At 25.3% G+C, this 72,089-nt stretch overlaps 2 protein-coding genes across 4 annotated transcripts; both read right to left on the minus strand.

Moving 5' to 3' along the window:
- Positions 1–6,174: 6,174 nt before the first annotated feature.
- Positions 6,175–16,006, minus strand: LOC126552407 (uncharacterized). The gene is made up of 17 exons (XM_050207106.1): positions 15,808–16,006; positions 14,838–15,224; positions 14,630–14,768; positions 14,479–14,558; positions 13,423–13,465; positions 13,128–13,318; positions 12,953–13,049; positions 12,431–12,572; positions 11,373–11,508; positions 10,666–10,831; positions 9,310–9,422; positions 9,058–9,246; positions 8,556–8,747; positions 8,341–8,481; positions 7,016–7,228; positions 6,884–6,957; positions 6,175–6,676 (listed from the first exon to the last, which is right to left on the minus strand). Exons 1-17 carry the CDS (start codon positions 15,994–15,996, stop codon positions 6,622–6,624), a joined length of 2,547 nt encoding a protein of 848 aa, XP_050063063.1. The 5' UTR covers positions 15,997–16,006; the 3' UTR covers positions 6,175–6,621.
- Positions 16,007–25,860: 9,854 nt separating this feature from the next.
- Positions 25,861–43,115, minus strand: LOC114129628 (uncharacterized). 3 transcript variants are annotated; one of them, XM_027994428.2, is made up of 21 exons: positions 42,989–43,115; positions 42,115–42,192; positions 40,826–41,032; positions 38,822–39,229; positions 38,618–38,756; positions 36,783–36,962; positions 35,866–36,051; positions 34,834–34,949; positions 33,726–33,768; positions 33,319–33,509; positions 33,142–33,238; positions 32,669–32,813; positions 31,246–31,381; positions 30,776–30,941; positions 28,959–29,071; positions 28,701–28,895; positions 28,309–28,496; positions 28,090–28,234; positions 26,484–26,696; positions 26,350–26,423; positions 25,861–26,123 (listed from the first exon to the last, which is right to left on the minus strand). In XM_027994428.2, exons 3-21 carry the CDS (start codon positions 41,012–41,014, stop codon positions 26,039–26,041), a joined length of 3,009 nt encoding a protein of 1,002 aa, XP_027850229.2. In that variant the 5' UTR covers positions 41,015–41,032; positions 42,115–42,192; positions 42,989–43,115; the 3' UTR covers positions 25,861–26,038. The 3 variants fall into 3 exon arrangements, with proteins under 3 accessions (XP_027850229.2, XP_027850228.2, XP_050062131.1); XM_027994427.2 differs by lacking the exon at positions 42,989–43,115 and adding an exon at positions 42,559–42,949; XM_050206174.1 differs by lacking the exons at positions 42,115–42,192; positions 42,989–43,115 and adding an exon at positions 42,559–42,949.
- Between the last annotated feature and the right edge of the window lie 28,974 nt (positions 43,116–72,089).

A 72,089-nucleotide genomic window follows, 5' to 3' on the forward strand; every position in this document is an offset into this window, starting at 1 on the left:
AAAGACACACACATTCACACACACATACACGCACAAACAATCCTTGTAGAAGCGTTTCTCTAGTCAGGAGTAAATAAGAATTAAAATAAGCGAAAAAATATGATATAATTAAATGTAAATCATATTACCCTCAATGGGTGTGATAGTCTAATACTTACAATTGAATCCAAGCCTGGCCGCGGATAAGAGCTGTGTTGCAACAGTGAACATGTGAACAAATGAGTCGGCTGAATTTCTTTCAGGCCACAGCAGGCACAACGCATTACTCATGAGTCATGACATTGGCCACCGATGCGCGCGCAACAATACCAACGAGTAGGTGGTGGTAACCGCGGTAGTACATAACCTCACTTTTCACCTTTACGGAGCTCAAAAATTACAACAATTATAGTAATAAAAATAATTTATAGTTGTTGTTTGTCACTTGTATCAAATGACATCCAATATACCTTAATTTTAATTTATTAATCAATCGTAGGTTTAATTAATGAATTTATCGTGGAGGTGAAAAAAAAGATTATCAATTGACTTTATTTTTCGTTGTAGTGGTTAACTGGTAAAACAGTGTAGTGGCGTAAAAAAAAAAACAAAAAGTATGCCATACGAACAAAAAAAAAAAAAATAAATATAATTACAAATAATAATTTAATGTCAGTTTGCGTGCCAGTCTGTGCTAAAATTCATTAAATACATGAATACATTAAATACATTAAATCACATGTTTATTTAAAACTTTTATTTCGTTTATACGAAAATTTAAAAACAATAAAATATTAAATATTTATACCATTGGTTATGTTGTCGTTTGCACTCTACCTTTTTTATATTATTAGTTATTAAATGATTTAAGAGAAATTTCAGATTTATGCTACAATTATGCATTTCTACATTAGAATTAAGTATAGGATTGGTTAAGGGCGTATTTAATGGGTAGAGATAGGATTGGCAATGTTTGGTTGGCATTTTAATTATCTTTATCACTACTTGATGATGATGTAAACAAGATAAGAAGTTTCAATGGCAGCTCTTACTCTGTACGGTAACTCTTTGCTTTTGCTAAATGCATATTGGGCCTAAAGTAAATTCAATAAAGTATATAAGTACTGCATAATATACTTGTATATTTCAATATTTATACCATAACTTTAAACATGACATAACTAATAAATATAATATATACTACAATATATAATTATTTCTACAATATTTAAAATTGCATTATTTGATAATTATAGGGTTTATTTATATTTATATGAAAATGATATAAAACAAATATTGTATATACATTAAAATTTAATAATAAAATAATATTTAAAATTAGAATTCTTTTACAGATCTCAAAAGTATGTTAAACCAAGTTCAAGAAAAAATTAGTGATTCCATTAATTTATATTAAATATTATTTTTTATGACTTATATTGTTTATTAAGATGTTTTCTAATTTTTGATTTTGGTTCCAATATAATTTGTTTTTCTAAACTCTTAACTCTATTGGTGGAACATTTATCTTCCAACTATAAAAGTCCAATTATTATTTATACTATTTTCTTAATACTATAGAATAACAATCTCAAATTAAAAATATAGTTACCTTTCATATATTATGTGGATACAGGCGATCTAAAACAACTAATTAAATTTAAATAATGTTAAAAATAAGAGATATTGTAGTTCGTTGCTCTATGATGGATGTATTATGTGCTATCATTTGAGGACAATGGTCAAATCTGATTGGCTAAATTTATCTTAGCTTTGATCTTATTGTAAGAGGGGTATAAATTGTAATTGCTGGAAATGAGAAAGCACAATTATTGTACGAAAAACTTATTATTCTCCATTGACAAACCATAGAATATAACGACCAAACTTATCTCATCGAACATCATTCCAAGTTTCTATATTATGTATAGACTCCATAATAAAGTTTAACATTAAAACTTGAATAAGGATTTCAAAATTGAATTTTTTATGTATAATTATAAGTTTTTAATCATTGATATTAGATTAGAAAACCTAATTAAAACTTTTAATTTAAAAAAACATTTAATATTAAAAGTTTGCAATAAGTTCAAGCAATAATTAAATAATATCCACAAGCATTGGTATTATTCCGTGGAGTGCTATATTCATTTCTGAAAGAAATTGTAGATTTTTTATTTACGATAAGGTATCTGAGTTGTGAAGTTTTTTCATCAACAATAAGTGGAATAAATGAGTTCATATTTTGGTTGTGCGATATCTAAAATAAAATAATGTAAAATTTATAGTCACGGCTTGGAATTTTATACTATTAAAAGTATTCAAATATGCACATATATTATATGCACTACAAAACCTCAATTGTTCAAAAATACAGCTTAAATAAACTATTAATAACTTTTTTTTAAATGTATATTTTTCATAGTTCTAATTATTATAGTGTTTTGTTTTGTTAGTACAATTTTTAAAATTATTTTTATTAATGTTAAGAATGAATCCTTAAGAGTTTATTTACTGTTATTTGTTTACTTTTATTTGTAAGTTAAGATACTATTTTTTAATTAAATCTAATACTATAAGAAACATCTGACATTAATTTATATTAATTTTATTCATTGATTTTATATAATAGACTTAATGATAAAAGAATAATTATAATATTATAATGTATTCTTTTGTGATTGTATAAACATGCAAATTAGATAATGTGAAGTAAATTAATGAAGTAACATAATATTATAATGTAGTATCTATTTGAGCATTCCAAAACGATATTTAAAAAATATTAAAAGCATTAGATATGATCATCTCATATCAAACCAAGAATCGTTAAGCCCAACCTTAATACTTCATCATCAAAGTTTCTATTTTTACATTCTCTAAAATGAGTTTTAACGTCAAAACTCAATGAGGTTTTCACAATTTAATTAATTGTGTTTACTTATTAGTAGGGCTAGGATTTATATGCAATAAAAAATTGTAAAATATGCATTTTATTTACCAAAATATGCAAAAATATGCAAAAACAAATATTTATTATTTCTAGAGTATTATTATTTATCATAATTCAAAATTGTATTATTATTACATTAAAATATTGAATATTAGTTTATATTATATCATTATTACATGCTACTATAATGTGTTGTTTCAATAATTTTCAAATACAACATCCAGCGATTTGAACGTAAAATAGATTTATACTGACTAAAACTCCTTTCCACATCACACGAGGTTATTGGTGCATATTTTAAATAATGCGATTTATCCTGGAGTTAATCAATATCGATTTCTTAGATAGATAATATTTATACTTTATATTTATAATAATTCGACGGATAAACCAAAAATTATCGATTTTATGAAAAAAAACACCATTTAAAATTAACAATAAATTATAAAAATTTGAAAATTTAAGTTAAAAAAAGTCAAAATTCCAAAAATCTATAATATGCAATTATATGCATTGTGTTCAAAATATGCAAAAATATGCAAAAATAAATTGGTTCTATTTAAACGAGAATAAGCCAAATCGTGGACAAATCTGACAACCATTAAATTTGGACTTAAGGAAAAAAACATGCAAATGCATATAAATCCTAGCCCTACTTATTAGTTATGAATCAAACATTAGCAAACCTAATAAAAACTCTAAATTTTAAATAACATTAAACATTTAAATTTTATAATAAGTAGAGGTATGAAAAATTATTAAATTATAACTATATTTATTTTTTTATTAGAAGGTTTAGTAGTGAACTATTGAACTGTTGACGACTAACACTTTTTTAGTTGGAACTATGTGTTTATTTTATTTTTGACACTGAATGATTCAAACCTACTCAGTGGCGTAGCCAAGGGGAGGCTAAAGGGGCTATTGCCTCCCCCATTGGCTGTGTTTTTTATATTGTTTTGAAGTATTTAAATTTAAATACGGAAATTGTCTTAAAAAATATACTTATATATTTCTTGTTATTAGTTGTATAATAGAATAATCGATTTAAAAAAGTTTATTAATTTTTTTTTTGTTTTTGATTTTCAATAACTCAAGTTAAAAGTATTCAGCCCTCCAAATAAAAAAATTCTGGCTACGCCTCTGAACCTACTACACATGGATAACAATAAAATAAAGAATAAAAGTATTTTTTTATTGAACACAATTTTATTTATTATAAAGAATTTTTAAATTGAAACAAAATTGAATATTAAAGGGAAAATCCTCATATTGTAATGAGCCGGTCCTGGTGTAGATGGCTCAACACGATTTAACGACGAAGTCCACTTTGTCGTCTATCTTCTTCGGAAAGCGTAAGAAATTTGTAGTAAATAAACAACTCGGTTTTTATAAGTTTGAAAATCAAGTTATTTATTAACTGAGACAGAGTAAAATAATAATATTAACGACTAGCCCGATGTGTTGTTAAGTATAGAACAACGCCACCGGTCCATGCGTACTTGAGGCTTAACTATGTCTGAATCTTAATACTACCACAACCTTTTTTATATAAAACTAATCATGGACGTAGTCCCCGAATATACGTGTGTGTCATGGTAAACCGGAACACAAGTTTCGTGTTTACTACGACACGATTATTAAATGCGTATTAGCTTTCTAAATATTCATACAACTAGCTCTATAAATAATATAAATAATATACGTATCTTAATTCTACGAATTCATATAACAAGAATATAATACTAGATCTATAAATTGGATAGGTATATGAAATTATTGCAAATAGTATCAGCTCAAAGGTAATAAAAAATAAAGTAATAAAATAGTAATATGGTCGGATTACTACAATATTCATTCTCCGTGGAATTATTTTTTTCCATTTTACACTCACAGATTATAAGTCTATGGCCACTTTATAGTAATAACAAATCTGTTTTCTCGAGTAATCTTAGTTAAATTAATATATAAATATAATATTTCACACTCTGGTGTCCTGTACTCGTGTGCCTGTAGTATTAATTATAAAAAATGAAAAATGTGACATCACACCATATATGTAATATCAGTATACGGACAGTACGTTGCCCGTAACAGTTACAATAAAGTGAACTATTGATGTATCCGGGCGCATGGACTACTATTGTACGTTCCGGGCCGGAACAATAGAAAAACGTGTTATCTATAAAGAACAGCTTTTAATAAAAAATGTTATGAATTATTTTTATATAATATTATCAATTATATATCAGTTATATTTGTGATTATGCGGAAAGTTGTGTTTTGGTAGGTTTGTACCTATTTTGTTTTTGTTGGATTTTTTGTATGCGCTCCGGATCTCGTGTGTCAAAAAGGGAATTAATTAAGTTTTGTATGGGTTAGATTAGATTAGTTTAGGTCGTTCGTTCACGAGTTTGCCACTTGTTTTTATTTGTAGTTATATTGTATATTTTACTATATTGTACGAGTATTCTTTTTATCTATTCTATACTGTTGTTATTACATATTTATACTATAATACTATCCGTTGAGCTGGCATGGGCCAACTATTATTACTATTGCTGAGTCAAACAATTATATTATTATTATTATTCGTGTTATTTATCATTATATTTTATATTGTTATATAAAATATAATAAAATATATTGTTTTATATTATTATTATTATACTGCTTGTGGCACATAATTATTATTTTATATAAATTAATTGAGAAAAAGATTAAAACACAGTCCACTTTATGTATTATAATTCTATTATTTTTATTATAATCCTGTGATTTTCTATTATACCTTTAAAAAACAGTTAAGTCTACTAATATTGTTGGCACCTTCGGTATTAACAATGACAACAGAAAACTAGTAAAAATAATATAATTTATTGTACAAATACAATTCATGAGAGAAAAAGAAACCAGTAATACCATAATGCTAATGTTTTATTTAATATCGAAACCACCATGTACATTTTTATTGTAATTACTAGCAAGTCTCCTTTTTACACATATAGGACATAGGATAGTAAATTTTTGTTCATCAATTTTTTAGTGAGCTTTTGATATTGGAGTGAATTGACCTATTATAGGGGGAAAAAAAAGAAATAGGTATTACCTATAAGTTAAGAGCATTATATGTGTTTTTTTACAATATTTTAATTTTTAAGTAAATCATTATTTTCTAACATTTATCATACTCACGAATCACTTAACAATTCAAATATCGTAAAAAAACCAATGAGAACACAGATAATTTTCTTAACTAAAAGTTTGATTATAGGTCAATGTACTTAAATATCGAAACTAAAAGCACACTATTGAAACTGATGTACTAAAATTTAGTATGTCTCACATATGTAAGAGGAAGACAACTCATGCGGGTGCAAGGGCCCCAAAAAAATTTTAAGAATTAAAAATACCAGTTACAATACCTCACATTTTGCATAGTATATAGAAATATATATACATAGATAAAAACACATTCAACAAATCGGTTCTATGTGATAATATTAGGACTTTTAATTTTTATAATAATTTGTACTTAATTACACTTCAAGTGACAATTATATATTAAATAATATAATTTAAAATCAAAATAAAAGTATCTGGTAAACGAAGAACTTTTTGTTTTCTTGTTGCTTTACTTTTCTCTTTTTAAACTAAAGTCCATTGTTTTCCTTGCAATACTCTACAAATCATTCTTCCAATTTATTCTGGATTTGTGTTATTTGATTCATGATTACTTCAAAACTAAAAGTAACATTGGAAATGAATAAAATAATGCTTTTTTATTAGAAAATATAAGAATTGTTTTATGGTTATAGCCAAAAAGACAAAATTATAATAATAACCCACAACCATTTCAAAATTATTAATGGGTTTAAAATAATTATTTTATTCAATATCAAAATAATTAATCTTTATAGAAATAAAATAATTAAAAATTGTATAACTTACCATTTTTTGTTTATATTAATTTTGTCGTGTTCAGTATTCAAAAATAATGTGACATTCATTTTTTGAGAATCATCCTGTTAAAAAATTAAATTAAATTAAAGTTCATTAACACTTTGTTTATTTAAAAATTACTTCAAAATGTGGGTGATGAAACTGTGCTTCTAGCACATGATCATCAGTCATTTCAGCAAAAGATTCACTTATCTCTCGTGGATAATTCAATTCGCTAAAATTGTACAAACCACAATGTACTGCTGGAATAGGGTATGCTCCAAATTGTGATGCTAAAAGTCTTACATTTGTTTTTGATACTACTTTAATTGTTCCATAATCAACATATGATAACTAAAAAATAATGAAAATAACATGAATATTTTTGCCAAATAAATGAAGAATTTTGTTTATAATAACAATAGGTTTTTAACAACATTAAAAAAGAACCAATAGGTTACAATTAAAAATAGTTTAAAATTTAATAAAGTGTTTACACATAAAATATCAATAAAAATATGTATTATATTATGTAAAAAAAAATAAATATATTTATGATATTCTAGATGGAATGGTAGATTCATTATATTATTGAAATCCTGAACTTTTTCCTTCCTGAAATTTCTTAGTATGAGTATGTACTATCAAGACTATAGTTGCTACGGTAATTCCTAAACAAACGTTTTTACAAAATATTACAGTGTATAGAAGATTAAATAACTTAACTTTAATAAGTATTCAAAGAATTATAACTATTACTCTGCAAAAGTTTAAAACCAGTTTCCACGCCAAATAAATTATTTTAAATGAAAATACTTAGTTAGTAGTACTAACCATTTACTACTAGTTATATTTTATTTAAAATTTATTATATTCATGGATGGTGTATTATCATTATATTTTACTTTTCATGTTTCATATAGAGTTAAAAGTATTATAAATCAATTACTAATTACACATATCTAGATACTATGCTCTAAAACCACCTTAAAAAATACCAGATGTTTAATTTGGTTTTAGAAAAAAAGCAAATAAATAAGTCAGGTCTTAGACAGGAGGTCTCTATGTCACCTGTCCTATTTAATTTATCATTACGATATTTGGAATCTTTAAATGGAGGTACACTCTGGAAACAGTGCAGCTGACAGCGAGAAGCGGAAAATTGGTTGAAAACGGGATGGTCCTAGTGTTCACTTATACACAAGAAGAATGTATTAGACCATTTAATATTTCCTACTTTTATTAACAAATATGGTGTATTCAACACACATTCCCTAATAATTTGTATCCAATGCTTTATTTAATTACTTATTATAAGTGTGTATTGTGTAAACTTGAATTTTATGATCTATGGTTTAAAGTTAGCTAAATAAGTTTCCTATATAAATATTAACTTGTAAACTAAAACAAATTGTTAACAACTTATAGATTAATATTAACTATAAACGTATAAAAATCTTAGTTACTTTCACATTTTCTTCATCAACAATATTTAAAACCATAGCCCTGAGCCACAGATTAGAATCTTCATAGCATGAGGCACATGGCAATTCTGGAAGAATAAGCCTTGGTATAACTTTATATTTTTCTTCATTTTTTTCGTAGTACTCTCTATAACAATATATAAGTTACAAAGCTATAAAGAACAACAACATAACTACAAATCAATGAAATAATAAACCAACTGCAATGTGTCCATGAATTTATTCAGATTATTGACTTCTGCTTCTAATTGAATATAAAATGAACTTGGGTTGTACACTTCAGAAACTATGATTTTTGCTACCTTTTGGTCGTTCAACTTAATTTTAGAATACCTAAATTTCCCATTGCAGATATCCTTTCCAGTGTAATGCAATAAAAAATCATCAGCCTGTTCATAATACAAAACAATTTAGTAAAGCTTCAAATTATATTTTTATAATTACAACACAAATTAAATACATTTAAAATCAATTTATTGAAATTTATTTAAGTTCAAAATATTGATTAAAATCATTAAAACATCATTTAAAATAAAAATTGAATTATTATTTTCAATATTTTTCATAACTGTTCAACAAAACATAAAAATTATTGTAAAATCAAAAGATTTACTTTTTTATGAAAAGATAAAACAAAACATAATAATATGTATTATCTTAAAAGGTAAAAGCTGTTTTATTACATACCATTAATAATACAATGGAACTGTTATCTTGGTGGTTTATTACGTCTACATTTTTATTTTTAAAACATTCTGCATAGGCAAAAGGATCTATTGTAAACAGCTGATTATTTTCTATTTCAACCATTTTGTCTAAAGATTCAAACATGTGTTTTTCAGAAGAATAACCATACTTTAATGGTTCATAAGCTCGGCCATATTCTGCCTAAAAAAAATATAAAACTAAAATATTTGTTGTAAATAAAAACTATTTATTTTAATATATTACACAGTATAAAGACATCAATTCATTGAATTTGACACCATTCCAATGCTTATTAAAGAAATGAGAAAGATTATACAATATAGTCTTCGGAATATTTTTATAATACAGTGATGGATCTGAAAACAAAAAAATTGTTTATTAACATATTTATTTTAATTATATATTTTATACATCAGAGGTGGCTTGAATATAATTTTTAAACACACAGTATATTACAATGAAAACATTTTGATGCATCATTAGATAGTTAAGTTTCTTGGATAGTCAATTAAGATGAGATACAATTAAATTAACATTTTAAACTGTTACATAAAATGTACTTTGTATATCTTGTATATTATGCTTAGATAATAATGATGAAAGTTAATTAATAGGACACAATAACTATACTGGTTAGTTGGATTACACTAAAAATAAATATCTACTGTATGTAACTACTATAATATTATTTAAACGTTATTCAACTTGTGTGTTTAGATTATTCAAAATTTTAACAATATTCAACTTAAGCATTTATTATTATTCAGAATTAAAACATTATATAACTTTTGCGTTTATAATTATTCAGAATTTACATACCTTTTTTAAGGTAAAAGTGCATCACTATCAGCTATTGGCCAAAATTATTTTATCAATACCTACACATTAAATTTTAAAATAAAATCTAATCTGGGATTTGTTCGAATGGGGCAGATACGGAATAAAATTAATTCGTGGATTTAATAAAAATAGATCGCATAGACTTAATATTTCTTTGAAACCAGTATCATAATATTTAGAACTATCAAATAATTAGAAATTATTTTTTTTTTTTTTAATGGTGTACTATGAAGAAATAATGTTTCGCGTTATGTTTTGTCTAATGATATATTATAATATATTTTGTTAATTTTTACGTTTTGTTTTGTGTTATTTAATGATTTATGTCAAATATAACGTTATAATCATAACGTAATTATAACTTTACTATATTTTACTAACTTAATTATAACTAATTTTTTTTTTCTACTTAATTTTTAATTTTTAAGTCTTGCTTACATATTTATAACCTCGTATTTAATAAATTACAAAACATGAAATTATGAACTGAACTCCCTGCTTCCAACATAAATTTCGCTTAAAGAGAGTAGGTATTGAGTAATAATATATCAATGAATGCTATTTTATCAAATATGTTATTTAATACTATCATTTTTGATCTCAAATAAATCTAATTATTATTAGATACTAGTTATATATATATGTAGCTAATATATTTTAATTATATTACATATACATATACAAGAACATATTCAGTGGGGCCCATTATATTCTTGAAAAATAAATAAAAATAAATAAATATACATTCACCATACTAACCTTCTAAGTTATTTTCTAGTTCACTTCGTCTATCAGCTTCAAATAGAATACAATCATTGTCATCATCAGTTACTTTTACATAAAATACAGATGGTAACTTGTATGCCATATCTCTCATACTTCTGAATCCATATTCAAAAAAATTAAAATGACTGTTATATTCCTTCTATAAAATAATTAACCAATAGATTAATCTTGAATGATTTAATAAATCATTAAATCTAATCAAATTAATTTCAAAGCAAAAAATTTTTATTATATCTTTTAATGATACAAATGTAGGTATCTATTTTAATATATAAATTTTAACTAGTAAAGAAATTTATGTGATATTTTTAAATAGAACCATGTACTAATAAATATAATATAATAAATAATAATAAGTCATTTCCTAAATTTTAGTAATCAACAAAATGGATGCCATAAAATGCAAAAGGACCCACTAGGATAACAATATAATGGTAATATGGAAAATTTTATCAAAGTAACCCTGAAAGCAATGACCTGGCTGGATTTTTCAGATAATGATATTTAATGTAACATGATGTTTAAATCTAAAAATATTTATTCACGTCAGTAAAAATATTTTATTTTATCTTTTATTGAATACTAAAGTAATTTTATCTACTACTAACTTTCTTTATATGTCATATGAATATGAATAAATTATAAAAAAAATGATTTCATCACTTTAATCAAATACTTACACCATAAATATCCATAAAATCATTACATAATATACCATCTTTGTGTTTACTTAAAATTCGGCGCATTTTAACTTTCATTGTATCTAATACTGTATCAGAGTCATACATTTCATATGAATCTATTGATTTTACAGAACTGAAATGAAAAAAGAAAATCAGAATAATCAAAATTATATTTTGGAGAAATATAGGATTATATAACAAAATTGCTTTAATAAACACATGTTATTTCCAGATTAAATACCATACAAATTTATAAATAATACAAGGTGCTTTATTTAACGTAAAATATTCATTATTTCTTAAAAACTAACATTATTTAAAATAAATTATATTTTAAATAATTTTAAACCATCGCCAAATAGTGTTTCGGAATAAAAATTATAATTTTTGTTATTTTGTACTTTTATAATTTTTTAATCTGTATTTTTAATTCCTTGTTCACAAAATATATATAGGAAATAAAAATATCAGTTGCCAAAAATTTTCTACTTTGGAATAAGGAATTAAAAAATGACATTAAAATATAACAAAAACATATTTTTTAGAAAAATGTAGTACAACCTTAAATTATGTAACAAAAATATATTTCGAAAAATTTATCGATTTTTTAAAAAATAAGTGACTTACATTAAAAAGATTACCCAACATAGTTAATAAATGAGTATAATATTTATGATTAAGTTGTTACAGGTTACTAAAAATTTGAAAATAATATAATTTTTTAATTACAATTGTATTTAAAAAAGAATCTATATGTAAAAATTTATATTACTTAAAAGCCATATTACAATAAATATATCTATACTTAAATTGTTACCAGAAATGTTTTAATAGTTTTTTTTAACATTTTAATTTTAACTTATGTATTTATTTTTATATTGAGTAATGTAATGTCTTTAACATTTGAAATATTCCAATTCCAATAATATTTATTTATATACTATACTATTAGGATATTAGATCAACTCTACATTAATTCCAATATTTAATCACAAAACTAAATTTAAAGTAAGGATTAAATCTAAAAGAATTTTAAAATAATATATTATACTTACTGTGATTGGTATGAGTTATCAACAAGAGGATATTTATTCATCTGATAACTACTTTCATTTGATAAATATTCAGATTTCAACTTGCTGCTATTTAACATTGTGTTTCCTGAATTGGTAACAGCAATATTGTTATTAAATATGGCTTAAAATATAAATAATAAATTAATATTAAATATTTAGTATAACATTAATAATATCAAAGGTTAGTTTTAAAAAAATGATAATTTTAGGATATTAAAGATATTTTATACTATACATAATTTCAATATTTTACATTAAAATTGATTTGTCTTAGAACTCATTTATATGAAAATGATATAAAACATATATACATAAAATTTTAATAATAAAATAACATTTAAAATTATTTTACATATTTTAAAAACATTTTTAACTATGTTCTAGAAAAAACTAGTAATTAAATTAATTTATTATTGTTTAGTAAACATTATTTTTAAAATCATTTCAATAAATATATAATGCAATGCAAGTCAACTATAAATAATTACTTTTATGACTTACATGCTTTATTAAACTGTTTTCTAATATTTGTTTTTGGTTCCAATATAATTTGTTTTTCTAGACTCACAACACTGTTGGTGGAACATTGATCTTCCAACTATAAAAAGACAATTTTTATATATACTATTATACTTAATACTATAGAAAAATATTCTTGAATTAAAAAAATAATTACTTTAAATATATGTGGATATAGACGAAAGAAATCCATGTATGTTCTACAAAAAAAATTTTTTAATGGAAAGGTATGACCATATTCCTCTTGAAATATGGATAACACTTTATTTATAGTAATTGGTTCATTAGATCTAGATATAATAGCAACAATGGCACTTTTATAATCATCCTTTTGTATTTTTAAACAATCTAGATACACAATAATAACCTCATTTTAAAGAATATTTTATAAATTAAGGTTCACATAACATTGTTTATATTAAAAAAATAAAATAAAATTGCTAGGCACTTACTTTTCGTGTCATTATTTTCTTCACATTTTTTTTCGGACACAATCTAGACAAATTGTAAAAAAATAATATAACTATTAACAAATGGTTTCTGTATAAATTATAAATTTATATATTATATTTTTAAAGACATTGATCGGTTAGGTTCTTAACCTAAGCTACCTAGAATAAAATTAATTTCTATCAAAATTAGATTTATATATTATCTAAAACAACTTAATTGTTTATCAATCAACAGAATTTATAATTGAACCATAGTTATAAGTATCAAAAATAAATCTCAGTTTATATTTTATAATGAATTGGCGAAAGAATCATAACCGAAATATTTTGATTTAAATAAAAAAAAAATTTGTACATTAAGTATGTTTAATAAGATTATTTGTAATTAAATGAATAGTTGTTTTTTTTTTTTTTTTAACTAACTTAACTAGTTGAAACCGAGTAATATAGTTAAGCTCTAAAAAATAAGCACAAAATTTATCAATTAAATAAATTAAAGAGATAAATCAAATAGCTTTAGAACTTTCCGAAAATATGTTTTATGAAACAATTTATTTTAAAAATTTGACAGGATAATTCAACAATATGAAGAAAATAAATAAATTTTAAAAAAGAGGGAATGTAATCCGTCATTCTATGATGAGTATATTAAATGCAAACAATTTGAGGACAGTGGTAAAATACGATTGGCTAAATTGATTAAAGCTTTGATCTTATTGTAAGAGGGGTATAGATTAAAATTGCTGAAAATAAGAAAGCACAATTGTACTAAAAACGTATTATTCTCCATTGACAAACCAAGGAATATAACGACCAAACTTATCTCATCGAACATCATTCCAAGTTTCTATATTATGTATACAGTCCATAATAAAGTTTAACATTTAAACTTGAATAAGGATTTCAAAATTTAATTAATTATGTATACTTATTAGTTTTTGATCAGTAATCATACATTAGGAAACCTAATTAAAAACTTTAAATTTTAAAGAACATTTAATACTAAAACTTTAAAATGAGTACAAGCAATACTTAAATAATATTAATTATATTTACTTCATGATGAGACGGTTTAGAAGTGAACTGCTGAATTGTTGACGACATACATTTATTTTCAATATTATCTTGAGTTGGAACTATGTAAATTATATGTAATTAATGAACATATGCATAAAGAATGTAATAAAAAAATTTTTTAGATTATTACCTTTAAGATGTACTCCTTGTTTATCAATATAAATAAAATATTTTAACATATTTATAGATTCTTCAATATGACTTGTACCCATTTTTTTATAATCCGGATGATTTATTAGAAAATTCTTTAACATAGGAATGCTCATTCGCTAAAAGACAATTAAAAAATATTTTTGAATAAAATAATTATAATTGTTAATGTTGGAAACATAACTTACTTTTGAAGTATTACACAGATTTTCTACATCGCTCCTGAGTCTTGTTGTTACAGTACCATTAGGTTTTGAGTTTACAGATTTGAGTTTTACACGATCATATCCACGAGCATTGGTAGCATACCTTGGAGTGCTATTTTCATACCTAGGAGTGTTATATTTATGTATAGTAGAAATGGTATACTCATTTCTTTGATTATCAAGATTGTTAACACAAAATTTATAATTGGCAGAGGTCGGCAAGTGATTATTACTACTTCTTAAAGTAGAAATATTTTTTTTAGGACGCTGCTTTTTTGTTTTTTGATTTACGACAAGTTCTCTGAGATGTGAAGTTTTTTCATCAACAATAAGTGTTACGAATGAGTTCATGTTTGGGTTTTGCGGTATCTAAAATAAAATAATGTACACTATAGTTAATTCAACATCGAATAAAATATTCTATATACCATGCAGTAGTAAGATTAAAAGCTGTATTTAATGCATAATAATTTTTTATAGCAATCAGCGTCATTTTTCATGATTTACTACCCTTAGCAACCAGATAATTAGATCTAAATACAACTATTTTGTGTAATGACAGAAGTTCCCTCAAAATTAAATAAACAAATTAACTATGATTATTTGTTGTACAAATTTATTGAATGCAGTTACCTAAAATAAGCTCTGACAATCATCTAAAAAAGTATTGCAATTTCAATATTAAAAAAAAAATATTAAAATATATAAAAAAAAAAAAAAAAAAAAAAAAAATTATTATTTTATTATTATATAAAATATAATATTATAAATATATAATATAATATAATATAATTATATAATAATATAATATATATAATATAATATTATTATATTATAAATATATATATTTATTATTATTATTATTTTATTATTATATATTTTATTATTATTATATTATTATATTATTTTATTATTTTTTTAAATAAATATTAAAATATTTTTTTCTACTTACTCTAAGAACATCAGACATATTTTCTAGTAGCTCATAAATAGTCTTGAATCCCAAATGCTCAAATGATAAATTACAACCTTCAAAATTAGAGTAGTCACTTGATATTTGCGATATTGTCACTTTACCCGGAGAGCTTGTTAAAATACTCCGTATAACCATCTTCAAGTAATTTAAATCTGGTTGTTCCATGGTGCATATATTAAACACCTATACAAAACAAAATAATTATAATCATTATTATATTTCTAATTTTTGTACTGCAGATGAAATGTACTTTCAAATTTGTAAGTTTAAGTTATTTTAAAATTTCATACATTTGTAACAATTATAAATAAAGGACAAATTAGATTAAACAAATGTCGAGTAATTTTACTTTGTAAATTTAAAATTATTAAGTAAATTGTGAATTAACTTTAATTGATAAATTTGAGATGCTAATAAAATATTAGATTAATAACGTTAAAATATCAGTTAAAAAATGTTAATGGTATTATCATAACCTAACACGAGTGTACGAACGGTTAAACGTCAACGCTGACGGGCGTCAACAAATTCGCAATAACGTACTAAATTAAAATGCCAACACAGACGGTTGTCAAGACAAATGCAAAAAAATGTACGAACGGCTTAAAGCCAACGCAGGACTTCAACACAACTAGACCTCGAAAAACAAATAGAGTCGGCATAAAAAGATGACGACACTAAAAAATGCTGTTACAACTAACATAACCTCCACAACACGGCGTTATCAACATTGACAACAATATAATCTCTAAAACGATTATTTGCGCTAACTTATTTTGTAAAACCGCGTGAAAGCGTAATTGCAATATAATACCCGTAAAATATTTAACAATCTCATTAATTATATTGTCTTATCGTTATTCAGTTGCAATTAATCTAATGACCATTTTCAATATTTTTGAGCACTGTTTGTATTGAATAATACAATTACATGCACACACACACACACACACACACACACACAAACAACACAAACAATCCTTGTAGAAGCGTTTCTCTAGTCAGGAGTAAATAAGAATTAGAATAAGCGAAAAAATATAATATAATTAAATGAAAATCATATTACCGTCAATGGGTGTGATAGTCTAATACTTACAATTGAATCCAAGCCTGGCCGCGGATAATCCCTGTGTTGCGACAGTGAACATGTGAACAGATGAGTCGTCTGAATTTCTTTCAGGCCAAAGCAGGCAAAATGCATTAGTCATGGCCGCCGATGCGCGCGCAACTATACCAACGAGTGGGTGGTGGTAACCGCGGTAGTACATAACCTCACTTTTCACCACTACGAAGCTCAAAAATTACAACAATTATAATAACTAAATGACATGCAATATACCTTAATTTTAATTTATAAATTAATCAGTGGTACCCATTTCGCAAACATGGTCATCGCTCACCTTATCACAAAAAACTAAAATTGTGACTGCTATACTTTATACACTATTTTCTTTACAGCCCTGTCTCCGACCTGGGGTATTCACTTACAGGGAGTTACTGGCTGCTAGTCGTATAGTGTAGTCTATAATCTACGAATCTACCAATAAGCGTGTTGCGTGTATCAGTCATTCTTCTAGTTATTATATTTATTTTATTTTAAAGTGATTGAATTTTATTAGAACCTAGTTGTATTAGATGTAATAACGGTGAGCTATTTTTTCTAACGGACCTCCCTTCCTCTGGAGCCCTGGGCCCGTGGCATTTGCCCGTTGTGCCACCCTATCAGTTCGCCAATGATTATAATAATAATTCAGTTACAATTAAATTATATTCTTTGTTTCTGCTGCAGGTATATAATATTATAATATAGGTACGTTATTTTAGAATATTATATTGAAATGTATTTTGAAATATTTTTACTACTTTATCGGTATATCTACGCAATTCATATGATAGAGTTTAAGTGTTCGACGTCGGTGTCGTGAGTTAGTGCGTACCTAATACCTATTACATTTATGTATACTTAAGATCTAATGAACCGATTAGCGATTTTCATGATTTGTTTTTCAAATGCAAATCGCTAAACGGTATGCAGACGAGCCATCTAATGAGAATGATGCCGGGTTAAACTAATAAATTTTTAAAAATCTTAACATTTTTGTTTTCACTAGGTAGTAGAAAAATCAAATATTTCACTAGGCAAACAGCACCCCAGTAAAGATATTTTGCCATTACCAAAACATAAACTAAAATATCCTCAAGTCATTTCAATGTTTAACTACCTAAATTATAAGAAGTAACGTGAACTATATTATGTGAGAAAGTGTGTTTACAACTTAATTTGAATGCACTAAGATTTTGGTATAAATATTTTCATTTTGTTTTACAGAACGATGAAACTAGCCAACAACAAGGACTCATTATTTCTTATTCAAATTGTTATTTTTACAATTTTTATTGATATTTTTTCAATTTATTTATTATAATTTTAAGCATATTTGGATTGGATTCAACCCTTGCACTTCAATAAATAAACATTATGTATCCGAAGAATTGGTAATAGCAATAAGCTTGAGTTTGTAGTTAATATGGGTAGCTCTAAAAAAGCACAATTAAATTGTTTTAAATAATATCTTCTTATTATACTTATGTTCTATATTAAATATTAGTTTTATTTTTATTTATTATACTAATGATATAATATATTTCAATGTTTACTAATACATTTTATGATAATTATAGGTTATTATAAAGTTTGGGATAGTATTGAGAAAGCAATTTCCGCGGCACCGCCAGTTCCAAAAAGAAAAAAAAAGGTTATTATTAAGAAATTATTGTTGATTATACAATTTAATATAATTATATTTTTCTTTATTAAATCCATTAGTAGAACCATTGAGTATAGATAGTATAGAGAGACCATCTTGCCTATATTATGATACGTATTGAATTAGTTCACCAGAACTGTCAATAGAGCGCGCGCCGTGTTTTAATGAAAATATAAAAAAAAATTATAATTAAAATTATATTATAGACTATAATAATATAATAAAATGTAATTGAAATTGTGTAATATTGTGCAGTTGACACCTCTACGTAATTTACGTTTCATCACCATAATATACTTTGCGATACAACGTTGCCTAATTTGGTCATAAATTCCCGTTGCCATTTACAACCTAAATGTATGAATTAATGGACATATTATTTTATTTTCCGATTTGCGGCAAGCGCTGGCTGTGGTCGCCCGTCCACCCCACCCGTCCACCCAGTGATCTGTGCGTCGTGAATCTTGCAATTTGCATCCCAATTCTCAATATCTCGGCGGCCGCATGTGTCGTCCTTTATGCTACGATATCGTTGCCCGTTGGTGACCACCGTTCTTCGGGCTCCGATCAAGCGTCAAAGAACATAATATTGCACGGACACAATCTTTAACACTCGTATAAAGTCGAATATTCGTATATATTTAATTTAATAATTTACCTAGTTGATCATAAATCATATTGTCGATATTTCTCTCATGTTTCATGATTTAATCATTTATAAATAGTTGCTATACACCTAGACCTAATAACCGAAAGTATCTTCTGGATACTTATAATGGATCATATTATTTTCGTTATATCGTCTTTATTAATTATAAAGTAAAATCATATATTTTGATGAAATAAACAAAATGTTATTTCATTTAGATTTCAACGTCAGTTAAAAATACAATGAATACTCGTCGACTTCAAATGTTCTACAAATACTTATATTGACATTTTCTTAAATATATTTAATATATTATTAGCCATTAGATAATATTATATTATAATTGTTATTTATTGAATAAACCGTAAACGAATATTTACATTATTTTCAACTTTAAATAACTTAACCCTGAATACTATATACCTAAATACAAGCTGAATAGTTTATATTTTTTTTTTTTACTTTCTACGATTAATTTTACTATTGGTACGTTTGAATAATAATTTAAAATAAATAATAAATAATTTGTACATTTTTTGATTTTTACGAAAACACTGAGAATTTTACGCAAAATCAGTTTTTGAAAAAAAATAACCGAATATAGATGAAATTTTTACTGAATATATTTTATGTTACTACCCTACATTTTCAAAATATTGGGACTTTTTTTGAGCTATTTATAAAGGCATAAGAAAATGTCAAGTATTATTATTTTTTTTTAATTACCTACCTATTGGTGAAACAAAATTTTTGGTTGGTCAAAAAAATTGAAAATGTATTACAACGTTTCTCATACGTTGATGTAAGTAGAAATTAAAAAAAAAGTTCCGTAAATCCACTATCATTTTTTATGAGCGTCTTAAGTCAAAATTTTTACAAAATTCATCAAAAACACGTAAATTGGCATATTATTTTGAGTTAGAATTTCATAAAAAATTTCCTATTTATATCTAAGATATGAAATTTTCATACAAGACTCCCCTAAGAGTTTTTCTACATTAAAAAAAAATGGTTTATCGGAACTCAATTTAATTTTTTACGAGCGTTTGAAGTTAGACATTGGATATTATACCCGTAAGGCCTTAAATTAACCAAATTTCATACACCGATTTTCTTCTTTTGTTGTTATTCAAAAACGACAAAAACTATTAAGTAATATTATAACTGTAGGTACTTGAAATTTTCATCAAATGTTTATATTATCATTTTCTATACATGATACAAATTTCAAAATATTTTGACAATAGGATCCTCATAAGTGTGTGTTGTCTCCATCTTACAAACGCGTGACATACCAAATTTACGCTCAGAAATTCAAGTTTTATGCTGTTAGCTTAAAAATTAGAGGGATCGATCTATTATGACACTTGATGGTTAGAACATTATCTGTGTCTTGTTGGAAGTTTTTTTTACGATAATTTAGTTTTTAAGTGAGTTATGAGCATTTTTAATTTTAATTTATTATACACACATAACTCAGTACTCACTTAAAAACTGAATTATCTTAAAAAAAAATTTACAACAAAACACAGATAATGTTCTTACCATCAAGTTTATTGCTTCATATTTTTATTATATTTTAATGGTTTTTTGTCAAACTATATTTCAATTATTATCCACATTCTACACAGGAATTAAATATACCTACTTTTAATTTTGTTTTATTTGTTAAAAATAAATAAAAACTTTTTTTAATTAGAAGATTATTTGTTACTATACAATTTTGGTTGGTTATTATTTCTCGCGAACGAAGCGAACGGTTTTGTAAAATTGGGGTAAATATTATGTTACTGATACATTTTGTACGAGGCCACTCTTATTGATTTACCGACTTTCTTTGAACCCTTAAATCCGCCACTGCCTCTTGCTTAACCAAACATAAATACATAATAATGAATAATGATTAATGATATTATCATTGATTATAATATTTATAAAGTACACTTGTATTTATAATCAATGATGTTATCAAAAATTTCATGTATACAGAATATAGGTATTTCCGGAAAGAGACCAGGGATTTTCATTTTTCGTATAAAGAGAAATACCTAATTCGCCTGTGCGTTGTGCGACCTTGCAGGCTGCAGCGCATGGGCTGTGTAGTGTGTGTCACTGGCGGGCGAGTGGAGAATCGTCTCCGAGCTCTATCGGAGTATCTGTCTGCGTGTGAAATACTGAAATATTTTCAATGAAAACTTTGTAGATAGGTAAGTCCTAAGTATTTATTATTGTAATAAATTAAAATATTATGTCATCATTAAATTGTTTACGTTTCTATTAAATGTTACATACTAAGAAATAATGATTTCTTAGTTAAATTCAAATAAATACAACTTTTTAAATTCTCAATTTTTTTGTAAGAAGTTATCATAACATTCATAACCAAATGAAAACTATTGAAATTGTAGCATGTACCTAATCTAAAATATGTATGGTGTTATTTTTTAACCATATTTTCCTGTTATTTCCTTAAAATGTACAAGTATAGATCTACACAAATTTCATACATCATTATTTTATCTTTATTTTTGAAGTTTAAACAATTATTTATTATTGGTAGGTATTAAATTTTGAATTTTAATTAATTATTAAGATTTTAGATAATATAATAAAATTTACATTCAAAAAATCAACATTTTAAATTTAAGTGATTATATACATAGGTGGATTAAATAAATTATAAATTATAAATCTGTAAAATTTGATAATAAATTATAAAGTAAAATAATTTAATAGAATTAACACATATTTTAAACATTTAAGATTTAAAAATATATTAATATTAGGTACATCATAATATTGGTTCAATTTAATAAATTACAATTAATGCAAATTAAATTTGTACATGACATATAAAGAATAAGAATAACAGTATAAAACTGAATAACAAAAAATAATTATAATAATAACAAAGATAATAATAATATATATTAAGCACTTAATAATATAATAAGCAAAAACAAATATTATTAGGTACCTACGTACCAATTCGATATTTAAATTAAAAAAATTTATGAAACAACAATAATAAAAAATTAAATTTGTACATGACATATAAAGAATAATAATAACATTAATAACTGTATAAAACTAAATAACAAATACATAACTATAATAAAATTAAGCACTTAATAATATATTAAGCAAATACAAATATTATTAGGTACGTACCAATTCAATATTTAAATTTATGAAACAACAATAATCAAAAAATCCTTATTTATGTTGAAGTATACTTAATTTAGAGTTTTGTTTTCCTTTATTTATATTTTTAACATTATCCATAGACCATTTGCATTCTTTATAGATTCGAATAGAAAATAAATTATTTAATATAAATTTTTTTTCTTTTTGACATATATTTTCTAATAAACTGTTTTTTATTTTTTTTTCAGCCATGTTTATTAATGAAGATACCAAATTTTTTTTCCATTTTATATTTTCATAGTTATTTTGAAATACCTTCAGACTTTCATATACAAAATCTACTAATTCTTTAGTAGGTGCTTTTAAACCCATATCTATAGATGTCCATTCAATATGATCAAATGTTTTGTGTAGTATAAACAATTGATCTTTATCTACGAGGCTTTTATTTGTACTGATTAACTGATAATAACATTCATTACATTGGAATTTTTTGAAACATTTCATACCTAAATACCCTGCGTAATATTCTAAGGAACATTTTTCTAATGACAAAGAAGACATTGGTAGTGATTTATTTTCCGTACAATCATATGACGTATCTTCTGAATCACTAGAAGAGTCATAGCCTTCACTAGAAGAGGCTATGAAAGTAGTTTTTGGTACGTCCACATCTTTATCTTTTGGTGTATCATCAATGAGTAAGTCAGTTAATATTTCTGGTGTTAAAAAATTGTCTTCATCGTCCTCACAATTTGATTTTTCAGATGCACAATTTAAAAGACAAAAGGAACAAATACTTGCAAAACCACATCTGAATGATTTGCTAGTTGGATTTCTATTGTACCCACAGCGTTGTCTGAAAATTGAAAATAAATTTTCAAGTGCATCTTGACAAAGTCTATTTGTCAGAAGGAAGAATTTTGTTGGTGATGGATTTGTACTTTTTTCATGTTCATAAAGTTGCAAAACTGCATTCAAAGACCAAACAAACCCAGTGAAGCATGGTGGAATATTATTTTTGGTATTTGACTGATTTTTGAAACATTGTTTTTTAATATTTTTAAACATTTCCAATGCTTCATAAATAATTGATAAGCCCTTTAAATTTCTTTCACTTAGCGGTTTTTTGTATGGGTTTTTATCGTATAAATTTTTGCTATTCAGAACATCAAAAACATTGTTTAACTGAAGGAAAAAATTTGCTGTGTCTTGTGCTGTGGAAGAAATTAATTCACCGGTTTCAATGGCAGTTTTAATTGCTGCACTGAAGGTGTTGCTGAAAACTTGTAATGCTAGTTTACAACTCATTTTCTGCCATGGATTCGGATACAAATGCCGTTGATCAATTTTACACATTGCTCTTGTCGTTTTGCTACATGAGTCAATTTTATATGTTTCACGGAAATCATTGAAACATATTTTTTTCTCCCCTTCATTTGTTGTGAGTATGATATTTCCTGTAAGCAGATTATTTCTAATGCTTTTCATCAAATGAGGAATATCATACATTAAGAAAATTTTTTTAGAGTTAATTACTGTATACGGATTTTCAGGAGTCCCTCCAAGCATGGAAAACATTTTGCGGTTACTTGTACCTTGATCACACGTAATTATACTTGGTGAAAATCCAATTTCACATAGTTTCACAATGCTACTTCTTGCAATGTTGGCCATTTGATCACCTGTGACTCCAGTACTACTTATGAAGTAAGCAAAAGGTAGTTTCCATTTGTTATGAAGTCCACGGATCATTACAACAAGAACAAGTTTTGCAGACTTTTCTGATCGACCCAAATGCCCTAGATCTTCATAGCCCTCAATGAAATCTAATGATTTATTATATTCAAGACACGCTTTTATTGACATTTCATCAATTAACAATAAACTTTGAATTGAAGCAATTAAACCATAATACATAAACTATACTTAAATCTATTATTTTCAGTATTTAGGTACTTAAAATGTGTATACCTAATATTTATTTTCATATTATACTACAATGAAATTTTATTAGCAATCAAGACAAATCTGAAATTGTCTAGATACTTTTAGCAAACATGTATGTATTGATTCATTATATTGATTATTAATAATAAAATGTGTATGGTACAAAACCAACAATAATAAAATAATGCATTCTAGCTAGACTGCCATTTATCTTAATATCAATAAAATATAAATGTAACGAAAATTTAGCAATTGGTGTATTATTTTGTAGCTAGGTAGCCTAATGTCAGATGAATAACAATGTTTGTATCTTAACTTTGAAATTTTAATAATTATGTGACTCTCTAACACACTTAACATGACAACAGAAAAATAATAAAAATAAAATAATTTATAGTACAAATACAATTTTGAAACCAGTAATACCTTATAGCCAATGTCTTATATAATTTATTTAAATTAGATTCAACATACATAACTATTTATATGATTATAATAAAATCTGGCTCATAACCTAATAATATTTGAGACTAAACAATCATAACTTTTTCATTGTAATTAATAACACAAATTAAATAGCTTAAACATACACCAATAATTTCTAAGCTCCGTTCAAAAAATAACAATTATATTTAGCAGCTCAGCTCTTTCTTATACAATTACACATACACTCATAATTTAGTATGGAATATGGACATTCCATCTATTTTAACATGAGTTTTATACTTTAACAGTTCATTATAATAATGATTTAAATGCATAACACGAAAGTCAAGAATTTTAGAAATATTGCAATAAAAAAAAAAAACAGAAAAATAATAATTATAACATAATAAGCCCCTGGTAAAACTAATAAAAATATAATAGTTAATTACATATTAATTCATAATATGTGTAGTTTTTCTTTTTTGTAAACCACATGATACAAATAGTATAGCCCCAAAAACCAAACACCCTAGTACAATGTGCCCATTACAAATTTAAGATTTACAAAAAAAAAAAAAAAAAGCAAGTATAAAAATAATAATAAATCAATTTTAATTACAGTTAAGAGGAGTTGCACCCATATGTATTCTCTCCATCTTTCACATAGTATGCTTTTGATATTGGAATGAATTGACCCATTATAGGTTATACCGATTAGATAAGAACATTATCTGTGTTCTATCGTTGGTTTTTTAAAAATATTTTAATTTTTAAGTGAATCATGAGCATTTTCTAATATTTTTCATACTCATAACTCACTTAAAAATTAGAATATCATAAAAAACCAACAAGAGAATACAGATATTTTTTTATTAAAAGTTTGATAATACGTCAATGTCAAAACTAATATCAAAACTAAAAGCATACTATTGAAACTGGTGTACAAAAACTTAGTGTGTCTTACACATGTAAGAGGTAGATAACGCATGCTCTCTTAAAAAATTTAATAACTAAAAATACTAGTTACAATACCTCACATTTTGCATAGTATATGGAAAAAAATATATAAATAAAAACACTTTACACAAATTGGTTCTATGTAATAATAATGGAACTTTTAATTTGTATACTAGGTTGTACTTAATTATACTTCAAGTGGCAAGAATACATTGAATAATATAACTAAAAAAAAATATATAAATCTGGTAAACAAAGAACATTTTCTTTTCTTGTTGCTTTACTTTTTTTATCATTTCTACTCAAAATTTCATTGTTTTTCTTGCATTACTCTGTAAATCATTCTTCTAATGGATTCTAGATTTGTATTTAATTGATTTATGATTTCTTTAGAACTAAAAGTAACATTAAAAATAAATAAAATAATGATTTCATATAAAAATTGTTTTCTTATTATAGCCACTAAAGACAAAAATATTGACATGACTCACAACTCATTTCAAAATTGGAGACATCAAATTTCAGATAATAAGTATAGTGGGTTTAAAAATATAATTTCATTTGATATCAAAATAATTAACATTTATATAATAAAAATAATAAAAACAATGTATAACTTACCATTTTTTGTTTATATTAATTTTTTCATGTTCAGTATTCAAAAATAATGTAACAATCATTTTTTGAGAACCACCCTGTTAAAAAAATTTAATTTAATTTAATTAAATAATACAATGATTGTTTAAAAAAATTACTTCAGATTTTGGCAGATGAAACTGTGCTTCTAGCACATGATCCTCAGTCATTTCAGCAAAAGATTCACTTATTTCTCGTGAATAATTCAATTCATTAAAATTGTACAAACCACAATATACTGCTTGAGTAGGGTATGCCCCAAATTGAGATGCTAAAAGTCTTACATTTGTTTTTGGTATTACTTCAATTGATCCATAATCAACATATAATAACTAAAAAATAATGAAAATAAGCTGAATATTTTGCCAAATAAATGAAGTGCTTTGTTCAGTTTTAAACATGTAAAATTTAAATAAATTTGATTAATATAAAAAGTATATTATAAAAACAAAACAATAGGTTACAATAAAAATAATTTTTAAAAAAAGCGTACAAAATTGCAAATCTGTTTTAAATTAAATTATAAAATCTATTAAAAAATAAATAAATAAATTTGAAAAACTAAAGTGTTTACACATAAAATATCGATAACAGTATGTATATAAATTTAGACCAATATTGACACAATTATCAAATTAACACTATTAATATCAACTGTGTAGATGGACTGGTACTTGGTAGAATCATTATATTATTGTAATTCTGAACTCTTTCCAATTGTTAATTTTTTATTATAAGTAATTATTGAAACTGTAGTCTTTACAGTAACTCCTAAACAAAAATCTTTACAACATTTTACAGGGTAAGAAAATCTACATAACCCAGCTTAGTTTCCACACCAAAAAAATGATTTTAAATAGAAATACTTAGTAGTACTAGCCATATATTACTAGTTATACTTTATTTAAAATTAATTATAGTTACAGATGTTATATTATCATTGTAATTTACTTTTTATAATTCATATAGAGTTAAAAATATTAAAAATCAACTACTAATTACACATAACCAGATAATATGATCTAAAACCACCTAAAAAATACTAGATGTTTAATTTGGTTTTTGAATAATAAACAAATAAATAAGTTAGGTCTTAGATAGGGTAGATCTATGTCACATGTTTTATTTAATTTAGCATTAGAAAAAGTAATAAGTGAAACTAATATCTGCACCTCATGAGAAAGTGTCACTACACAAGATTTCAGTTGTATTTTTGGCATATGCGGAAGATTAGGTACTTTTACACGAATCACGTGATATTTTAAGAACACTATTCAGCCGACTAGAGGAAGCCAGGAAGAAAGTGGACTTGAAATAAAAGAAAGCAAAACAGAGTACAGTATGGTGAAAGGGAGAATAGATACAAGATGTGGTGTCTTTAAATAAAGGTATAGACTAGAAAGAGTGTAGCTGACAGAAAGAAATGGAAAATTGGTTGAATGACGAGATGGTCCTACTTATACCCAAGAACAATATATTAGATCATTTAATATTTCCTACTTTTATAAACAAATATGGTATCTCCAACACAAATTTCCTGATAATTTGTATCCAATGTTTTATTTAATTATTTATTATAAGTGTGTATTGAAACTTGACTTGTATGATTACTGGTTTAAAGTTAACTAAATAGCTTCCTATATAAATATTAACTTATAAATAAAAACAAATTGTTATCAACTTGTAGATTAATATTAACTATATAAGTTTAAAAATCTTAGTTACTTGCACATTTTCTTCATCAACAATTTTTAAAACTGTAGCCCTGTGCCACAATTTGGAATCTTCAAAACGTGAGGTACATGCCATTTCTGGAAGAATAAGGTTTGGTACAACTTTGTACTTTTCTTCATTGTTGTTGTAGTACACTCTATAACAATATATAAGTTACAAAGCTATTAAGAAAAACAATGGAACTACAAATCAATGAAATAATAAACCAACTGCAATCTGTCCATGAAACTATTCAGGTTATTGACTTCTGCTGCTAATTGAATATAAAATGAACTTGGGTTATAAATTTCAGCAACTATGACTTTTGTAAGTTTTTGATTGTTCACCTTTATTTTAGAGTACCTAAATTTTCCATTGCAGATATCCTTGCCAGAGTAATGCAATAAGAAATCATGATCCTGTATACAATACAAAACAACTCAGTAAAACTTATTTTAAGCAATTATATCATATGAAATAAAAATTGAATTATCATTTTTAATAGTTTTTGAAATTATTCAACAAAACTTAAAAATAATTCAAATGATTTACTTCTTTAAGAAAATAAAATATAAAAGATAATATGTATTATCTTAAAAGGTAAAAACTATTTTATTACATACCATTAATACAACAGAACTTTTATCATAGTTATCTATATCTTCATCTTTATTTTTTAAACATTTTGTATAGGCAAAAGGATCTATTGTAAACAGTTCATTATTTTCTATTTCAACCATTTTGTCTAAAGCTTCAAACATGTGTTTTTCAGAAGAATAGCCATATTTTAAAGGTTCATAAGCTCGGCCATATTCTGCCTAAAAACAAAATAAAACTAAAATATTTGTTGTAAATAAAAATTATTAAATTTAATATATTACACAGTATAAAGACATCAATTCATTGAATTTGACACCATTCCGATACTTATTAAAGAAATCAGAAAGATTATACAATATAGTCTTCGGAATATTTTTATAATACTGTGATGGATCTGAAAAAAAAAATAATTTGATATTAATTAAAAAATACTGAACACATTTATTTTAATTATACATCTAATATATCAGAAGTGGCTTGAATATACTTTTTAGATATGCAGTGTTCCAATAAAATTATTTTGATGCATGGTTAGATAGGCAAGTTTGTTGGATAGTCAATTTAGATGAGATTAAATTAAATTAACATTTTAAACTGTTATATAATATGTAATTTTTATATAATACTTAGATGAAAATGATGAAAGTTAATTAATAGATACAAAAAGATTACTGGTTAACTGGATTACACTCAAAAATAGACATCAAAAATAAATATCTACAATATTTAACTATAATAAAACCAATTTGAACTGTAATATTTGACTGTAGGGATTGTCAGTAAGTCTAATATTGATACACTGTCAAAACATTATTCTTTGGATTATTGAAGCTTACCAGTTTTGAAATAAATAATAATATTCAACATAATGCTGCCTATAATTTCAGACAAAATCCAAATGTTTGCTCATAAATACAAAACGAGGCTAAATCAATTCATTGACCATCCAATTATTAGAAAACTCTAAGAACATCAGACGAAATCATATAACTAGAGCACAAAGGATCTAGCAAAAGCACATATATATATTTTTATATCATGTTTTTATTTTTAATATTAGGTATATCTAGGGTGACTATTTTAAGTTCTATTCTTTTTTCAATATATATAAATGACTTGCTTGTATCGAACATAAATGGAAATCCTATAGACAATATTATTTTGTTTTTTGAAGGTCAGAATTGGAATGAAGTAGAAACGAAAATAAATTTAGGGCTTTCGATAATTAATAAATGGTACATAAAAAATAGCTTATCTATAAATAATAGTAATGCGTATTTTCCTTAAAGAATATATCTTGAAGTCATAGTGTAATAAGGCGAATAATTGTTCAATCAATATTAATTTAAGGTTTAATTATATGGAAAGGATTTGCTAAATATAATGATTATTTAAAATTCTTTAAGTTTACTGCTCCCTTGATCAATTATGATAAAATTATCATAATAGAAATACATAAAAATAAATCTAACTTCAAACATCCAAATAGGAAAAATACAAGAATTATCACTGAAGATAACTTAATTCTAAACAAACTCAATATAACACTGATGGTAAATTGTAATGCGAATTAACGAAAAAGTTATTTAATAAATTACTATGTAATCATAAGTTATTGAGAATAATCAAGATTTAAAACTGGTAAATGTATTTGCAGTTATTTTGCTAATAGTCCCATTACTATGTTATTTAATTATTAAAAATTCTCTTTTTCTGTTAACCTTGTAAAAATTTTTTTTTTCTACTTAATTTTTAATTTTTAAGTCTTGCTTACATATTTATAACCTCGTATTTAATAAATTACAAAACATGAAATTATGAACTGAACTCCCTGCTTCCAACATAAATTTCGCTTAAAGAGAGTAGGTATTGAGTAATAATATATCAATGAATGCTATTTTATCAAATATGTTATTTTTTAATACTATCATTTTTGATCTCAAATAAATCTAATTATTATTAGATACTAGTTATATATATATGTAGCTAATATATTTTAATTATATTACATATACATATACAAGAACATATTCAGTGGGGCCCATTATATTCTTGAAGAATAAATAAAAATAAATAAATATACATTCACCATACTAACCTTCTAAGTTATTTTCTAGTTCACTTCGTCTATCAGCTTCAAATAGAATACAATCATTGTCATCATCAGTTACTTTAACATAAAATACAGATGGTAACTTGTATGCCATATCTCTCATACTTCTGAATCCATATTCAGAAAAATTAAAATGACTGTTGTATTCATTCTAGAAAATAATTAACCAATAGATTAATTGTTGTTGAATGATTTATTAAATCCAATCAAATTAGTTTTAAAGCAAAAAATACTTATTAATGATACAAATGTAGGTATCTATTTTATTATAAAAATTTTTAACTAATAAAGTAATTTATATTGTTTGTTTGGATTGAATCATTTACTAATAAATTAAGTAACCATAAGCCATTTCCTCAATTTTAATAATCAACAAAATGGTTGCCATAGAATGCAAAAGGACTCACTAGAATAACAATATAATAGTAATGTGGAAAACTTAATCAAATACTTACACCATAAACATCCATAAAATCATTACATAATATACCATCTTTGTGTTTACTTAAAATTCGGCGCATTTTAACTTTCATTGTATCTAATACTGTATCAGAGTCATACATTTCATATGAATCTATTGATTTTACAGAACTGAAATGAAAAAAGAAAATCATAATAATTAAAATTATATTATGGAGAAATATAGGGTTATATAACAAAACAACTTTAATAAACACATGTTATTTCCAGGTTATCACTATCACTAAAGATCTTAAGATACATAGCATTAGTCCTCATAAAATTAAGTACATTAAATAAATTGTGCATTTAATATAGATCAATATGGCCATTATGGCCCCTTTAAAGCATGCAATTTAAATGAATATTTTCGAAGATATTACAGATCTTTTGTTTTTAGTCCAACTAATAGTAAGTATTTTAGTACCCATTGGATATTTTTACTGCACCACATACTAATAATATGGCAATTTGTTCATAGACATATGTATGGTTTTAGGTGTGATTTCAAACAAGAGCTGAGTAAATTTTGTACAGAAATTATAAAGTCATGTCTGGAAGACGCCGTCGTTCAAACATAGGTTAGGTTAGGTAATTTTGCACCCCAAGTAAAGTACTTTTTTTATCACCCAAATGACCTAGATATCGTATTACATCTAAATGCTCTCCAAAATTTACCGCCCCTAGAAATTTAACGTCCAGGGCCCAAGCCAGTTGGGTTAGGTTAGGCGCAATTAGAGGGGGGGGCTGAAGGTTAAAGCCCCCCAAATATTTGGCTGGCCCCCCTCAAACATTATTATTATTTCAGATATTATCAATGTTGCACATTCAAAAAACAAAATAAACACATTACACGCATTGCATTTGTTCTAGCCTCCCCAAAAAATTGACTTTGTTGCGCCTATGCCCCACTGCCCCCCTAAATACGTCACTGCATAGGTCGTAGTACAATGAATTCCAAAGATAACGTTCAGTAAGAGATATAAAATTATCAACAGAATTCGAAGGCTCACCTTAACCGGCTTCGGGATAGGCATAGAGTTCAAGAAAGCCAAAGAATCGTCTGTAGAGCTTGAGGCTCGCCTCTGCCAAGATAGGGTTATCATCGAATACAAAGAGACAGAGAATCGTCTACACAAAAATATAGTTATACCGAACAAAACGGACAACCAAACAGATACAGATCCGAGAAAGTAACTTATTCATGGGTAAATGAAGAAAATTCTTCCATGAATTACGATTCTTCGATTCCTTACAAGGACGATCATTATTAGACTAATAATGTAAGAACTGATATTAGATCAGCTCTAAAATTACTCCAATATTAAATCACACGTTTTGTATCACAAAGGTCAATTTAAAATAAGGTTTTGATCTCAAAGTAAAATCCTTTATTAAATAATAATATATAATACTTACGGTGCTTGTGTTTGACATAAGTTATCATCAAGAGGATATTTATTTATCTGATCACCACTTTTGTTTGATATCAACTCAGATATAATCTTGCTGTTATTTAAAATTTTATTTTCTGAATTGGTAACAGCAACATTGTTAAATATGGCTTAAAATATAAATAGTAAATTAATATAAATATTTAATGTAACATTAATAGTATAGAAAATTAGTTTTAAAAAAATATAATGATTTTAGAATATTATAGATATTTTAAACTATACATTATTTCAATAATTTACATTAAATTAATAACAAAATAACATTTTTAATTAGAATTATTTTACATATCTTAAAAACATTTTTAACTATGTTCTAGAAAAAACTAGTAATTAAATTAATTTATTATTGTTTAATTAAACATTATTTTTAAAATCATTTCAATAAATATATAATGCAATGCAAGTCAACTATAAATAATTACTTTTATGACTTACATGCTTTATTAAACTGTTTTCTAATATTTGTTTTTGGTTCCAATATAATTTGTTTTTCTAGACTCACAACACTGTTGGTGGAACATTGATCTTCCAACTATAAAAATACAATTTTTATTTATACTTTTATACTTAATATTATAGAATAATATTCTCAAATTAAAAAAAAATAGTTACTTTAAACATATCTGGATACAAACGAAAAAAATCCATGTATGTTCTACAAAAAAATTTTTGAAATGGAAAGGCATAACCTTTTTCCTTTTGAAATATAGATAACACTTTATTTACAGTAATTGGTTCATTAGATCTAGCTATAATAGCAACAATGGCACTTTTATAATCATCCTTTTGTGTTTTAAACGAATCTAGATGTACAATAACAACCCAATTGTAAAGAATATTTTATGAATGATGTACATATAATAATGTTTATATTAAAAAAATAACAATTATCATTCATTTTTTTTGTTCTGTATGAACATTAAACATATTTAATGAGTTCAAGTTTAAGTAGGTACTATAAGATTTTTACAAAACTGTAAATTATAAAATAATTTATGTAAAAATTGCTATGCACTTACTTTTCATATCACCATTTTTCTCGCATTCTTTTTTGGATACAATCTAGACAATTTGTAAAAAATAACATAACTATTAACAAATGGTTTCTGTATAAATTATAAGTTTATAAATTTTTATAATAAATTTTCAAAGACATTGATACACTTTCTAGAATAAAATTATTAGCTATCAAAATCAGATTTATACATTATTTAAAACAACTTAGTTATTTATCAATAATTAGAATTTATAATTGAACTATAATAATTATATTATAATATTATATACTATATTTTTATAGCTATATAACTATAACTATAAAAATCACATCACAGTATATATTTTATAATGAATTAGCTGAAAGAATTCTAATCGAAATATTTTAATGAAATGAACCTGTTGTATGATAATTACTTGTCAATAAACATCATTAGATCAAACAATCAGTGGTATTTAAATATGTCAAATAAGATTATCTGTGGTAAAAAACTACGGACTAAAGGTTTTTATTTTCAGAAACTAACTTGAAGTTGAAACCGAATAGTAATATTAAGCTTTGAAAAGTAAGTACAAGATTTATCTATTTAATAATTTAGAGAGATTACTCAAATAATTAAAGAACTTTTCAAAAATATGGTTTGTGAAATAATTTATATTAAAAATTTGACAGAATATTAAAACAACATGAAGAAAATAAATAAAATATAAAAGAGGAAGTGTAGTTCGTCGCTCTATGATTAGTATATGTGCAAACATTATGAAGAAAATGGTCAAATCCAATAAACTAAATTGATTTTAGCTTCGATTTTATTATAAGAGGGATGTAAACTATTATTGCTTAAAACGAGAAAGCATGCTTGCACGATAAATATCTTCTCCATTGATAAACTAAAGAATGTAATGCCCAGCCTTAACTCATCATTATCTGAGTTTTTGTATGCATACACAACATAATGAGGTTTAACATCAAAAATTTGAATAAGGATTTCACAATTTAATTATGTATACATATTAGTTATTAATCAATAATCATACATAAGCAAACTTAATAAGAAACTTAAAATTTTAAAGACCATTAAACTTTATGATAAATACAAGCAATGATTAAATAATAATAATAATATTTACTTTTTTATAAGAAGGTTTAGTAGTGAATTGTTGAACTGTTGACGACAAACATTTATTTTCAATACTAATTTGAGTTGGAACTATGTGATTATTTTTTGACACTGAATTATTTAAATCTACAACACATAGATGACAATAAATATAAGAATAAAAATATAATTTTAATTAATTACAATTTAATTTATTATAAAGAATTCTTAAATCGAAACATAATTGAATATTAAAGGAAAATCATTATATTCATTCTCCGTGGCATTTATTTTTTTCTATTTTAAACTCATTGGTTGGTCTCAAGGAATCAAAGTTTAGCATTATTATCTTCTGGCACTCTTTCTAGTATCACTATTTAATAATTTAATTTCTCAGGTCAGGAGAGCTTCCACTTCTTACAAGATCACAACATTTTACAGTTTGTCAATAATTATTATTAATTAATAAGTCAACAATGACATGTGAAGAGAATCTAGAGAAAATAGATAATAGTGCCAATATTAATGTATTTTGAAAATTTTACGTGATGGCAAAAAGTTTCAAGATCTCTATGATATATGTTTATTGAATTACTACAAAATAACTAAAACTGTTATAATTTCATTAAAATTTTAACTTAAAATGAATATAAAAAAACTCAAAACATCAAAAATATTTAAAAACATCTAATTTCTAGAAAATGCTTGTATAATTATTTAGTAAAAAGATCATCAAAATAACTATATCAATGCTGTCAAAAACTAGTGTTGTATAGTAAATATTTTCATTTTTGCTGATTTAAATGTTGAAATAAGTGAAAAATAAAAAATAAATAACACATAATTAAAACTGTTACAAAAATATATAAATTGAATACAATAACCTATTTTTTTTTTTAATCATTTTCATTCTATGAGAAATAAATAGGGTATCTTATTATAAGTCTGTAAATTTTATAGTAGAACATACAGAGTATTATGTATTAAACCTAATTTATACTGATGATTAATCAAACAATATTGAAAAAAAAATTTTAAAAAAATTATACAATATTCATAATACCTGTTTTGAACATATTAACCAAGTTCTGAGCTGCTGACTGATTCGGTTTATGTAGTTGTGACATTAAATCATCGGTACTCAATGTCTGACAACCTTCAGTTTTTTGTGGGGAAATACCATTCGGCAAGGTTGTGTTATCATGAAGTGTAGTAGTGATTGATGTTTGGCTTATTTTGTGTTCATTTTCTATTAAAACACAGAATTATATTAAAATAGTTTAAACTCTACTTCTCTTAACAATATTAAATGACCTTACAGCACATCATATTTTTTTTTATTACTTATTATTATACCTTATCTAGTCTATTAAGATTAAACTAATGAAACCGCAGTATCTTTGTGATCAAGTGTAGTTGTAATTTCAAATACTATAGAAACCAGCCAAATTTTATCTTGTCCCGATTAACCCTACAATGCATGTTTTTTTTTATTGTTATAAAAAAATTGTTTTTAGATAGTTCTAAAGCTATAGAATATGTAAAAAATAATTTAAAAAATCCATTTTAATTTCAAGTGTTGAAAAAGTTGGTTAGTCATGAGTTAGGTTAGGTACGGTTCAAAAGCAATTTAATTGGCAACATCAAGTTAGTTGTAATTTAATAACTATCCTGGCTAAATATTGATTATATAATTGTAAAGCTATAAAGCTATATACTTTATTTGTTATTGCTATGATTAAATTTATTAGATACATATAAAGTATGACATAACTAAAATTAACTCTTAATACTTATTATGAACTATAATAAATTTACCTTTAATATAATGAATGTTTAATTACTCTGATAATCAAGTACTACATCATGTCTATTTTAAATAAAAAGTATAACTATACTTATACTCTATTAACTAGTGGTCATTAAATGTATGGTATATTAATATACATAATAAATATACTAGGTAAGTAGTAAACCTACCAGATATGTTTGGATTTTCGTAACTGAAATCATCCATTTCATCAAAGTAATTATCATTTTGCTCCAAATATAACATTTCTTCGTTTTCATCAACAATACCATTTAAAAAATTCATAGGTATCGGCTTTGTGCATTTTCTTGTATCAGTATTCTTAGATGGAAATATTTCGAATGGAGAATCTTAAAATTAAATACAAAATAAATAGTACAAACATTTTAATATACATAATTATTCCCTTCAAAACATATAATATTTTTTAAAACTTCTATTACATAAAAAAGTATAAGCATACTTGTTTTAGTAAATATGTGCATAATATAAAAAATTAGAATATATGATAAGTAAATAAATAATAATTATCCTACAAATAAAGATCATTAGTCCCAGTTGGTTTTAAGAATTTTATAAGCATGTAAATAAATTTTAACAAATTATGTTAATTATTAAAAAATACTTTTAAATGCCTGCAGATGAATTTTTGTAAAACTAATTTATATTTATGAGTTGAGCTCAAGTCAACCTCTGGTCTAGAATTATAACAAGATATTTTAACATTAAAGTAGTAATAAGTAGGCATAGAAAATAATATTAAGACATAGGATTAATTTTAAAATTAACATTTTATAAGTGATTTATAGATTCTGAATGGAGTGATGAATATATTGATTTTACAATGATGTATGTTTTTTATTATTTTTTGTGTCTGTGTACAGCATAACTAGTCGAAATAATGCTTCAATTTCGAACTTCGGGGGTGGATTCCGATGGCACAATTTTTTTTTTTTATTAGCATTTGAAGTTCAAATTTTGACAAAAATTCGTCAAAATCATGAATATTTGCAAATTAATTTGTAGTTCAAAATTCATAAAATTGTTTGTATTTGTATCTAACGTTAAATATTCTAGACTGACAAATCATCTCCTAAGTCAGATAAATCACCATATTAAGAGTCGATTTTTTAAATTATTAAACGCTATGCGCTAATCAGCATTGATTGCAGGTCACTGGTGTATTAAGGATAGTAGATTGTTGGGTAACAAAAATCCTAAAAAGAACAGAGGATAAAATTTTGCCATGGATTTATTACTTGCTATGTCAGAAAGCTTAGAAATGTACCTAATTGAAAAACAATATTATGAGATATGATTTGATGAATGTATAGTAACCTAGGAAAATCATTTATTTCATTGTCATACAATAAGCTATTTTGCAACACACAATCAAATACTTGTGAAAATTTTAAGAATACATAAGTCCATATTAAAATATTGAATGAGAATAAAAAATATTATCCTTTCTGTATTTAATAAAATATTTAATGAATGGGAAGCACAAAACTCAAACTGGGAGAGTTTTCATAATAATATGTAAGATATTATTTGGATAAGGAATGGCCTAAGTTAACTGTCGATAATTTCTGAAATTATGAAAAATAAAACAGTGTTAACACTTAATAATGCTTTATATACATTTATATGAGTTTGTGTTAAGATTATTATAATTTTATTTATGATGGAAAGTACAGGAGCCTTAATTAAAGCTATAGATCTAAGCAGTTCAACTATCTTTTGATAATATGTAAATACCTATATAATAAAATAATTTAATTTACTAGTTTACAAGGTCGAAGGCTTTAATGCAATTTATCAAACAATTAAAATTATGGAACATTTAAAAATAAATATGAATTTGATTAAAAATTACACAAATGATAGATATGATTACATGATAGAATGAAACAAAAAGTTTTACTATTTGTATGAGCTACAATGATTTTGTAATTAATGAACATATGCATAAAGTATGCAATAAATAAACTTTTTACATTATTACCTTTGAGATGTACTCCTCCTTTATCAATATAGATAAAATGTTTTAACATATTTATAGATTCTTCAATATTACTTGTACCCATTTTTTTATAATCTGGATGATTTATTAGAAAATTCTTTAATTTATAAATACTTATTATCTAAATGACAATTAAAACAATATTTAAAAAAAATTATTATTGTTAATGTTGTAAACAAAACTTACTTCTGAAGTATTACACAGATTTTCTACACCACTCCTGAGATTTGTTGTTACAGTACCATTAAATTTTGAGTTTACAGATTTGGTTTTAACATGATCATATCCACGAGCACTGGTATCATACCTTGGAGTGCTATATTCATATCTAGGAGATCTATAGTCATATTTAGGAGTGTTATATTCATATCTAGTAGAAATAGTAGACTCATTTCTATGATTATTATGATTTTTAACACGAGATTTATAATTGGCAGACTTCAGCAAGTGATTATTATTACTTCTTAGAGTAGAAATATTTCTTCTAGGACGCTGCTTTTTAGTTTTTTGATTTATGACAAGTTCTCTGAGATGTGAAGTTTTTTCACCAACAATAAGTGTAATAATTGAGTTCATACTTGGGTTATGTGGTATCTAAAATAAAATAATGTCAATTATAAATAACATATATTTAATATAATTCAACAACGAATAAAATATTCTATAAACCATGTAGTAGTAAGATTAAAAGCTGTATTTAATGCATAATAATTTTTTATAACCATCTGCGTCATTTTTTATGATTTAGTGCCTTTAGCAACTAAAATTTTTATCCGTTTCCCATTCCCACAAGACAGTTATAAGTCAATGACTAAAAATAGTCTGTAAACAGTTTTTGAAGAAGAAACACACACCTATGTAAATTTTTATACTACAATATTCATTATTTTGTTGATTTAAAAGGTATTATAAATAAATGAAACAGTTTAATCTAGAAATTTTATCAGCCGTATAAATAAATAATTTCCTTATAAATGTATAATTACGGCTCAAAACTTTATACGTTTAAAAGTAGTTAAATATTCACATACATAAATAAGGCGATTAAAAAAAAAATTGTTTTGTTTCTTCTATGAAATATGCATATACATGTTCTTAAGCCTACAAAATGCAAATTCTTACTTAAATAACAAAATGTGTAAAATTATACAACAAAAATATTTGTTTTAGAATTCTGCATACTATGAATCAAATTTCTATCGGTTCAGAACTTCAATGTGCACTGTCTAAACAAATATTCAGAATCTTGCTAAAAATCATTGTACTAATGTATAAGCAACCCCATGTCAATAAATATAATGGTGCCTAATTCAAGGCACTTCAAAGTTTCAAGACAATATCATCTTGTATATAGTTTACAGTTTCAACTTTAAAATGAATTATTATTTTATTGAACAACATTCATTATTTCAAAATGTTTTAATTTTCTTGAAAATATTATTTAATATGGTGAAAATATGTTGAACGGTGTACTTTTGTAGATAAAGAAATAAATTTTTTTTTTAATTCCTGTTATTTTTATATTTTAATACTAATCAATATACTAGTACTTGAAATATTGCAATTTAAAAATATTCTTATCTAGATTTAAAAACAAAATATGAAAATTAAAACAGATGATACCTTTAAATTTTATAATAATTGATAGTTCACTCTAATATTAAAACTCATAAAACTAAGTTTGAACTACTGAAGTAAATTTACTATTGTGCGTTATGCGTTAGTATAACAGAGTCAAACCAAATGGGTATAAAATTTACTTAACACATTTAATGTTTTAAATTTTAATCAAAGCTATTTTCAAAAACTTGTTAACATAATAAATTAATACACAAAAGTTAAATTAAGTATATATCCCGGTATATATAAAAATAGCTTTTACTGAAAAATCATTTTATTAAAAAAGCAAACATAAAAACCACTTAGATTATATTTTACTAGATGATTAGATCTACTTAACTACAACTATTCTGTGTAATGATAGCAGTACTCTCAAAAAACTAAATAAACAAATTAACTATTATTTTTTTTTATACAAATTTATTGAATAATGTTCCCTAAAATAAGCTCTGATAATCATCTAAAAAAGGATTGTAATCTCTTAATAAAATTTATAATTTATTTAATTCATGGAATGTATTAAAATACTAAATCACTAGTTAAACTTACTTTAAATTTTTTTCAACTTACCCTTAAAACATCAGTCATATTTTCTAGTAACTCATAAATAGTCGTGAACCCCAAATGCTCAAACGATAAATTACAACCTTCATAATTAGAATATTCACTTAATATTTGTGATATTGTCATTTTACTCGGAGAGCTTGTTAAAATACTGCGTATGACCATCTTTAAATAATTTAAATCTGGTTGTTCCATGGTGAATATATGAAATACCTATACAAAACATAATTAAAATTATTATTTTCCTTATTTTTGTACTGCAGATAAAATATATTTTGAAATATAATTTAAGTTTTTTTTTAAATTTTATACATTTAATAAGGTACAAATTAAATTTAAAAAATGTTGAGTAATTTTACTTTGTAAATTTAAAATTATAAGTTAACTTTAATTGATAAATTTATAATGCTAATAAAATATGAGTTTAATAATATTCAAACTATATACCTAAGTTAAAGTTTGATACTTAAATTAATACCATGCATTAGTCTAATTTTTAGGAATAACGGCTATCAAATTTAGATATCACTCTTTATCAGCAAGCTTCAATACAAATTAGTGATTTAAGAAGTATTTTTGTAACTTTTTTTTTTATCAATTAAATAATTTATTCTTTTTTAAGTTTAATGTTACTAAAAATTAAAAACTTTTATACATTAATTACATATCAATAGTGTAACTAATATGAACATTTTTAAATTTTGATAAAAATACTAGAAAAAATTCCTCAACTGTTCAAAAATATAACTTAAGTATAAATTATTAATATTTTTTTTTTAATTTAATTTTTCATTATTTTAATTAATATTGTACTTAATTTTTTAGTACAATTTACAGACAATGTTTATTAATGAAAATAATGAATCCTTAAGGGTTTATTTACTTTATTTACAAAAAATTTCAGAATAAACAGGTAAGAAGGCCAATGTGTTACACAATGACACATACCACACATGTAATAACAAACAAATACCAATAAAAATATTTGTTGTTAGTAACAAATTTGAATAAAAAAACATTGATAATTTAAATATAATAGTCATAGCTGACATAGAATATTATAAATATCAGTTAATATATGCTAATGGTATTAGCATAACATTGATCTAGAAGCTATTTAGATTAACAGGATGTAGTACTTAGTACCCTGATGTAGTAAATTTTTAATTAAATCTTAAACTATAAGAAACATCTGACATTAATTTATATTAATTTTATTTATTGATTTTAGATAATAGATTAAATGATAAAAGGATAATTATAAAATTATAAGGTATTTCTTTGATTGTACAAACCTCAAAACTGGATTATGTAAAATAAATCAATGAACTAATGTACAATGTAGTAGCTATTTGAGCGTTCCAACACGATATCTAAAAAATATTAAAAGCATAAAACATAATATTGGAGCATCAATTTTGTTTTCATTGTAATAATTATTGTAAACCAGAACATTAGTCAAAACGCTGATTTCTGTCAAATACCGTAACGCACACCTAGCACCGTAAGGCTAGGATCACATTCTGCGTTTTGTCAGTTCGACCGCAACATGTTGCAAGTCGCTTCCCAATAGTTGAAAAAAACGGTTCCGCATAACTCGTTTTATATTTAAACCTATTTTGTTTTGACTGTTGCAGTTTAATTCCCGATCAGTTTTTGTCGGATGGCAACCGACAAAACGCATAGTGTGATTCTAGTCAAATTCATTAATACATGAACGAAAATACTTGTATAGTTACATGTTCGTATTTATAGGCTGTAAGCAGTGAAACATCTAACACGATCTGAATACTGTACGACCACTAATCGCCGTATACTCGAAATCGGCTTCACGGGTATTTATGAACGAACGATCGTTTCGATAGGCACAAGAAAAGACAACAACGAGTGGCGTCAAGGTAATAATTCGGTGTAGAAATTAGAAAAACTTGGAACGCCGAAACATCGGTAATATTATCGTGAGCGTTGACGTGAAAATACCGAATGAGCACATACCACAGTGCCATACACAACATGGATCACCGGAATGCGATACCACGCATAGATAATAAAAGAACTATTGTCTATTATCTATACTACCACGATTTATGTAAACCACGATATTTATAAATAAAAAAAAATGTATTTAAATAAATTAAAGAGATGAATTAGATGTACCTATTACTATACCTTATATCTTAAAATAATTATGAACAGTGCACTGTCTGGGTTAGTTGAGAATCGCTGCAATCAGTTTTATTTCCCGCGGTTCTTTATCATGGCACTCGCACTACAACTACTTTACGTCTTCACTGCGGTCCGAGCTGATAGCGGGATGCACGGTCCTAATAGATATTAAAATAATCACGGATTTATGATTAATATTATAATATAGGTAATATTGTTGATTGTTATTATTACCTTAAATCATGACACGAGTAGCGTTATTGAGTACAATAATTTTTGGTATGAAATAGTTTTAAACAGTGATTAGTTTATTTCAGGCATGTTATAAAATCAGCAATAACCAGTCGATAACCGTTGACGTATATTGATTGACGGCATTGTCGGACGTCGACAGTCGAAATATTTTATAATATTAATGTGTTCGCCAAACATACGCTTTTTGGCCAACAAAATAAACGAGAGAAAAACTATGGTTTTCACTTATCACTCGTGCAAAAGCAACTTCTGAGCGATTAGGAAACCGACATTTAAACGAGACTACGAGAGTGAAAAGATATGCAATACAATAATAAATTGTGATAAACATAATAACACAAAGACACCAGTTGTGTTGGCTTCCAGTTTAATACTTTAATTTATTAATATTTTAAGACGTAACGAATTCCGACCAATAATCAATGTAAATTAATTAAACATTAATAACTCGACATTTTTAAAATGCAATGAATACAACAGGTCAACATTTTAAAATTACCTAATCAGTAATTTATAAAAATATACCATAAAAAGGTCAATATTATGCTGTCATTATATTCCTGTATATTATAAGGTTCCAGTGTTATCGTGATACGATATATTAATGTTAGGTAACTAATAACTATTACTATTTATGGATGTCTTAAATGTTTTATTTGAATTCAATAATAAATTATTTCATACGAAAAACGATTTCAGTCAGATATTATGTGTCGACCTCTATTTTTTAAACATATTTTATAATTTATTTGTATTAACTTTACATAATTTATTTTGTACTTCTAGTTATCTTTCTTATAACTTATAAGTTACAAAAATTAAAAAATTGAATTTCCTTCATAAATAGCTAAAAATTAAAGTAAATATTTTGAACATATTTTTATTGTTTATAGAAAATAATAATTTGAGTACTTAAATAATATTATATGTTTAAAGTAATAAATTCATAAATAATACTTTGTGTGACATACCTATTCAACTAAATTTATAATCAACCAAATGATACCATGAAAAGTGCTCAATAATATTAATTCAAAATATGAAAATGTTAAAAATATTCAGAAAGTTGATTTATAAAATAAAATAAGAGTGGTCAAGTGAGTAATGTTCTGCTGTATAGCAGGTCACTATAATTGATGTATTAAATTTGAATCCATTAAAAGGTATCATTGAATACGAAAAACAATACTGGATAAAGATGATTTGTCAGCCTAGGATATAGTTTCCAGTGATTGGTGAAAAAGGTGGTTTATGTTTTAATGACCTGAATACACCAAAATTTAAATTCTTTTATAATTATTGTAAACTAAACTTATGGAAAATCTTGTATTCAATTTTCAACTCTTAGCTACTTATACAAAAATCTTATGAATTATACCTACCTACAAAATAATTTGCAAATATTCATGCTTTTGACGAATTTTTGTTAATAATTGAACTTCAAATGCTAATAAAAATAAAGTTAAAAGTTGTACCTATTTGTATTCTTATAATTGTTGAATCAGTATAAGACTAACTTATGAGGAACTTTGTATACAATTTTCAAGTATTTTGACTCGGCCAAAAAAATTTTTATTGATGTTTATAAAAAAAAAAAAACTAAACAAAAACGAATATTTCAAATACCTATAAATAGCATTAAAATAAGCGAAATATTTTGAAAATTAAATTATGTAAAGAAAATTCCAATCTAAAGAACTGGTGACATTTTTAAGTATCTACGACTTATACTTTTTGAAAAATAACAAATATTTAAAATCGTTTGAGGATAAATAAGGATAAATCGTTATTGTTACGCAATTTCGTAAGAATTTAAAATTCAAACGCATTTAAAATTTTTCCTATAATGATGCTTCTAATTTTCTTTATAGCTACTTGAAGGAAAACATAGTGTTTAATTTTTTAACCTTAGATATAAATACAAACAATTTCATGATTTTTCAACTAGGTACAAAATTACTTTCAAATATACTATAAACGCTTATAAAAAAAAATTGTGACTAACGATTTTCGATTTTTTTTTTTTTTTAACTAAAATAAGAACAACTCATAAGGAACCTTGTATTAATTTTTTAAGTTTTTTTGGTCATCCAAAATTTTTTTATCGGCACATCAAAAAAAAAATTCTCAGAAAATCAAAAATTTCAGTTGTCTATAAATAGCTCAAAAAAAGTCATAATATTTTGAAAATTTAACTTTATATAGACAACATTAATATAATATTTGGTGAACATTTCAAGTTTTTACAGTGATTAGTTTTTGAGTTACTACCATATAAAAAAAAATATTGATTTGGTCGAAAACTGATTTTGCGAAAAATTCCCTGTTTTTCCTTCACTTTTTTTTTTGTTTTTTTTTCGATTATTTTGAAAACTGTTGAACAATTCTTACTTTTGACCTCTATAATGCATCAAGGATATTCACTTTTCCATCGGAAACCACCTCCGAAGTTTGAAATTGCAGCAATATTTCGACTAGTTTTGCTGTGTACAGACACAACAAAAAACAAAGAACACGCATCATTGTAAAATCAATACATTTATCACTTCGTTCAGAATCTTAAAAAATCAAAAAATTTTATTTAAAACATTTAAAATAAGTATTTATAAATATTTATTTTTTTATAAAGGGGATATCTGTATTTTTTAAAATACTTTTTTTTACTAAGTACTTGGATACATATTAAAAATACTATTATATTTATCTATTACTTAAATATTTTTAAAAATCACATATTTTTATACAACAAAATTAAATCCTTATTAAAATTTTAATATCTAATGTTGTCTGTATTCAACTTAAATACTTATATGACTTTCAGCCAAATTTCTATTAAAATTATGGTAAGATCAGTTTATGAATTTATTAGGTAGTAGGTACCTATCATCAAAGAAAAATTATGTTATACATTTTTAAGTCTTGGAATTAAAATTTAATTTTTAATTTTTATGTATTTTCAACTCCACTATGGTATAATCATAAAATATTCGCTATTTTAACTTCGTTTTTTGAGGAACCTTAAATTAAATTTTTAAGATTTTTGGGAAAACATAAAATTACCTAATTAAATTTAAAGAAAAAACTAATAATAGTCGAAAATTGTAAATTACTTAAAAAAATATATATTTTAAAAATGATGGTATGTCTAAAAAATGCTATTATAAATATTTAACAAAAATTTTTTTGTTTTTAAATTACAACAAAATAACAAAATATTTGAAGTAACGTAAAATATTCCTTTTCTTCTGTATTTTATTTTTTTTTCCAAATTATTCAAAATATTACAGGGAATATTTTCATTTGACCTATATATTGACCATATTAACATCAACTTAATTAAATAATCAAATTGGAGGAGCTCCACTCGAATTTTAAGCAAAGAATTTTTTCTATCACAAAATATTCATTTTCACAAAAACTTAAGTCTACATTATTGTTAAATTTTTAGCTGGTGTATATTTAATATGCATGTCATATTAAATATATATAATAATATACATATTATTGGCATATGTATGCCTATATCAGCTATATTATATATATTTAATTAATTATTTAAATATTTGATTAATACATTTAATTAAATACTATATTATACCAAGTACCAACTAATAAGTAGTAGGTTTATTGAAAAATTAATAAATTAAAATAAATATCTTTTATATATAATTATTACTGAAAAACATAATTGTCTTATATAATATAAGTATTGAACTTTTTATCCTTATGTCATTGTCATGCAACCAAAAATTATTTCATAAACTGATATAATATCAAATTATTCAAATTTATATTATAGCGTATTCTACTGTTTATGTAGAATATAAGTTAAAAACTTTAGTTAGTTGTATATATTAACTAAGACTTAGGAGTTAAAATAATTAATTTAGAACTCAAAGACCGATAATATAATTTACATAAAGGTAACCAACAAACAAATAACAGGCTTATTATGTTACATACTATATAACTGCGTTATAAGCTATAAACTTCAAATGTGTTAAATGATTAAAAAAATTTAAGATTTTTAATGATTAATTAATTAAAAATAATTATACCATTTAGGTAGTATTATAATACTTAATACTTTGCTTTCCTTAAAGCAAATTAATATAAAAAAAATCATTCACAGACGCGTGTTATAAAATTCTCGTAATTCCTAATTTAAACTTTAAGTTAAAAGAAACATGTCTTACAAAAAATTAGAAATAATGCATTGTTCGACAAGCTCAAAGCCTTATAATACTAATTAGTAATTATATATCTATAATATAAATTTGAATGATAAAAAAGAGGGCACATTAACTAATAGGTAAGATAGACGAGTATGTACCTAAACTTAAGAAGTTTTAGAAAATAAGTAACCGTTTTGTTGAACAGCAAAAGAAATCAAGTGTACATTGTCACTATGTAGCCAAGTAGGTAATATTTATATACATTTTAATAGATGGTGTTAAATTTGAATTTAATGATAAATCATTGAAAACCTTGAAAAATGATTCTGAAGAAAGACAGTCTTATTGGTAATCAAAGTTATTAAACAATTAAAATTTCATAAATATTTTTAGTATTTTCGATTATTTTGAAAGGTAATGATAATCTTCAATTTTGACCTCCTAAAGCATACCCATTAAATTCAAATTTCTACAAAAAACTTCCATTAAAGTTTATTAACAGAGCATTTTTCTATTAGAATTTGAGTATACCAATGTATCCACTTCGACATTTTCCACGTCTTATTTAATGTCGTTCTTTTTTTATTAATTCGCTAGAACAACAATTTTTAGCGTATACTTTTAAAGCATAGATATTTTAAAATTTGTAAATGCATAAGTGCATGCATATTCTGTGCTTTTTTTAGATTATATATTCTCTAATTTAATTATGTAATAATTATAGTTTAATGACTCTGTGTTATTACTACCTATACTTATTGTTATCGTAACTCAGAAACAAATTAATTAAGTTTTTCAATGGTCGTATATTGTAAACTAAGGTAAAATAATATAGCATGGCTGTGGGTGAGTTGAGGCCCGACTTGTCGTTTCCGGCGTTTGAGACCGGTGAATTGCGGCCCGATATTATTTTAGGTATAGGTTAGTTGCGGCCTAAGTAATTATCATTACCTATGTACCTTACCTATATAATAAATATATACTTATTACCAAGGCTGGGAAAGCTAACGATTTTTTTTAACTCTATAAGTTAAATTATTTTAAAATAATAAAGTTAACTCGTTAAGTTAAACATCAACTTTGAAAAAAATTTAGCTTAACTTAGTTTAAAATTAAAACTTTCTAATTTGCAAAATAAAAAATCCTTACACATAATAATGTTTATTAAATAGTTTTTCTATATGCTTAAGAAAATTACAGGGAAATTTAAAACGATACATCAAAGTATTAACTAGCTATCAAAAAACCTACTTTTTAAAAAACTTCATTCAAAAATTTACTTAATTTAGATATTTTTGAATAAAATTAACTTGAAGTTAACACATTATACTAAAAAAAGTAACTTATTAAGTTAAAAGTTAATCTGAAAAAAAATAACAAGTTAATTATCTTAATGTTTTAACTTAATTTTAGCTTTTAATTCGTTAATGCCCAGCCTTGACTATTACTTATGCGCCTGACAGATGCGGTGTTAGATATACATAGCGATAACCGAATAACGATAAATGAAATGTTCAACACGTATGGGAAATTGGGAAGTTATATTTTTGTATAATATGATAAAGATAATATTCATTCAAAAGCTGTCCAAAAAACTTTACACAACTTTTTACCATACATGGTCTTAAAAATGATGTGTATTTACCTCTTGTATTTTTTTTACTGCCTAACAAGTTAAGTACTACATACATGCGTGCATTTCAACATGTAATTCGTCACTCCACATCTATTGGTATATCGTGCTTTCCTACTGATATTTTTATAGATTTTGAACCAGCAATACATAGTGCTGCAGCGGAAGTCTTTCCTAATACCAAAATAAGAGGTTGTCGCTTTCATTTAGGGCAAAGTTGGTGGAGGAAAATCCAAAGTTTAGGACTTACTAAATTATACAATAATAACACAAACGATGCTCATTATTTAAAATATTTTTTTGGATTGCCATTTTTGGAGCCTGAAAACGTCATAGACTGCTTTACTGACGACTTTATGGCAATACAGCCTGATAAAAATGACCAGATAGTGAAATTTACAGACTACATTTTTGAAAACTATATCTCACCGGACGCTATGTTCCCCCCGAATATTTGGGCACAGTTTACCGCTAGCTGCAATCGTACTACCAATAGCTGTGAAAGTTTTCATTCCAAACTAAATATGTCGTTTTACACTAGCCATCCTAATATATATAACTTTGTTGATGTCTTACTACAAATTCAATCGGAAACATACATTAAATTTAGAAGTAAAAGTGTAAGAACAAAAAAAATATGTGAAAAAGAATCTTTCATTAGAGAACAGATGACAAAATATGAGCGAAAAGAAATCAATAATTTTGAATTAGTAAAATCGTTAAGTTTTAAGTGTTTGCCAAAACAATAGTGAAATTTTTATTTATATATGAGTACTTTTATTTTTTTGACATTATTATACAATATTATTTGGTAATTTCATTTCTTATAACACAAATTTTTTTTATTAATTTATGATTACTTTTATTTTTTTGACATTACTATCAATATCATATTATAACAATATTTTTTTGACTTTTTTTTTATTATTTATTTTTTTTAAGACAAATATACTAAAATTATACTAGAAAATACGTAATATTGTGTGTTTATATACTATATCTATATAGAAATACTCGTATAGTATATAATATATATATGTAACCTATATACATATAACGTATATATTATGTACGTACCTCTCATAAACCCGGGTCGCAATTCGTACCTACCTCTTATAAACCCGGGCCGCAATTCGTACCTACCTCTCATAAACCCGGGCCGCAACTCGTACGTTATTTAGGGACTGGGTCGCAACTCACCAACACCGTATAACATAAACCTTAATTGCTGTGCTTTGAAGTTTGAAGGTTTATGCCATGTAAATATTATATACACTCAATATTATACATCCGTAATTCATACTTTCGGATCCTAAGTAGAGTAACAAATGTATTGGTTTATAATAATATAGTGTATTCTTTTTCTTGTATCAGTCACATTTTTAAGCTATGGTAAATAATATTATTACTACACTCAACTTTGAGCATGGTTTCTGGAAGAAAATAGGATTTAGTTAGTACTTATTTTTTCATCCTTTTTGTAGAGGGGAGGGAGATAAAAAAATTATCAGCATTAAGTTTTCAAAATTATCTAAAAAATTGTATATTAGTATATTTAATAGGTAGTTATTTATATCATCTCTTTACTTATAGTGTTATTATTTATTATATTATATTATATATTATCTATTCGTATATACTTATAAGTTATAGGTATTTATTTTGTTGTGAGTAAATAGTTTCTATAAATGAGTTGAATTTTTAATTATTAATAATTTAACTATTATTGTTAAGTAGGCATCTACTATTAAACTCAGTCACTCAGATACTGGATTATCTACAAATGCACAATTATAATTAAATATTTATTTTAATGTTAAATGAAGAGATTAAGTTAAATTATTTTTAAAACAATTATCAATCCATTATGAGGTTACGAATGTTATCTAAAAAGGAATTACTTCGTAATTAAATAATTCTTATTAGTTTAAGTTAGCTGTTCATAAAATCTTTAGGTACAATTATTTTTTCAACAAAGTTTTGGCATATTTTGATTAATAAGTGCCTTCTTCCATTTTACGTTAATCATCATTCTCTACTCTCTAGAGACAAATGGTTCTATGTAAACCACAATATAAACTTAATTTTAATTAAGCTATATTATTCGTTTGTTATAAACCTCACACTTTTTGCACTGATGATGGTGTTTTTCATTATAGTCACATTTTAAACATACCCCTAGTCCTAATTATGTGTATATGACACTCCCTATGAAATTATTGAAGATCACTATTTATGTATACTATATGCATATAGCGATACTATAAATAGTATAGTTTTTTATAGAATAAATTGATTACTAAAAGGAAATGAAATTTTAATATTAATAGCAGACGGCACGTAAAAACTGGATTTTTTGTATTCGTCATTCTTCACCCACTTCGGCGTCAGATAGTTTTACCATTGTTTTCTGTAGCTATATATGTATTATAATTATTATTTTAAACTTTAGTGTAATTTCCATCAATCATTGAATTTAAAATAATAATTCTGAATCAGTTTATAATGTTTATATAGTGGAACCTCGATAACTCGAATAGGTTAGAGGGCGAAAAAAAATCGAGTTATCGAAAATTCAACTTACAGAAAATATATAAAACATATATTGTAAGACTAGGGACAAGGCATTCCTCCGAGTTATCTAGGTTCCACTCTATAATGTTAATGTTCATAAAAAATTATTAATATTGACGTTTGTTGATTTCGAGATATTATACGATTCATTTATTATGAATAAATCGATTAATTTTTTTATTTTTGTCAAAACTAATAAATCGTCAGACCAAGTTTTGAAAATAAAAAAAAACTATGTGCAAAATACACAATTTTAAAACAAAACAATAATTCACCTTTTATTTACTAATACATTTTTGTATTCCAATAATAATATAAATATTATGCATAAGGTAAAATATATATCCTATAATATAATCGAACGACTTTAAAATGATCTGATGATGTGATAAACAATAATCAACGAATCAATTGCCTTAACTTAAAATTTAAAATGTGATACTTGAATATTTTCAGTTAATTATTAATCGTATTTTTTAAACAACTTACAAAAATATTAATAATTTAGGTCGAAGCGGCCATACTTAAGACTCCCCATATTTTGTAATAATTTCCAGTAAGGCTGTACCAACAAAATGTTATTAAAAATATCGAATAAATTCTAAAAGCCATCTCTACATAATTAATTGAAATATAAAATAATATAGGGTATATATTTTATGCAATCTACATAATATTATACATATCATATTATAATATATTGTTTCAATATACAAGGTTGTAGGATGGCGTACCTACCTATAATATGTAATGTCGTTACGTTTATAACATATCCTACTATACATATTATTCCACAATGATATAGGTATTGTGTACTTGAATGTCAGAACTCAGAATATATTATACACATGACGACATGGCGTGTCATGTATACAATTTATAACAAAAAATATATTCCTCAAAAAAAAAAAAATAATAATAATAAACTATCAATGGCTGAAGTTGGCTGAAGTTGTATATATATATATATATATATAGTTATTATTGTATTATAGTGACATTATGTAGTGCTGTAAGTATCTATATACTTACGTTATACAACCTTTAATGAAGCAAATAACAAGGAGTTTTTATTATGTCAAAGAATTTGCTAGGGATGTCGTATTCCCAAGATGAGGTAAATCCATGTTTTGTAAATATTGTGTACCTATTACCTAGGTACCTGTATGATGTATGAAGACATTAGATGTGCAACCACAATAATAAGTGTGTAGTACCTATATAATAATACATAAAATTATAATAATGTTAAATCATACACGGAAGTCTCAAACCGAACAACACGACTCAAAAAAATACTTGGGTACCTATTATAAATAAATAATATTGCAAATTTACAAATCATATAATATCATTAAATTATAATCACACATTTAGAAATTGTTATTAGTACTTACAAGATGATAATAATCGATTACAATGATTAAAGTTATTAAGCACTGAGTATAATAAAAAATTGTAATTTATTATGGCTATAATTAGATTCTAGTTGTTAAAAATATTGAATTGACATTATACGAATATTCATCATGTGTAAACTGTATATAAATATGTTATTTTCATGTATTTACGTATACTTATATTGGACATTTCAAAACGAAGTAATAGCAACAAAACCTCAAAATATTTATAAATAAATGATACCTAACTATTAATCGTAGGTGCATTAAAAACTGCACCTACCTACATCATACAACCACATACTGCATATTATTATGAAACAAACTATTTTCGCATGGTTTGTGATTCCTACTAACACAACAGCATACCTATGTGTAACAATTACTTGAAATTGTAATAACTATACGTCTATATTCGTACTTTAGAAATAATAAAAAATAAATTATGAATAATTCAACTATTGTACTTGTACACATATAATATAGACTATGGTTTATGGGATTAGAGATATATTTGGTAGTAACACACAGCAAATAACAATAAACATTGACATAAAATATATTATACTAGATGTAATTATACGCTATGATTAAACATAGGTTATAAATGTATATCAGAGATAAATCAGTTTGTTATTGTTGAAAACAATTTAGATGAGTATCCTTTTATTTTCATACAAATAACGATTTTTTAGTTGTGTTAGGTATTAACAGAAATTTATAATAAAATCATAATATAAATTGTTTGTGTTCCTGTATTTATATATTTATATTTATATTTTTGTATTAAATTTGTAACTTATTTAGGTATTATACGTTATATTGTGTGTTTAAAAATGTAACGATTTTTACAACTGTAACAACTTTCTGACTATAAAAATATAAAATTATAGGTACTCTTTTATGATTATTTTTAAAATCATTACAAAAAAGTTATTTTAAAAAAAAATTCAACAACAATAACTATTTTTTTCTCAGATCCTATAGATAGTAGATATACTGAATAATTTGCAGTTCAAAAATAATTCCTAGTCGCTGCCCTTCCAGGATTCACCTAATTATGACTTTTTAAATAATTGCAATAACGAATGCTTATTAAGCACTAAACTGCAGTAACATTTGTACCTACCAATTTATTATATACAGACTACGAAGCACGTGCTATTAACTGCAGTATTCTATATCTACCATATCGTGGGCCTGTACTTATATATTGTGTTTGTATATACGGTATCGCAAAATTATACTTAATGTATTAAAAATTCATAATACGTTAAACGTCGACTTTCGTGTTCTTTTAATCCGACAATAACATACGAATAGTCATAATAATTAATAACCATGCAGTATTGATGATTTCATGTGAAAATTAACTCGTATCTGTAGTGTTTTGCACTAAATAGGTACGGCGGGTACCTATAAGTGAGTTGTAAATATATATATTCATCCTTTTAGTCACACACGAAGTCACCTCACATTTATAATTTATGGAATTAAAACTTCTGTGTTTTTTTACTTTTTTCTACGACCATGTGTAATCATGCATATAATCACCGTAATTAATATAACGAATCGTTATGCAATTTGAATTCGCAGAAGATAACCTTCACGCCCGACGGCTAATATAATATTTAAAATTTTTTTATGAATACAACATTATAAAATATAATAGAACTTGTTTGGGTATCCTGACATACCGTATACCAGATACCGCAGGCCGCAGCTACTATATATACAGCTAATAAGCAATAAAATAAAGCTAATAAAATAACGTGTAAAAGCCTATATTATGCAGCCCGTCGTATACCTACCTATTCGCGTAGTCGTGTCTCGTATAGTAACGAAATCTAATAAAATATATTTTAAAACATCAACACAGTAGGAATAAGTTATACATGCATTATATGTATATACTCGTAAGTATAATATACAAGATTAACGCGAGTTTTATGATTTGTGAAAATAAATGTATTTCAAAAATATCGTAATAAATATTTAATATATATATATATATATAGGTAATGCCAGTTTAACTGTGACAAAATCACAACTCTCACTGTTACATAACAATTTATAGTTGTGTAAATAAATGATGATTTTAATATAATCATGAAATAAATTTTTATGTTAATGTACCAACTAGGATAAAAAAAAAAAATCATTTAAACAAATCCGGGATAACATAACAAATGTTAAACTGTTATAGTGGAATATGCCTGGCGTGGTTGGGCGTTATATAAAGCCGAACATGTATAGATACCTCATCATGAATTTAATAAAATTATACATGTTGATTGTGCGCTGTGTTGGAGCAATTATTATACCAGCAATTTATTGTATCGTCTATCGACGACAAGCATTTATTTTAAGCAAATAAAATCACTATCATAAATGGCCATTGTAATTAATTTTTAATCCACTAAACGACGTGCGTAGTGTGCAGCCGTGCAGGAATCAGTTTTAAAGGCTAGATGCCAATACATCAACTATTCCGAGAGACCGTCACATCGCTATAGTATAGCTATAACACAACATAATTTATACCTGTACCACGTTAATAAAATATTTTAATGTAATCATAAGTCTTCAAACAATCATCGAGAATGAAATTAATGTGAATTTCATTGGCAGTAAAGAAGACCATAAACAACTATACTCTATAATAATACACATACCAATGTATAATAAGATATATATATTAAATGTAATGTATGTTGTGTGTATACGCACGGATAATAAACATAAAGGCTAAATGGCTAATTATTTTACCACTGTAATAACAAACTACCTGCTATAGCATTACAGTATTTTATTCAATAAAAACTTGTCGATTTGTTCATTACAAAACGGAACATATTATGCAGCGAATGCCGTTTATCCGGTTGAAAATGACAGTAAACCATCTTTAAAACTACCGACCTAAAGTGATGAATGATGACTATATATCTGCATTCCACATTATTATATCTATATTTGTATGAGAAAAATAAGCGATCAACGGATACGACCATCGATATACCTATTATTATTATTGGCTGTACATTTGAAGGTATATCTACGTAGGTCGTAGGCATACGGTGTAAACTGTTTGATTTTTATAATAAATCAATTTTCAAATAATACAACGTTATCGTCATCATTGGGATTACTATATGTCTATTGTACCAGAAATAAAATTAATGCCTATACCTATCCTTAACGCCATAGATACTTTATCATAAGTCAATTGTTAGACACATTAATATAATATTATTGTTGGCAGAAATGTAGGTAGGCTAAGTTATAATGTCAGCTATAATAATGATATTATTTATTATATATTATTATAATTTATATTTTATTGTCCACGTCATGTGTGTGTTTTTTTTACACTCATATTATAATAATATAGTATTGTGGCGTGGCACATAATATTATATATTATTATGTTATATTATAACATTATTCAAACGCGAAAAGAATAAAGTTATAACAATATTATTATGTAAAAACTAACATGGCATAAAATACATTTATCAACTTGTCGGCATCGGTGATTTTGAAATGAAGGCCCATCATCGTCAGTCCGGAAATTACACCGGACAACGCAGTGACCAGAACCTAACAATTCCGACTGCCTAGTCATTCTATTCTGTTAATAATTTGTATTTTGTTTAGCGGTTTCATAGAATTAATTTTGACGGTCACATGCGACCCATATAAATATTAAATAGAAACTAAATCAGATGTTTTCGATATGAGTCGACAGGAATTTAAACAAAAACCAAGCACGGGAATTTAATATGCTAATAGAAAACTTTCATAATATAACCTATAACCTTACCTTACCAAAATTACTTAATATATTTTGTTTTGATTCGTCATTTACTGGCTTTATATAATTATAGTAATCCCTTCGTCTTTATATAAGATAAAATTACACGAATTACGATTAGTGTCAAAACTACATAATAATATATTAATATTTTAACTGCACGTAAATATGTGTATATAGGAGGATATTATTACCTATAATAGGCCATAACTTAGAAATACAATAATATCAATTATCGTTTAGTTATTTTTTACACATAAATTTGTTTTGATTATATTGTGTAGTATATACTTGTATATTAAGATACGCCTAACCAACGTAATACTATTATTTATGAGTAATTTATCTTTATTGTCGTACCTACTGAAAACGTGCAGAAGTAAGTAGTAGGTTTTAAATATAATAATATAACGTACATGTGATGTACCAGGGACTACGAATTCCATTCTATACAGGGTGAATCACCAAGCATATTCATTCTCATTTTTTGATTTATTTTTAGAATTTTTATGTACATGTAAGAACAATAATTTATGTATCATCGAACGTTCAAAGTAGTGCCCTCTAGATATATAAATTATATTTTTTCAAATGAAACATTTTACTATAGACTTTTGAAAAATGTTGAGGTACCTATATTTCCAAATCCAAATTTGAACAAGTAGTTTCTGAGTAAAATTAAGATTTATAATATATTAAGGATAATAACCCTAAAATTATTTCATAAAATTAGAAAATATTAGAAAATCACTAATATTTTCAAATAATCATAGCACCCATATCGGTCGTATTACACAAAAGTATATTATTACCTATTAGGCTACTATCCTTAACACGCTAAGACACATAAGCAATTTTTTCAAAAACTTAAGTAGCTTGAATTTTGATTATTAGGCATATTAACATTTTGAAAAAAGTCATATATTTATAAATAAATAGTAAAAAATGAAGATTTATGTTAGAAAACAAGACATTCCCTAAATAATATAAAAAATATAAAGTATTAATTGAAATTTTGAAAATATGGTCTTTTAGAGTATACTAAAACCTTTCGTTAATCAGAATTCAAATAAATTCATTATTAAAGAAAAACACGAAAATGATCGTGCTATTGGTGAACCATTCAGTAGACCGACTATATTGAATAACACACTCAAAACATCCTGGGTTTTATAATGTTCAAAAACTATAATAATAATTAATATCAATTTAGTAATGTAACTAATTATTATTACTGTTGGCATTGGCCAACAGGTATGAGACATTAATAATTAGTAATAGTGTATTATAATATATATATACATTTTATATTAGATGCCCATATATCACCGTCTGTAATATGTATAATGTATACACTATGTAATATATAAGATCCGCCTACATCTCAAATTGTGTATACAGAATATCCCATCGTATCCCATTTATATTATATATAGGTACATTTAAAGACACGCGTCACGCCACGCATACCATATGCATACAATCACGCTCACAAAGCCACAGAGACAAAGAAATTAAACATTCTCTGTGTCGGAGAAATATTCGATATATTGCATATCGAGGATGTGTAATTATTCAAATCAGGTTATGCGCTGCAGGGGCGGACTGTACCGAATGACGTGAGGGAAAATCTGCCCATCTGGGCTGTTCGGTATAATATATACGATTTTAAAACAAAATTTTAGTACACGCACATGTTCAGTGGGTACACCTAATATTATTCACCATCAAGGCTGATCAAATGAACAGTTTTTTTTTTTTTAACTTGGAAAATTAAAATCATATGTAAAACAGAGAATGAAGTTAAAAGTTATCCTATTTTTTTCGATTTTTAAGTTAATGGAAATAAAATATCTTATGACTTAGTAAAAAAAATAAATTATTTAATTAAATTTAACACGATATAATTGGCAACAACAATACCATACCTTAACTTAGAAACATTATGCGTCTACAGCATAGGTTATTTAATTACGCTGAAACTAGAGTCTCCAGAAAACTCGTCTCTCCATTTTCTCTATTAAGGACAAGCATAAGGTTGAACATATAAGAAGTTGTACAGAAATGTTGATAATAAAAAAAAAAGATAATACGGTGATAATATTGAAATAAAATTAAGAAGGGAAAAATTTAGAATTGAAAGTAGAAGAAAATGAGGAGAAATAATTAATGAACCTGCATCATAATTGATTGTATACGTTCCTGAAAACCATAAACTAAAAATTGATTTGTGTAGCTATTAGGTATGTAGCTGGATGTATAGAACTTTATTTTGTGAAAATAACTACAATCTGAAGCAAACAATAATAATTTTCACAAATATATTAGATATCTTCTTAAAGTATTATAAATAAACAATATAAAATAGCTAATAATAACTATAAATTTATTTGGGTGGGAAGAGAAATATCATATTCTGGTTCTTTCATTTTGTGTTTTTTCATGTGCTTTAGGACGGAAGTAAAATAATTATAGCTACCACTGTATACTAATTGAGTCCCAGGTACAAACGGAACATATACAAATTAAGTTCGAGGTTAGGAAACTAAATACTAATAGTACACGAATTGTGTCCCGAGGATTATTTTGAGTAAAATATAAAATCAATCTTTCAGAGAATAGAAACAGCGAAAATTATGCCATGCATTAAAATATATGCTATTCTCACATTTATGCCGCACAGTCGTGCCGCGTATCAAAAGCCGCTTCGTCTATGATGTGCCTAAATATTATACGTATATGATCGTATAGAGACGTGACATCGTCAATACATAACACAATAACTAAATTTGAATAAATACAATGCTTATTGCTTATCTCATACAAATATTATAAGAGAAATACTTTATTGTTTTTAGTTTTTATTTTTTAATTTTATAACAATAATATAATGTATTATGTTAAACATGTTATAGTTGTATAGACTATTAGACTATAGACTACCTATTAAATAATATGAGTTGTTCTAGTATGTACTATAACTACAATAAGCTATTAAATAAAAAATAATATTGTTATTTAAAAAAAAATCACATATATATAATTTTTCTATTAAGGTAAAAATTTTATTTAAAAAAAAAAAAAAAATAAACCAGATATGTTATACATCTGATATCAATTTTAATATGTAAATATATGTGTATCAAATGTCGTTCAATTTATTGATTAGCTTTGGACAATAATTTTTAACTAAAAAAAACATATAATTAACGATACACTCGCATATAATCAAAATTAGTATCAATAATATAGGTACCTAGTAATTTGACCCACAATCTTACATTTTTAGCCTCTGACCTTCTTGACCCACGATGCTTATAATCTTGTTAGCATAAAATTATTTTTATAAAATCGGAAACCTGGTTATTCATGCCTGTTCAACTTAGCTTATGTTATACCTATAAACCTACACGTAATACCCGTATTGAAGCCGCAATTATATGTATAATCTGATTTATTATCATAGTGTTTTGTGTTTGCATTTAACAAAATACAAACTGTTACTTCACAAACATGTTGCACAAGGTACAACAGTAGTTATTACAATAACAATTACAATTTATTGCAATTCAGCATGTATTATAATGATATCATGTTAATTACAATAGAACAGAATCGTAATACATTATTTAATACAGCGGTTCTCAACCTTTTTTCATTCATGTACCCCTTGACTTCTCTCACCACTATTTCACGGTACCCCAAATATCGATTTAGAATATAAATAAACGAAAAATAATTTTTTCGCCGTACCCCTTGAGATCATGTCACGTACCCCAGGTTGGGAACCGCTGATTTAGTAGATAGTTCTATAGCCTACGGGTAGGTAGGTACCTCAAAATTTATAACCATCGAAATGCCTATACCTCTTTCTATAGATAAATATTTTCGACCTAAATATTGTTTCTACGCCTGTACTTTTACTTATGCCTATCTAATTTTATTAATATTACATTTAATAATTAACTAATTTTTAATAATACAGTTAAATATTTAATTAATTATTATCTAATTTTTTTTTTCAAATGCAATTATTTTTAGTGTAGGTAACTACTAATTACTTATACTATCAGTTGTGACTTAGAGTTACCAACTTATTAATTAGATAGATGCATTAAAATATAAGTGCTTATTATAGTAGATATAAAATTTATGATTTTTGAAATATTTTTATTCTCCCATATGAATATTGGGTAAGTACCTAATAGAAATAGAGAATGAAAAAAAGATTAAAAATACACTTTTGATAAAACAGAACAGGACAACTTCACTAATTTATTTTTATATTTTACTATGTAGGTAACTACTAATTAGTAATTACTATATTATATTATTATAAAAATGCTTATGTACCTACCTACTAAAATACAATAATAATTAATAACTTAGTTATTATATAAGTATTTTCTCACTGCAGTTTTCGTCATTCTCAATCTATAGTAAATCAGTAATCTTAAACTTTTAATAAATAATAATGCTTAGATTTGTCGAATAATGTTAAAATTTATCCTATTTTATTTTTTTATTCTCGGCTTCCAGTAGAACTATCACAAGATTTTTAAGATAACTAATGTATTAATGTATATGCCCTTTTTATTATGATAGAGATAACTTTTTGGAGTAGTTTAATAGTGATTCATACTTTTCAGTTTTCATATAAACATATATAATAATTGAAAGAGTACGCAGATAAAACTAATATAATGGTTACCTACCTACATAATTTCAACATAAAACATTAATTTATTTAATAACAGCGATAAAAACATCAAAATAAATTTATGGCACTAAACTGTTTTCAACACATTACACATTTATACATTTATATTTTCTCACTGAATTACTTTATAAATTCGACGATTTTTCATTGCTTTAATATAACAAAATAACAATAACTGATATTAAAATGAAACAAGATGAGTGTCGAACATTCTATAGTTGTTATCAGTTAATTCAGTTATACACTTTTCATGAAAAATATATTTATAAAATGTTGATAGACATTTTTATTCAATTTATACACTATATTTTTATAGGATACACATTCGAATACATTATTATAATAAAGTATTTTAATTTTTAAACTATTTATAGATCTAAGACATTTTGATTCACTAATAACAAATAGTTAAGTATTTTGGTATTGCTGTATATCTGTCTCATATTAATTATTACTACCTACCCAGTTTTAAAAGGAGGGATTATTCATGAGTCATAAGTTATAACATAAATAATATTGTACCTATTGGCTATTATGCGTATAATTATACTTCGGTCACTTCGGTCTATAAGTAGATTTTTTATACGAAATTGTAATCGAAATGTACCCATGTTAATAGTAGAATGTAAGTGCTTAAATTATTTTTTATTAATTTATAATATTTTTATGAATTTCATAACATCATTTCGGGTACTTTCTAATAACCATTTAAACCCGATGGGTGATGGGTACCGTATCTTATTTTGAAATAGTTACATTTAGGTTAACTGTTAACTGTTAAGCTATACTATTTTATTGTTCAAATACTTCAAATTAAAACTTTTATGTAAGGAATTTTATTTACTTAATACTTAAGTACTATTTAAATGTGTTGTATATTATATGCATAAAATAGTATAGCCAATGTATTAATATAGTGGATATTAATTGTATAAAATTTAAAGTATTCGGTTTAATTCAGAATTAGTTTAAACCTTTGTGAATGGTAATCTATTATTGTTACTTACGGGATTACTATAATAGTATAGGTATATAAATTATAAAATTAACCCACTGCCATTGATTCATATTAAGTACAAAAATCTCTTGTTTTTAACTAGATTACAATAAAATGTTGTTGTATCGCAACTCGCAAGTCGTGAAAAAAATACATTTTACTGTAAGTGATAAAAGTTATATATTAACTTTAAGCGTGTTGTAAACTAAAAAAAAATGTATATTTTTATTTTACCATATTCATGTTAAAATATTGCATAAAAAATGTACAAACTAAAGAACCTCTATTTACCTATATATGACATATATTTGTTATACGTCATACACTATAGCAAATATACAGTTTGTTTTCATTTAAAAACTTTTATCAATTATAATTTTACTATTTTCAATTTATTTCAAATAGTGATTGATCTTATAAAAATAAAAATGAAAGTGATAAAAAACTTTGGCTGTGGCAAACAAAATATGTAGCTGTACTAATAGATACACAACATCGAAATATGTATTAAATTATCGATTGCACGGTTAGAACTTAGAATTTTTAGATAACTCATGTGTCAATGTTAAGCTTACATCATGTAATACATTATTTAAGATGCTGATGCAGGAACACCTATACATTTGTGACCATGGTGTATTGATTTATGCACTATGGGCGGAACAAATCGCACGTCCATAAAGTGTATAAGATAAGTATTTTACCGATCTAATTGATGCGTGTTGATGTTATCAATATTTATGCCAGTAAGGTGGTCTTCAACACACATTTTTTTTGGTCATTAAACCATTTAAGAAATAAATAATACCTACCCATCAATCATCATTGACGTTAATACGTTATACCGCATGTATCGTATATGACTATATGAGTAACTGTCCTTCGTATCAAAATATATTAGAAGGTAAATATAATAAAAGATGAGTGATTTTTTTTAATTTGTAACGTAAACACTTACGATTTAACACTTAATTATTTCCAAGTATGACTTCGACGGATGTTTTATTCGCATAATTTAAAAATGAAATAAAGGCCATCACATTAAAATTGTTCATCGTGACATCCTTGAACTTTTTTTAAAAAAATATACCGATACCTAGGTATATATTTTGAATAATTTACCTCATATGTTGGTAAATATTATGTATAATAAGTGACTGAATTATATAATATTGAAAATGTTCAAATAAATTAAAAGCATACTTATCCACACTCGGTAGGTATATATTCTTATAGTCTTATTTATTGTATATTTTTAATTTGTACTTTGGTATATTATACATAGGAACAAATAGATTGCATAAGATTTTCAAATAAAAACGCAATTTAGTCTTACGAAAAATTGAACGTAACTATCGTCTCATCGTCTAAATATATTTGCATCAGTATAGGTATATTGGTTGCGTCAGATGATTTTGGATTATTCGTGTTAATTAAAAATCGAGGGTTAGATGTTTCTGGAGCAGACGTTTTCGTGATTCGCACGCCGATTGCCGATAATGTATTATATATCTATAGAAGCTATATAAATTATGATGAGTGTCTATAAAAGCGAATATCAATAATGGCCGTTATTTAATATACATTATACGTAAGTATATCAAAATGATGTTTTACTATGGATTGGCAATTGCCGATGGTCACGAATCATATATTATATATATACGCCATCATCAAGTGTCTACCTATAAAAGTTCTATATATATATATTATATATATACGCCACAGTCGAGTACTTGAGTGCTTATATATAAATGTATTCTAAAGATATACTGGGTGATTAGTTTAGCAGTGAACACTCATTATCTGGTTAAGTATCAGTGTTTTTGAGAATAATTTGAAATCATACTACAAAATATCATATTTTTAAAAAGAAGATTAGAGTTAATAGTGGATCAATATTTTGTGAGGTACCCCGATGCCATTTCTTTGAAACACTTTAAATAGATATATGCGTTAAAAATTCTATTTTTATATACTAAAATATTAAAATACTCTGAAAGATATTCGGCTCTAGAGTATAACGTTAAAAACGTAAGAATGTCATTCAAACGACTAAAAACTGAAAAAAAAATATATCGATTTAAAAAATAATGAACATTTACCATTTAAACTATATGTACGAAATAATGTTTTCAATAACGTTAATATAGTTGTTGAGACGATGATATAGATGTTTTCCATTAAAAGTATCACCCTGTATTTATATATCACATTATATTATACATCGTATGATTTATATTTTATATGTATTAAAATGTATTAAACGCGCTCGCGGACTATTCCCATTCCTTTCGTTCACATGCTTTCTTATCGTTTTCTTTTTCACATGCAAGAGTATTATTGTAGACGTTCTAGTGTGTACATATGGGTACCTATACGTTTCCGTAACATTAACATAAAAATGCATAGATTATATTACTTTTACTCGTAAGTCGGCGACGGTGATTGTACCGACACGTACCGTAGTCGTACCTGTACCTACATATAGGTACCTACCTGATGTACACTATGTGTATCGACGAGACTGCACCATTAACGATCACGAAGTGATGTAAGAACGCCAAATACACTTAATAGAACTATTCAATTTTATAGCAAATTTAACAATTGTTTTTAAAATATCACGATATGCATGGTATCACTGCGCTAATTCCCAGCACATTCGTAAGTCGTAGCACTCGTAACTTTAATATTGTTGATTACCATTACAAACTAAACATATGCAAAGATTCAGATTTACAAAAATGTAATGTATTATAAACCATTATTAGACATATCTTTGCCTATACGTCTCTACATGGATTGTTTTTCATCGCAGGTATAGGTACAATTATTTATCACTAATTTCAAATTTAACACAACTATCATTGTGACCTACTTAATGACGAGATTAAATGACGACACATATTGTTCAGAGGATAACAACTTATATTAAAAAAGATTTTCGTATTCGATTTTCCGTAGTTTTTTTTTTAGTTTTTCCAGGTTATTAATAAAAAATGTGGAAAATATTTTGCTTTTAAACTATACTCAAGGTACCAATTAAACCTAATTTACTACTAGAAATCCACCTTTTATTTGAATATTGAAGCCATTTTTCTACTATGTAATAATAAGTGTCTTCACACAATAAAACAAAATAAAAACATCAAATTATAAAATCGTATTGTAAAACCAATACATTCCTCATTCCGCTCAGAACTAAGTAACCACACTTTTAAATTGGCTAAGTTCGTGATCGTATGTCGTAACCTAATTTCAAAGATTAGAACCGCTTAGATAAAATGTAAGGCGTGATTGTTAACGAATAGGATTGTCAATTAGGACCTATATATAGTATAAATGTTTAGTATTTGTTTAAAAGATACGAAATACTCAATAAATAATCATAAATAATTAAACATTTGTTCCAAAATTCGTTGACACTTTTTTTTTTTAATACCCGGGAAATTTACGGTCAATAGACGTCAATAATAATCCAGTATTACAGTTTTACAGTTTTATATACACACGCTGGCAATAAGACATAATAACGCATTAACGCAGGACGTCGTCGTCGTCACCGAGGTGCGTAGGTGCAACCGCCTAGCTATTACGAATTGTTTATCGCACCATTGTTGCGTTAGAATAAATCCATTACCAAGTACGCTAAGAAGAAGCCTTGAGTCATCTGGCGCGAGTAACGCCCACGCAAACGTGACATTATTATAACATTTCACAATATATTATATTTATATAGATACATAATATATATATATATAGATCGCCGGGAAACTCAGACATTCCTCCTTTACACATAAGGATGCGCGCTTACAATCAAAATTACATAATAGCGCCGCCGTTGCCTTGAGTGCATTCGTACATTGGTAATAGGTTTTCGATATCGGTAAACATTTAGTGCGATCTGCAGCACATGTACGGAGTGATCCATTTAACGAAATATAAAGCTTTTTTCTACAGCCGTCAATTCTCTCTAAAGTTTGAATAACCTAATAAATACAGCATTTTGGGAAAAAAAACATTTAGTTATTTCTTATTCTGCAAATATATTTTAATTGTTTTAATAACAATAAGTGGCAACACTAGTTATATTTTTTTGATTTCAGAAGCAGAATGTTTTTTTTTTTTTGATACAAATAATTCGGAATTTGAATGAGTTGAGTAGAGGCTGGTGGATTACAACTTTTGTGACATACCCCACACCATTTTAATTTACTCGTCTAAGCTTTAAAATTTAAATACTTATACCTATTATTAAATATATATAACGTTATAAACAGGTCTAGGAAGTAGGATTATACAACAGCATGTTTTTTTTTTGCTACGTCCAAATGGAATTTAAGTGAGTAATGCCTACGATTCATAATATTATTGTGATGAAGATGTACCTACTATTTTTATTTTGCATGTTTTTGCATATATTCAATATTGAGCTTAATGCATATTTTTGCATATTTAGTATGATCGTATTTATTGTATTTAAGCCGATGATAATTAAACTAATCAAAGTATATAAGTTGTTTTTTTTTTCTAACATAAATTTTATTTTTATAAATACGGTACAATATTGATTTAACTATGAAAGCTCCCCGATCATTTATACTCGAAAATTTGAAAAAATATATGGTATCATATACCTAAAACATGGGCGCCATAGGTAACATTTTAGAGGGGGTCAAAATAAAAAAAAATTCAAATGTAAGATAATTAAAATAATAATAATATTATGATAATATTTATTGAGCTACAAGTGTATAATAGTTTTTTCCAGGGGGGGGCAAGTGCCCTATCTTTCCACCCCCCCCAATGGGCGCCCATGACTTAAAACACATATTTCTACTATTGAATGAGAATTATAAATTTTATTACTAAAATAATAATTAAGGTGCGTGAAAAATAAATAAATTTTAATTTTTAATCTCAATTATACGTATTACAGCTAATCACTGATTTATTTTAATAAATAAATATATTTTTTGCAACTATATTTTCTTGTGAATCTTTTAAAAATTAAAGGCATATTTTGGTAAATGAAATGCATATTTTACAATTTTTTATTGCATACAATCCTAGCCCTGGTTATAAACTATAAAAATAAACATTATTTTCTAAAACAAAAATAATCGACTTGAAATATTGATGAAGCTATGTAAATGGATAACCTGTATGCTGGTATGCACGTATACATATTAGTTATTACAAAGGATTATATGATCAAGTCGTATCATATACCTATATATATATATATTAACAATAAATACGCTTACAGCACATAGAAATCGCTTACGATAATAGTTCGTATATTATATATACTATTTTCAGGAGAGAAAGACTTGGACGATGATGACGACGACACGTCGACACCTTATTAGTGTTCTCATAATATTATATTATACATATATAATGTATATATGTGTACTATAAAGTGTATGCGTGTGTCGTGTGTATTGGATATTGGCCATTGGATGTATACATAATCGACTATATAAGTATATAAGATAAAACGCGTACTCGTTGATCGCTTCGTATAAATACTATAAACCTATATTAATATGTTATATAGTCGTATTATGTCTGCTGCGTGTGTAAATAGTGAATTTAATAATAGGTTTGTATTTTTGGGAAAAAAATTTTCTTGATTAAATACGACAGGATCACAGCGATCAAAACGTGTTCATATTACGATGAGTATATTAAATATTTAGAAGGTACCTCTGATAACCTCTCTCGCACTATACATATTTATAATACACGTACATCGGAGATGTGATGCTTAGTCAGAATTTCACACGGTTCTTGGACAGACTTTTGTCTTTCTTTCTTTTTTTTTTTTTGTTTGTAATATGGTAACTACGATAACTCATTATGTCCCACCGCCAAACGAATCCACTATAATATAGTATAGATGTAATAGTGATCGAACACCTGCTGGCTCTGCTGTAGCACATTTATAATGTAAGAGACGATCATGTAAGATGTGTGGTCTCGAGAAGGCGTATCGTTATGAATGATGTCTTGATTTTTGTTTAAAAAAGTTAAATAATATGCACATATTTATGAACAATGTAAATTTCTAAAATATGAATACAAAATAAGAGAATATTGAATAATATAATTTTATTTTTTATTCTATATGCAGTAATTAGCATGCACCATTATTACCTTACAATACTACCAGCTTCTGATATAGAAATTGAAAACATAATTAAACTAATAGAAATATAGAGTAATTTTGTTAATTTTAGTACAAAAAAAAAAATATATTTAAAGTGTATGATTTGATATGGTCAAATTAAATTGTCGAGATAAATCGACTTAAACACGTAAAAACAAAAATTGATAGTTAAAAAACGAAATAAAAGATACCCGAAGAAGTTGTTCTGCAAAAGAGAAGTTATCGATTGTTTCTCGTCATTAAATCTGTCACTAGAATTTTAAATTTGAATTCAATAATTCATTATAGCATACGAAACACGGTATTAAGTTGAACGGCCTATGTCAGCTTTTATGATATTTTCTAAGGTCTAAGGATATGATATTATTATAAATTATTTATATCACTTTATTAATAATTTCGTTGTTATATTTTATTACATTGTATATTTTTACTTACATCACATAAATTATAATTTTATTTCATATTACCAGCTGTTGTTTATAAATTTTAAATCAATACCAACGTAGGTGTAGGTATCGAAGAATAGTGTGAAATAGTTTTTGTATAGTTTAAAATCATAATGGTGTTAACTCTTTCAGTACTAGATCAGAATTTTATTTTAGTGTTATTTCCTACTAAACTACATATTTGTGTATACAAATTGTTAGAAATTCATCTTACCCAAGGGAAACAAAAAAAAACCTCTCAATTGAACTCGAAAAAAAATTGTAGGCAATAAAATTAACTCAAAGATTAAAAAATAACAATTTAAAATTTCAATTTTCTTTTTGGATTTTAACTCAGAAAACCAATTTATCACTATAAGAGGTAAATTTGAACCCAGATAACTTCAAAAATAAAAAAAAGGCCCATGTCAGTATTCTAACATATCTATATATATTATTCAAATTTACAAATTCCTAATCCTAACTACAAAACACAAAGCAGTAGAAAACTAGTATTCGAAATTTCAATTTTTATAAACTGTACTTATAAAATATAAAAAAATATTTTTTGGTTTCATCATAAATCATGATACTTTAGATATATTCATTTCAACGATTTGATAATAGTAAAAAACATGTTAAATATTATATTATTATACTATCAAATTGATGCTGGAAATAACTAATAAGTAATAAGTGACCTGATACAGTGATACTTTCAGTATTTATTTTTTCAAACGGCAAAGGAATTTGTGCTAGTGATAATGACAATATTATAAATTATGATATGAAATTACAAAATGTAAAATATAAAATGAATATATTTTAAAAAGATAGGCAGCCCTTAAAATTAAGTCGCCTGGACCAATAGGTCACTATTGCCCCTTAATGCGGTCCTGCTTAAAATCAAAATTAATATATATATATTCTAAAAATCGCATTAGTTCCAAATCCCAATGAATTATCTTTTTTGAATTACAATAAAATAATTATAACTGTTATGGCGTTATTCCCATTTATATATGTATTCGACTGGGCAGAAATTTGAACTTAAAATGTTTAGGATTTAGCTTTAGTATGATGGGCCTAAAAACACATACACATCATTGTAAAGCCAAATTATATCTCATGGATCAGAATCTTATACTCATGTTTTCTATGAATTGTTTTCACGCTCACATAATCATAATTATGTGATGTTAGTGACAATCATCTCCACATAATAATAATATACATCATCCATTCATCCATAAACATAATATAATTATGAACATGTTATAAGTTATTTCCTGCAAACGAAAAATACTAGAACGTACTTCAAAATTAAAAAAAATATATTGAAGTTTTACGAGAACCTCTTGCTAAGAGGTAATAACTATTAAATTAAATCTAAGCTCATAAAATCTTAAGCCATTTTTCACAAATCCTAAATTTTGAAAAAACTTTAAATTTACTTAAAAACTATTTTTTCAAATTCTGAATATATTTTTACTTTCTATTATGTAGTCTCCTGTGGTAATACAAAACTTCTACTTTACTAATGAAACCCCTAATTTTTTACTGATCATACAAACATAACATAAATCTAATATAGAATTTAGTATTTATTATACTTGTATCATTTTTATAAATTATAAATATTTAGAAATTATTAGAAATTTTAAATTAACATACTACCATATTTTCCAGACCTTTGATCATGAACCTATATTAAACTTAGACACTTAATACACAAAACTATTCATATTCATTTTGATTTTAATTAGTCAACATTTCCAGAAAACTTTATTATATTATATATATTATATTAATGGGAATTGTCATTTTAAAAACTAAACTTTTAAGCTAAAAAACTCAAGAATTTTAAAATATGGTTTTCGAGCACGTTTAAAAATTGCAAAAGTCAAATTATTTATAACTATACACTATCGAGAAAAAAAGATGGTAGTATGCTTGGTAAAATTCACTATTCACTATTCTATTTATGCATGTAAGTAATAACTGTAGCTCTTTGTACTTTTTGTATGAAGGAAAAAAGAAATAAACATCGGGCAATATAAATATATGAACTTACTTGTATTTATCCAGCGCCACGGTTGTGGCGCGAGCTAAGTAAAAAAAATAAAAGCGGCGGCACGACAGTGTATATTATCTCGAAGCAGGAGTTTCACATTAAAACCGTGTAAATTTCGGTGTTTTTTGTCAGATGAGATAATTAATTATCTACTGAATCAATTTATACCTAGTAAATTGCAAAACATGAGGGAAATTATGCAGATGATCCTTTTGTAAAAATCATAAAAATCGTACAGTTAGAAATTAAGTTATTAAAGGAAACGTGAAACATTTTTAATGAAAAATTATATTGAAATCTGGAATCACGGCGGCCGCTTCTCGCGTTGTCGTGCCGACCGGGAAATAAACACTAATATATGATATGTTAAATAAACATTAATATAATTAATATTAATTAATATATTTATTATTATTTAGGTATAAATGATAAAAATTGGTGATATCAAAACAAAAACCCTCCGTCTAACTCCGTGTAAAAATTAGCTAAGTAAAAAAAAAGAAGAAAAAAATCATTGTATAACCAAAACTTTTTTCTCTTCATATAGAATTTATAAAACCAGTAATTTCAAAGCACTATAAAGATGTGATATCATAAATAAATGCTAAGTAAACTGAATTTAAGTATATTTAGTCTGTTTCGATAATTTATTTACTTGGCGAGGAAATTTTTTACTTCATACGATACAATGATACAATATAAGAACCGTGGCGCTGGATGAATAATTAGACAATAAGACATTATAATTAAAAATATTACAGTTAACATTTCTATACTAATCAAAATAATACTCTACAACCAATAATAACACTTACACTGTATACTCTATATTAATACTAAAATTTCCTCGCCAAGT

This window comes from Aphis gossypii, chromosome X (assembly GCF_020184175.1).
Source record: "Aphis gossypii isolate Hap1 chromosome X, ASM2018417v2, whole genome shotgun sequence".
In the NCBI taxonomy this organism is placed as follows: domain Eukaryota; kingdom Metazoa; phylum Arthropoda; class Insecta; order Hemiptera; family Aphididae; genus Aphis; species Aphis gossypii.

What these genes read in the sequence shown, in the direction of transcription:
- LOC114129628 (XM_027994428.2), bottom strand. Translation starts at nt 41,014, where the DNA reads ATGGAACAACCAGATTTAAATTATTTAAAGATGGTCATACGCAGTATT. An exon ending in CGAAAATCCAAACATATCTG is followed by an intron (nt 36,052 to 36,782) that starts GTAGGTTTACTA and finishes GTGTTTTAATAG; the next exon opens with AAAATGAACACAAAATAAGC. An exon ending in ATTAATATAAACAAAAAATG is followed by an intron (nt 26,124 to 26,349) that starts GTAAGTTATACA and finishes TGTTACTTTTAG; the next exon opens with TTCTAAAGAAATCATAAATC.
- LOC126552407 (XM_050207106.1), bottom strand. Translation starts at nt 15,996, where the DNA reads ATGGAACAACCAGATTTAAATTACTTGAAGATGGTTATACGGAGTATT. An exon ending in TATATCCACATATATTTAAA is followed by an intron (nt 13,050 to 13,127) that starts GTAATTATTTTT and finishes GTCTTTTTATAG; the next exon opens with TTGGAAGATCAATGTTCCAC. An exon ending in TTCATCACCCACATTTTGAA is followed by an intron (nt 6,958 to 7,015) that starts GTAATTTTTAAA and finishes ATTTTTTAACAG; the next exon opens with GATGATTCTCAAAAAATGAA.